At 50.4% G+C, this 69254-nt stretch overlaps 3 protein-coding genes across 10 annotated transcripts; all 3 read left to right on the top strand.

Annotated features, from left to right (window-relative positions):
* The first annotated feature begins 12579 nt into the window (after positions 1–12579).
* Positions 12580–25643, top strand: Spo11 (SPO11 initiator of meiotic double strand breaks). 7 transcript variants are annotated; one of them, XM_021153609.3, is made up of 13 exons: positions 12580–12730; positions 14611–14724; positions 16641–16729; positions 17328–17394; positions 17848–17956; positions 18337–18423; positions 19266–19302; positions 19589–19698; positions 20847–20946; positions 21285–21322; positions 21835–21911; positions 24150–24261; positions 25087–25643. In XM_021153609.3, exons 1-13 carry the CDS (start codon positions 12600–12602, stop codon positions 25204–25206), a joined length of 1191 nt encoding a protein of 396 aa, XP_021009268.1. In that variant the 5' UTR covers positions 12580–12599; the 3' UTR covers positions 25207–25643. The 7 variants fall into 7 exon arrangements, with proteins under 7 accessions (XP_021009268.1, XP_021009293.1, XP_021009286.1 ...); XM_021153634.3 differs by lacking the exon at positions 14611–14724 and having other exon boundaries at positions 19601–19698; XM_021153627.3 differs by lacking the exon at positions 14611–14724.
* A 7420-nt stretch (positions 25644–33063) lies between these two features.
* Rae1 (ribonucleic acid export 1) lies at positions 33064–48791 on the top strand. The gene is made up of 12 exons (XM_021183830.3): positions 33064–33328; positions 35626–35720; positions 36592–36696; positions 38292–38384; positions 40023–40109; positions 41175–41261; positions 41368–41439; positions 42511–42618; positions 45052–45158; positions 45232–45307; positions 45733–45927; positions 48382–48791. The coding sequence occupies exons 2-12, from the start codon at positions 35631–35633 to the stop codon at positions 48466–48468; spliced, it is 1107 nt and encodes a 368-aa protein (XP_021039489.1). The 5' UTR covers positions 33064–33328; positions 35626–35630; the 3' UTR covers positions 48469–48791.
* Positions 48792–56190: 7399 nt separating this feature from the next.
* Positions 56191–69125, top strand: Rbm38 (RNA binding motif protein 38). 2 transcript variants are annotated; one of them, XM_021153667.3, is made up of 4 exons: positions 56191–56552; positions 57073–57196; positions 57611–57665; positions 67907–69125. In XM_021153667.3, the coding sequence occupies exons 1-4, from the start codon at positions 56322–56324 to the stop codon at positions 68208–68210; spliced, it is 714 nt and encodes a 237-aa protein (XP_021009326.1). In that variant the 5' UTR covers positions 56191–56321; the 3' UTR covers positions 68211–69125. The 2 variants fall into 2 exon arrangements, with proteins under 2 accessions (XP_021009326.1, XP_085688146.1); XM_085832020.1 differs by having other exon boundaries at positions 56301–56529.
* Positions 69126–69254: the final 129 nt, after the last annotated feature.

The following is a 69254-nucleotide window of genomic DNA, read 5'->3' as shown; positions in this document are numbered from 1 at the left end:
GCCCTGCTCAACTATCTAGGTCCCAAGAGGCTTCAAGGCCTCCAGGCAACACCTAGCCTAGGGTTCAGATTTGAACTCATATTTTAGAATGAGTGGATGGATGGGCAGATGGATGGATGGTTGGATGGATGGGTGGATGGATGGATAGATGGATGGATGCACAGATGGATGGATATACAGATGGATGGGCAGATGGATGGATGGGTGGATGAACAGACAGACGGATGGTTGGATGGATGGGTGAGTAAGTGAACAGATAGGTGAATGAGTAAACAGACAGGTGGATGGGAATGAGAACTTTGTATATATACTTCTTTTTGTTCTCTCCCCATCCCCTTTGAGGCCACATCTTACCATGTAGTGGAGGCTGGCCTGGAGCTCACTATATAGCTCAAGCTTCCCTTTAATTCTTTATCGTCCTGCCTCAGTGCTCCTGACTACTGCAATTCCCATCATGCACAGCTGCACCTGTTTTGCACATTTGCACATATACTCTGTGTGTGTGTGTGTGTGTGTTTGCATGAGAGAGTGAGCAGGTGTGAGCAGGTGTGCACGTATGTGTGTAGAGGCTTCAGGACAGTCCCTTGGGCCATGTACTTTGTCTTTGAGATCAGATCCCTCATTTGCCTAGAGGTCACTGACCAGGCTAGGCCGGCTGTCCAGTGAACCCCTGGGGTTCACCTGCCTTCCTCCTAGCACTCAGACTATACACATACACCACCATGCTTATTTTTGCCTGAGTCCTGTGTTTGGGACTCAGCGCCTCATGTTTGAAAGCCACATACTTGAGTGACTGAGCTGCCCAGCCCTTTACACACATTTCCAGAGCTGCCCCACACTTGTGAGGTAGAAACTTAGGAGGTGCGCTCTGAAGAGGTGGGAAAGAAGATCCACTTGTCTTAGAAAGGACAGCAAAATATTTTTTAAAATGTCAATGCGTCCCGGGTGGTGGTGGCTCACGCCTTTAATCCCAGCACTTGGGAGGTAGAGGCAGGCAGATTTCTGAGTTCAAGGCCAGCCTGGTCTACAGAGTAAGTTCCAGGACAGCCAGGGCTACACAGAGAAATCCTGTCTCGAAAAACAAACAAACAAACAAACAAAAACAAAAAATGTTAATACGTGAATAATTTAACTCCGCCCAAGCCTGCAAATTGCAAATCCTCAGTCGGGTGGGTTTCAGGGTCACCTGGAACTTTTGAAAACAGAAGGAGCTCTTGAAAATAAAGCGGGTGATGGGTGACAAGTGAGGGACGCAGAAACAATCAAAGACCGGCAATGCAGTGACATGTCATAGCAGCTCAGGGACGAGATGAGATGAGATGAGATGAGATGAGATGAGATGAGATGAGATGAGATGAGATAGGATGGGATGGGATGGGGGAGGGGCATGTTGTGGCACACATCTTTTTATATCTTGGAAACTTTTCATGATCAAAAGAAAAATGCTGCGTTTATTTATGGAATAGATCTCAAGGTGTGGTCACACCCCAACACATGCCAGCATTTGCCTGTTCAATAGCTAAGACTAAAAAGGACACAGGAAATGGAGAAAGAAAATCCACACGGCAGGATGGGGCCAAGCCAAACTCAAAAGTGAGCAAGAGCTGCCGGGGCTCAACAGTACCTGTACCCTGGTGCAGTAGTGCACCTGAACATGTCCCTAGACACTATTAGAAGACCACTCCTTCCTTCCTGCCTGCCTTCCTTCCTTCCTTCCTTCCTTGCTGGCTTCTAGGCCTCTCATTTCTCAGAGGTTAAAGTCTCTCCCACAGAGACCACCAACTTGCTTTTGACAGGCAGGTTTTGCCTGGAGCTCCCGTCTCCCTCCCCAGGTGACTCCTCATCAGACCTTCCTCCGTTCCGGTGTCATTTCCTTCTGGAAGTCTCTCTTGACCTGCTAGATGAGCTCTCTGGAGCGACAGCCCTTTGGATTGCAGTGATAGAACTCAGTCAAGTTGCTGTGTGTAATTGATCATCACCTGTCCACCCAGCAAGCCAGAGCCCTGTGCTCTCCCTAAATGCTCACTAAGAGCCAAAGGACGCAGAGCAGCAGAGAGGGAAAACAGAAAGAGTGCCTAGAAGACTTAGAGACCAGGGTCAAGGTCTCAGCCTGTGGCTGGGAGACACAGAGGAAAAGGTTGGGCAGCATTGTAGGGAAGCAGCCTCAGACACTGCAGGCATCAGGGCCATGGTGTAAGAAAGGATGATAATGGAGACATTTGCAAGCTCAGCTATCTAGGTGTGACTGTGGGACAAGGCATAGCAGCAGTTTGATGTATCTCTGGGAGACTCCTGTACTAAAGCTGTGTGCATCGGTTATTTTTCTTGTTGCTATAAACACATACTTGAGCAGAGCAACTTGAAGAAGGGTGGAGAGGCAACAGGAGCGGGAGGTCACACTGCAACCCCAGTCAGAAAGCAGAGAGAGATAGAGCTGGTGCTCGGCTGGCTCCCTGTCTCCTTCTCATGAAATCCAGAGCCCGAAGCGTGGAATGAGGAGGCTTGCGTCCAGGATGGGTCTTGCCGCCTCAGTTACCTAATCCAGATAGTCCTTTACAAGCCACACCCAGAGGCTTGTCTCCTAGGAGAGTCAAGATCCTACCAAGGTGATAGCCACCATTAACTATTGTAGCGCAGTTGCCAGCTGACGAGCTGCTTGTTGGGAAGTGGTTGGAGAAGGGGAGCTCACCCTTGACAGATTTGTGAGATGGTAGCTCTAAGGGTATTGGTGGAAGCAAGAGGGAGATCCAGGTGGAGATACTACGTCACATCCTATGAGCCTCTTCCCCTACCATGGCGGCTGCATCAGAGACAGATGCCAGCAGTGACTGGTGGGGTGGTGGAGGCAGACATTTTTTTTGCAACCTACTTTTAATAAGGGTTCAACCTCTCCCCTACCCAGGAGAGGGAGTGGAAGAGAAAACTTAGGATATGGGGGAAGTGGACCTGTTCAGCAATAGTTCTTTGGGGGCAAGCTCCATCTTCTTTCTCGGCAGTTCAGTCCAGTAGCAAACACCAAACATGATTCAGCCGCTGCAGACCAATCCTATAGGCAGGCAGATACCACACAGGAACCAGTTCAGTCCAGTCCTCTCAGCAGGCAGACACCAGGCACGAATCAGCAGCAGTAGTTCAATCCTGGAAAAACTGCCAGGCTCACCAACTGGCCGAAGTAAGGTGAGGCCGCTGAAGCAGCAAGCTGCCGCCAGAACCTCACGAGCAGTTCTTGGGCGAGTTTCTCTCAATGGCGGTGTTACCACAAGTTAAGCTCAACAACACTGTGTAAGGCGAACCAATACATGTATGTTGTTACCAAAGAATAGCAGCGAGGCAGAACAAACCAAACCAAAGCTTAGTGCTCGTCTCCCACTGTCTGTGGGTCATATTTACATTCCTTCATCAAGTGTCCTCTCATGGGCCTGCTATATCCCAACATCCGTTCACCTGTGTCTGCTTCAGGGAAAGTCTTTCACATGATTGCTTCAGCAAGACATCCTTTCACCTGTGGGCCCCAGCAAACCATCACTTGACACAGCTGACTTTTCGAAGAAACCGGAAGTTTCCACTTCAGGGTAGGGGTAGGGAGTCTGCATAACACTGTCCTGGGTTTCTTTTGTCATCTCGGGAGACTCCTCTCCCCAGTGCAGTTGTTGAATACTAGGCACAAGTGCCTGTCTGACTGCCATCTTTCTTGTCGAGTGGCCCCTGAAAGAGGACAGGGTGGTTGAGCATCTGGAGACAGGCCTACCTGCGGCTGCTACCTGGGATTAGGCTACATGTACCAATACTTGCTTTTCCTGTTGAGCTTTCACTGGGTTGTCTGTGATTTATAACTTACTGGGGCCCAAAGGCGACATATATGATAGTCACTGTGAGATTTAGGGACAGGCACATTCTGAAGAAGGCGTCCTCAGGCGACTTCTTTGTGTGGGTATCAAACAAAGCTGAGCACACCTCTCTCCACTCAGCAATAGGAGCTACAGGAGACAGCCACAGACAGATTGCACGGCTCTTGTTTTGCCTTTCCCATGCTTCTCTGCTTTGTTCTTGGTGTTCTAAGGTCCTGATGCCCATGCACTCTGCCTGAGAAGCCCAGGGTCCCAGGGAAGGCCTTGGCAAGCCTGGAGACCATCTCAGCCCTCTTCCTGACATAGATCCAGCTCTTGTCCCTGGAGCGTTCTCATTACTAATCTCCTCTTTCTCTGTGTAGAATATTGTTTCCTGATTTCTGGAGAGAGGGAATCTTAGACTAGCTAGCTCAGGCTAGCTCAGGTTTGGAGTGTGGAACTTAAGAGCCAGGCCTCCCAGCCCATGCAGATGCTAAGTACCGGCATCCCACCTATGAGACCCAGGAAGATTCTGAATTTCCTTTTATCACATGGAGACACTAATTACTACTAAATATTGCACACACACACACACACACACACACACACAGACCTGACTCAGGGGAACTGAGCCCTTCCATTAAACAGAGACTTCTCTCTCCAGCACCCAGCCCAAGTCCACGGCCCATATTCTCATGGTGACTTGGAGGACTAAAGAGGTCCCCAACCCAGGACATCTCCTTTATGAAGCTGCCTACAAACTCTTAAATAATGACTCAGCTCCTCCAGGAGGCCCACCATAGTCAGTGCCTGCCTGACCCACCTCTGAAACTATAACATCACCTCTGGGAAGTTCAAAGGCAGGCTGAGTAAGAATTGGCCTGTGTTCAGCAGGTCTCAGCTTGCTGTGCAGAGAAGGGAGTACCTCTTTGGGAGGGGGAAGGCAGCAGCAGCAGCAGTAGCAGGATAGGGGAGGGCTCACAAACAGCCTGGCTTGCAAGGTTCAGTCCATCTTGGCTTTGGGACCAGGCAGCATGTGAAACCTATAGGTTGGCTTCTGAATCCTTGGACCAAGGGACTGGGAGTATAGGGTGCTTGCCTAGTATACAGGAGGTCCTAGGCTCAACTCTCAGCACCGGGGGAAAGTCTTTTTTTTTTTTGGCTTTAAGAGACAGGGTTTCCTCTGTATATCCCTGGCTGTCCTGGAACTCACTTTGTAGACCAGGCTGGCCTCAAACTCAGAAATCCACCTGCCTCTGCCTCCCAAGTGCTGGGATTACAGGCGGGCACCACCACTGCCTGGCGAAAAAAGTCTTGAAACAGAAGTGAAGCCTACTCCTACACAGGGGCTTCCCTGGGGCAAGGCCTTTTAAACCTTGAACTTTCCCTTGCCAACCCATTTTACCCAAGATTTTTTTTTAACATGGCCTCTGGTATATAGGTGTATAAAATAGGTACACAAATCAAATGTTTGTGATGACAACTCATAAATAAATGTATCTGGGGACTTTAAAGATGACTCCGCAGTTGAAAACACGTACTGCTCTTCCAGAGGACCTGAGTTCAGTCCCCGGCATCCTTATCAAATGATTCACCACCTCCAGCAACTGCAGCTCCAAGGGGACCCAATACCTCGGCCTCTGAGCACACACACACATCATTTAAAATAACAAATACAAATAAAAAAAGAAATTACCTTAAGTTTTAAAAAATTCTTTCTATAGCTATGATTTTATTATTCATGAAAGACAAAAGCAATTTGCATATTGATGACTTTATGTAATTTTACCTGATCGTTGGAAATTCTGTGATTCCCAAGTCAGACTCTTTGTTTGTTGCTTTCTTTTCAGAATTAGACTCAGGTCACAACCCAAAGAGCAGATAGGTAGACAGATAAGAGGACATATTGATGATAGATAGATGATTGATAGGTTGATTGATAGATGGCTGAAGGATAGACATATTGATATAGATATGGATGATTGGTTGATGATAGATTGATAGACACATACATTCATACATATGTACATAAATACATAGATGATATCATAGATGAATGATAAACTGATTAAAAGTTGGTGGTATGGATGATAGAAGACAGATAGATATTAGATAAATGATAGTAGATGATACACAGATGATAGAAAAGATTATCAGTAGATGATAGATAATATAAATGATCAATAGATGACAGCTAGATGATAGAACTAGATGATCAATACATGATAAATAAATGATAGACAGATGAAAGGTGATGACAGAAATAGATGATCAATACATGATAGATAAATGATAGACAGATGATAGGTTGATGACAAATAGATGATCCATACATGATAGGTAGATAGACAGTAGATAGATAGATAGATAGATAGATAGATAGATAGATTGACAGACAGATAGTAGATAGACAGATGATACACAGACAAATGATAGAGCAACCAAAGAGAGGGAGAGAGATACATCAAGAGTTAAAAGGGTATGTGTTCTAGTTTCTTTGAAATATGTTCTTTTCTTGAGTGGGAGGAGCAATGAGCAAAGCCTGGAACCTAATACCTGTGTGACCTTGTCACTTTCTGGTGCCACTACATTGCAGTGAGGGTAAGACAGATTTGGAACCAGCGCTGGGAAGAGGTGGCTGCCTTGGCAACCCCAGGTTGGAAGTAGATTCCTTTCAAGGCAGGGCAAGCTATGAACAGGGACCAGCATCCAGCAGACACTTAGCCACACGTCTCTCATGGTAGCCTGGGGAGGGGCCAATCGCATCTGGATTTTGCATAACACTGAACCAGAGTCAAAAAGATCACTGTGACCTCAGGCTTGGTGCCATTTACCTGTGACCAGAGCGAGAACCTGTGGCCTGGGATGAACCTTCCTCGGGTCAGAGTGCAGATGTTGCTGGGGCCCTTGTCTGGACACAGAACAGGAGGCTCAGTCTGACAGGCACCATGCACACTGATTGATTGCATGTGATGCGGTGGGGCGGGGTGTACAGTTGCAGATTCATGGATAAGAAGAGAAAGAAACAAATCTGGGAGTGTTCATCTCCTGCCCTGAGTCACAAGACTCAAGAACCCTTGGGAGCCTGTGACTCCAGGCTGCCGGACAGACAAGACTGTCAGTCTTGACTGCTGCCTCCAGAAGGCTCCAGGGAGCCCGGTGGTGACTTCATTAGCATCTAGCTCTTTGCTCCAGAGGGAGTCCACTGTGCAACGTCCAAGTCGAAGCTAGCCAAGGACATCTGCAAAGAGAGCAAGGGAGGAATTGAAAAGCAAACAGAGCCAGCAGTTCATCTGAGCAGGTGGTGTGATGAGATCAGAGGAGACCGCCAGGGGGTCCTCCTCAGAGTTCCTTCTCAGGGTACTTTCTATTCCCTTCCCTGGCTGATCAGATGAAAAGATTTCCAAAGAGGATGGAAACACATATCTGGTCTGTAGCTCTCAGGACTGAGGTCTCCTGGGCTGCCACCGATCATGGCTCAGAAGCAGAAGACAGGACAGACACATAAGAAGCTCAGGGGGTTAGCTGATGTGAACTCTCCCCATGTTGGTGACCTGGAATGCCACTCACAGACCTCCCTGTCCATTTACCGTGCCCTGAGACCCAAGACACCTCAGCTGCCAAAGTCAAGCCTGTCTCTTGCCTCCAAGCAGCTGAGTACGTGGCTTGCTTGGCCCGCTCCAAAAGCAAATCCTTCCCAACCGGAAGGAACATCCTCATCCTATTAGTGAAGACATTGAGCCAGGGCTTGGCTCTCCCTGCCTTCCTGGCAGCATAGCTTCTATGAGCAAAACACCAAGGGGCAGTAAGGGCCCAAAGGCCACTCAGCTCCAGGGGGCTGGGTCTGTGGTTCCAACACAATATCTTGTTCCCAGGTAAAAGATTGCCACTGGGGCTCCTGTGTGTGTGTGTGTGTGTGTGTGTGTGTGTGTGTGTGTGTGTGTGCAGGGAGGGTCCCCATCCCTAGAGAATGGAAAAGCTTTGACATTTTAGAAACAGGTCCAGATTCAGGTCTCAGCTCCCCTTCGTCCTTGCTACAGAGTCTCAGGCCTCCTCCTTAAGCCTCAGCTTCCCAGTGGTGAGATGAAGGTTATGAAGGCCTCAGACACCCTTCCAAGTCTGACATGGGACAGGAGTCCTGGGAAGGACTCCAAGAGACCACAATTTGGGAGTAGCAGTCCCCGTGCTCTAGGGTGTCTGTGTCCCAGCAAGACCCTGGCTCACATCTGCCAACATCCACAGGTACAGTTTGGAGAGACGTGCGAAGGACTCTGTAAACACTGTTACCTTGAATCCTCATAGCAAATCTACAACACAGGCTTCTCCTCATTGCGTCAGTCAGACTCCAGGTAGCTTTGTGTGTGTGTGTGTGTGTGTTAAAGGTCAGCCAGGTACAGGCGAACTAAAGATGAGGACGCAGCATCTTCTCCTGGAAGGAATGTTGGCCTGCACAGTCTGAGGCTAGACTGTACGGTCCTCAGGCTTTTCCATGTTCTCCCACCATTGCACAGCCTGGCTGTTCTCTCTGTCACAGAGAGATGTTGTCCCTGTAGCTGGATTGCACAAGAAGCCGCTCTAGGCCTGCAAGGGCCTCCTTGAATCTTATGAGATTCACCCACCCTTGGCATCATGGAATCTTGATTGTCAACTTGACAGAATCAACAGTCACCCCAGGAGACAAATCTCCGGGTGGATCTGTGAGGGCATTTCCAGAAAGGTCTGAGAGGAAAGACTTTCCCCTATAGTGGGTGGCACCTCCCACAGTTGCTCAAGATATAATGAGATCCCAGAAAAAAAAGGGGAGGAACTCACAGGACCCCGGCCTTCCATGGGGTTTATATGCAGCTACTGGCTGACTGCGTTGAGGGGAGAGACATTTTCTTTGGCCGTGCAGGGAAAAGAATTCCTTAAGTAATTCTTTCAAAGCTCACTGAGTCACACAAAGACAAGACATAAAAGTAGGGGAGATCTAGTTGGGAGAAGGAGGCGTGGATTAGCAGGGGGTGGGAGAAGAACCAAGAAGGTTCTGGGGCTAGGATAGGGCTATGGTCGAAGTAGACTACGCATATACATGAACTACCATAATGAACCCCACGTAATGTATACTAATGAGAACATGGGGCTAGGTGTGCCTGACTCACTATAGGAGGGCCTGCTTGCCCCCTCCTCTCTCTCTCTCTCTCTCTCTCTCTCTCTCTCTCTCTCTCTCTCTCTCTCTCTCTCGCTCTCTTGCTCCTACTCCTTACCCTCTCTCTCCCCAATCCCTTGTCCATGCTCTCTCCACATGCTCATGGTCATCCCCTCCTCTCTCTCTCCTCTCTTCTCTTGTCTTCTCTTCTCTCTCTCTCTTCTCTCCCTCAACTCCCTTCCCCATGCCCTGAATAGCCATACAACGAATATAGTATAGAATAGATGTCATGTAGAGCACAGGGAGGGGAGTTATTAGGGGTGTAAAGATAAGGCACAGAGAGAGAGAGAGAGACAGAGAGAGAGAGAGAGAGAGAGAGAGAGAGAGAGAGAAGAGACTGATCGGGAGCATGTGGAGAGGTGGGGGAGGGGAACGGGGAGAGAAGGGACAGAGAGGGAAGAGAGGGAAGAGAGGAAGAGGTAAGAGAGGGAGGAGGGGGCAAGCTTCTTTTATACAGAGTCAGACACAGCTGGCTGTTGCCAGGTAACTGTGGGGTGAAGCCTAGAACAACAGCACTCTTATGACTGTCCACTTGACAAGATCTAGATCCTCTGGGAGACAGACCTCTGACTACGCTTATGGGGATTTATCTTCAAAACATAGTTATTCACTTCCTTTTTAAAAAAATTTTATATGCATGAGTGCTTTGACTACATATTTGACTGTGCACAATGTGGGTGCCTGAGGCTCACAGGGGCCGGAAGAGGGCACTGGACTCCCTAGGACAGGAGTTATAGATGGTTTCGAGCTCCAGTGGGCAATTGTTTTGATTAAGTTCATTGATTTGGGAAGATCTATTCTAATTGGGCAGGACCATTCTCTGGACAGGAGATCCTGAGCTGTATAAAATGGGTTCATGGAGCCAAGCCTCTCTCTCTCTCTCTGATCAACCCTATCTTGAACTGCCAGATAAAACAAGCCCTTTCTCCCTCAAGTTGCTTTTGTGGAGGTGTTTTTTCATTGTAGCAACAGAATAAGAAACTAAGACCTTCTTCCTGACAAAGTCTAGGGAAATGCTCAGAGGGCCAGGGGATGAAAAGGTCTCAGCCGGGGAAGCCAGACAGCTTCTCTTTGCCAGCAGTGCTGGCTGAGGCTTGCTTGGAGCCGACTGTGTTTTTCTGGTCCTGTCTCCCGTCGTGGGGCTGGAGCTGCCTTTGAAGTGCAGGTGCTGTAAACAGCTGCAGCGGGCACACCGCAAGGCTCGCACAGCACAGCAATGCTCGCCCTGCTCGGCTACACCTCTCAGAACCAGGCAGGATGCCTGCAGGGCAGAGGCAGCTGCTGACAGAACGCTCCCCCGCCTCACCTTTGTCACCGAGGTGGGAACCCCCGCCAGGCACCCAAACCCTGAGTCTCTCTCAAAGGATCTGCAGGTTTAGGCATCTTTATTCATCTGCAGGCTCCTCCCTAGCCCTCCAGCCACCTCAGAACTTTTCACAAGTCCCAGAGGAGGAGAGAGGCCTCTGGTGGAGTCTGTAGACCTGCGATACAGGTCTGTCTCCAAGGGACATAAAAGGGGAGCCATGTGTGAAACTCAGAAGAAAGCTGTCTCCGTGATGTCACCTTGCCCTCCCTCTTCAAGTCCCTTCTGAAGCTTGCCTGTTGTGTGGCTGTCCTCCGGAGGAAAACTAAAACTAAAACCAAACCAAACCAACAAACAAAAAAGCCACCACTCAGGACAAAGGGCTAGTTCCGCCAGGAAGAACCCTGCAAAATGCCAGCCCACCCTGAGCCAGACCCCTGGAGGCCCTTGGGTTGCCCAGGATTTGACATGAACTTGGTATCAAAGCCTCCCTCTTGGTTTGGGAACCCGGCTCGCATGCTCAGCCTCGCATGCAGCTCTTAACCTTTCTGAGCCCAGACTCTCCATCCAGAAAATGAGGGTGAGTTTTCCCTACCCATTTCAAGTGTACCTATCTCCTGGTACACTTACCTGAGGTTCGCCCGTTTGTGCTCAGTTGCTGCATCTCCTTGGGCTGTGGGCTTCCTGAGGACAGAGACCTAGCTCCCTCATCCCTCGGTAACCAGCACTGCATAGCACAGAGAGGCAACAGGAAGCAGGGTGATAAGGATGAAGAAAGGCTCTTCACACAGGTCTCACACACACACACACACACACACACACACACACACACACACACACACACACTCACACACAGTGTTGGCTTTTAGCCTAGGCTCCACTCCATAGTTACCTGGCAACAGCCAGCTGGGCCTGACTCATTATAAAAGGGGTTGTTGCTCCCTCCTCTCTCTCTCTCTCTCTCTCTCTCTCTCTCTCTCTCTCTTGCTCTCCTGTCCTTGCTCTCTTCCCCTCTTCCTCCTCTCTCCCCATTCTCCTCCCCCCTCTCTCCCCACCCCCCCACCCCATGTGCTCATGGCCGGCCTCTACTCCTCTATCCCCACCCCCCTTCTCTCCACTCCCCTCCCCATCCATGCCCTAAATAAACTCTATTCTATACTGCAGAATAGTATAGGGAAGTGTGGCTGGTGCCTCGGGGGAAGGGATGCCTCAGCATGGGCCTGCAGAGAGAAGAGGCTGTTATTTCTGCCACCAGACTATTAGAAATAAAAACTATCAACTAGGGCCTGTGGTCAGGTGGCTCTCACGGGATCAGTCCCAGCATCCCTCACACACCTTGATTCAAGCCACCTTGGTCCAGTCAGTTTTTTTACCTCATCCCAGTCTCTCTTTGTTAAGGATGCGGTTCTAAGAGTCAAGGCTCTTCTAGGACTTCAGAAATCCCACCTTCTGCTCTAGAAGGCTTGGAGAGAATAAAGCAAGACATGTCTTACTGGTCTGCAAGGAGAGGAAGTGATATTTATGCTATTAAGGCTTAGGGTGGAAATACTATTAAAAAAAAATATTTGAGTATCACATGCATGCAGGAACCCACAGAGGCCAGAGGGCATGAGGTCCCATGGAAGTGTTGTTTTAGGCAGATATGAGTTGCCTGGCGGGGGTCCTAAGAAATGAATGAACCTAGGCTCTCTACAAGTGCATTAAAATTCTTAATGCCGAGCTTTCCCCAACGACAATTTTCTTAATAAAAGCAAATCCCAAACATGATTTGGACAGTAAAAAGCCTTTAATCTCGGCACACAGGAGGAGGCAGGTGGAGAGGACCTGGTACAGAGGCAGGAAGCCAAACCAGGCAGGAATGTTTCCCCTCTCCCATACCTATCCCCAGGTCCATGACCGTCCTAGTGAAAAGTTGTAAATACTACTTCCCCAAATGACTCCACAAACGGGTTTTGCAAGTATTATTACCCCTAAGTTATCAGGCCAAGGCAACCTCGACCCCACTGGTCCTCGACGCTGGCTAGATCTGCATCTGAGAGCTTCATGTCCTCTCTGAAGGGTACCCTGTGTGTGTGTGTGTGTGTGTGTGTGTGTGTGTGTGTGTGTGTGTGTGTGTGTGCATGTGTGTGTGTGTGTGGGGGGCACCTCAGAGGCCCCTGCGCCTGCGCACTCTGCTCCGCCGGCTGTCCAACGGTCCGTGGTGCAGTGCGCATGCGCGTGGCCAGAGCACGGGAAGGTTCGCAGGGGCAGGAGGCCTCAGAGCGGCTCCGCATCCGCCATCATGGCGTTCGCACCTATGGGGCCCGAGGCCTCGTTCTTCGACGCCCTGGATCGGCACAGGGCTTCCCTGTTGGCCATGGTGACGAGAGGCGCAGGGGAGACCCCTGCCGGGGCCACCCGCGTGGCCTCTAGGTACAGCAGCTCGGCAGGAAAGCCCGGGAAGGTTCCTCGTGTGAGGAGTGTCGGAGGCCACGCCCGAGCCCTGAAGTCGGTGCTCCCTAGCGCTCCCTGGTGGTGACCGCGTCCCTGTACACACCAGATGGTTTCTAGAATGTTCCAGGCGCCCAGCTCTGGCTTAGTTCCTAGGTTTATCAGTGTCCTTTATAGTCAGAGAGCTTGAGACTTGCTTTGGATTTATGGAGTTTTGTTTTGTTTGTTTTTTTGTTTTAAATGAAAGCTGGGCTTTAATTCCAGCACCCGGGAGGCTGAGGCAGGCAGGTTTCTGTGTTTGAAATCAGTAGTTCCAGGATAGCCAGGGCTGTTAGACGGAGAAACCCCATGTTGAAAAAAAATTGTGTGTGTCTGTAAAATAGGTTTGGGGGTGAGGGATAGAAGAGGAAAGAGAATGTGAAAAGCACTTACTCTCTGAACTACCACTAATTTCTCAGAACTAACACGGACATCATCACATTTTAAGTAATTTATAATAAGACTTTTTTTTTTTTACCTGAAGGGAACAGATGAACACATTGTAAGTAATTTCTTCACAATCAACTACAGAGACTCTCCTAGGTTCACCTGACTATATCTTCAGTATTTGTCTCAGCCTGTTCCAAACTTTGAAAAAAAATTGTGTTAGAAAATAGTAAATGTTTTAAAATCCATTTTCTGATCTATTCCCCCCCCCCCACACACACAGTAGAAATGTTGAGAATTGTGTGGATGTTAAAACTCAACATTTTGCCCATCTTCTTTGTTTAGCTTGGCTTTCCTCCTTAGGTAATGTGCCAATGTTGCTTAAAATGATTAATATATATATATATATATATATATATATATATATATTTAAACTGATGGTTTATGAAATTAACAGCCAGCTGGAGAAAGCTGGGTTCAGTCTTGATATTTTGTGGTAAAGTGGCACGATTTTTTTGTGGCCAAGTCAACTATTTAGTACAAAATTCATTTTTTTTCTTTTCTTGTAGTGATTAATTTTTTTCCTTTTGAATCATTACAATTTAAAATGGTTAATTTTTAGTCATGATATCAATTTTAGGGCAATGTGCTATAAGAAAGTGTGTGTGTGTGCACGCGCGCGCTTGTTCACTTGTTAATGTTTCTGCATTGAATTCTTGGGAAGGAAGTTCAAAGCTAGTCTTACATCATCCTCAGTTAAAACATTTTACAGTAGTATTTCAAGCCAAGTCTGTATTGAAGTTCAGCGACATTGAAGTAAGTTAATGTGAGCAAATTAAAAAAATGTATTTGTAAGTTATATTAGCTCGTCATTAATGCAAAAGGGTTCTTTGAAAGAGGAATTTACAGGTAAATGTAATTTTTTGTAAGTAAGCACTGTGAGAACAGTTGTTGGAATCCATGCCAAGGTAAGAATTTGGTAAGAGAGATGGTTACTGACATGTGTTTCCAAGGCTTAAAGAGACAAACAGAAGCGAGGTGGGGTGGTCCACATCTGCAATCTCACCATCCAGGAAAGCAAGGGAGGATTGTGGGTTTGAGGCCATTCTAGACTTCATGGTGAGTTCCAGGTTAGCCTTTGCTACCTTGTGAGACCTTGTCTCCAAAAGCAAGACAAAACAAAACAACAAAAATATGATGAAATAAAGAAATTGTGCCAGGTGGTGGATGTCCATGTCTTTAATCCCAGCACTTGGGAGGCAGAGGCAGGCAGATCTCTTGAGTTTGAGGCCAGCCTGGTCTACAGAATGAGTTCCAGGACATCTAGGGCTCCACAGAGAAATCCTGTTGGGGTGGGGATTGGGAGGTTGTCTTTGTATTGATCTGGAAGATGTTACATGGTATAAAATTAGATCTTACTGTGTTTATTGTTTCAGTTCTGAGGTTCTTACAGCTATAGAAAATATTATCCAAGACATAATCAAAAGCTTGGCAAGAAATGAAGTGCCTGCCTTCACAATAGACAACAGATCGAGCTGGGAAAACATAATGTGGGCATTTTGCAATTTTATTTCTCCATTTTAAAAAGACGTGTGTCCGTGCTCCTGTGCGTGTGCGTGTGTGTGTGTGTGTGTGTGTGTGTGAAAGTGCATGTGCCTATGAGTCTCCACGGAAGAGGGTGTCAGATCGCCTGGAGCTGGAATTACAGACTCTTAGGAAGCCGCCTGATGTTGAATACTGGGAACTGAGCTGAAACTTAGTCTTATATAAGAGCAGCAAGCACTCTTAGCCCAGCCAGCTCTCCAGCCCCTGAAGTTTCATTTATTTGAGACAGTCTCACTATACTCCCTAGCTGGCCTGGAACTCACAATGTAGACCAGGCTGGCCTCAAATCTCCCTGCTGGGATTAAAAACATGTGCCACCATGCCTGGCCCCTGAAGTATTTATTTATTTATTTATTTATTTATTTATTTATTTATTTATTTATTATGAGTACACTGTAGTTATCTTCAGACACACCAGAAGAAGGCATCAGTTGTGAGCCACCATGTGGTTGCTGGGTATTGAACTCAGGACCTCTGGAGGAGCAGTCAGTGCTCTTAACCACTGAGCCATCTTTTCAGCCCTGAAGTTTTGTTTTTAAAATTCAGTACCTATGTTGTTATTTCAATTTGTTTGAATTAGAGCTACAGTCACGTGTTATTACTTTCATCCTCTTCACTTGCCCCGTAAAAAATTAGCAGGTTTACAAAATCCGTGCTCCACAGGAGAGCTATATAAACTAGACATCAATGCGAAAGATAAGGCAAAGACAAGCAGGTTAGCAACTAGAGCTGCTCTGAGGGAGGGCAAGGTTCAAAGTCTGTTGGCCCTAGTTCAAAGCAGCCAGAGCTCTCAGCACTAGGGAGACACTCTGGGTGCAATTGTCTTCCAGTCTGCAAAGGCAAGCCATTGCTCAGGCAGCTGCTCTTGGTGTCAACATGCAGACCACAGTGCACGCATTCTGAACTCAGCACAGGCTCAGTCCTATCCCTGTCCTAGCGCTGCTCGCTCTGGGAGCTTTATCCACATTCTCCAGGCTAGTGATACAGGATTGGCCTTTCTAGCCTGTATCGCCTTCTCTGCTGAAGGACAGATGGCTCTCAGCCTTTGTAAAAGTTACAGAAATAGAGGAATAGGGCGAGGAGGTCCGTTGTAAGTATTATTTTAAAGCATAAGCTCTAGACCTGGAAAATGTCTTGTGAAAAATGGATTTCACGCAGCTTCCAAGCAGCTGCCATGTGCCTGGTGCCTTCTGCCACCTTTAGGAGAGCCTGGGAAGTTCAGTTTAACAAATTAATGTCAGTAGTTCACACAATGTCACTTGGTGGGTAAATTGAAAATAAATTTTTTTAAAAAAAATTATTAAGTTGAGCCAACTAATTAACTGAGAATGAGTAATGGCAAAATGATTAAAATACATAATAGTAAAGTGTGTGTACGTACTTAATATACACTACTAACCAGGAACTATACGCACAGGCCACGCTGAAGCATGTTTAGGACACTTAACCCTTAGCTAGTCACCTAGTAACTACCTGCAGTGATTTAAACCTTTCCGTGTTCCTGAGCTCCAGTGCCCACACACGGAAGCAATGTGGGAGGCGGCTGAGTGGCTGAAGCGCTGGCTGTGTGTGTGTGAGCAGATGTGTTAGGCATGTGCCTGTAATCCCAGGGCTGGGGAGGTGGACACAGGCAGGCCCTGCCGCTTGCAGATGACCCAGTCTACATTAACCGGTGAGCCCCAGGACAAGGAGACAGAGATTGTCTAATGAAACAAGATGGGTGGTACCTGCAGAACGTTCCTCAAGGCCAGTCTCTGTCCTCTGCGCATGTGTACATGATATGTAGACGGTCTAGTGTGTGTTTGCTATTCAGGAGTTAAGTCCTTCTCATTTTGATCCTTTGTTTTGAACAAAACTACAGGTTTGATGATTCTGTCGGCCTTCGGATGATACCTCGGTGTACCACAAGAAAAATCAGAAGCGATTCACCAAAATCAGTTAAGAAATTCGGTAAGTTGCTCTTTGATGGCGTTGAGTGAGCAAGAAAACAGTGGTCAAGCTCTAGTTATTTCTAGAGCTTAGCTGTTTCTAGTTGGATAGCTTCACATGTTCTTTAGTAGGTAGCCTGACCTTAAAATAAATATCTAGAGCTTTCGTTGTCAGTAATATCGGGAACACACTGCATTCAAAGTAAGCAAGCTGTTCTAGGTCCATGTTTGGGGCATCACTCTGCTGGCTACCAGAAAGCAGCGACTTTTACCTGAGTTGTTAGACGACTGTGCTTTCCCTAGCCTTCCTCATTTAGAAAGATGAGTGTTAAAGTATCCCAGACAATGGAGACAGTTATAATGTTTGATAACCACTAGGCCCGGTGGCACATGCCTTTAATCACAGGACTTGAGCAGGAGGCAGAGGCAGAGGCAGACAGATCTTTGTGAGTTGGAGGCTAGCCTAGTCTACAAATCGAGGTTCAAGACAGTGGAGAAACCCTGTCTCAAAACCAAAACCAAAAACCAACAATCACTTTTGATAACATTATCTTTCAAATTGGTAAAGAGAGAGAGAGAGAGAGAGAGAAGTGAATTGCTTCTTATGTCTTATTTTTCAGCTCTGATTCTGAAAATATTGTCCATGATTTATAAATTAATACAGAGCGACACTTATGCAACCAAGAGGTAAATATATTATTCTGACAAATTCATCTTCTAAAAATGCAATGAAGTGTGGGATTTAGTTAAATCAACTTTTTTACTTTTAAATTTAATGTGTATGGGTGTTTTGCCTGCATGCCTGCCTGTGCACCACGTGTATTGCTGGTGTCTGAAGGAGCCAGAAGATGGTGTCAGTTCCCCTGGAACAAGAGTTACAGATATTTGTGAGCCACTGTGTGGGAACTGGGAATTGAACCCAGGTCCTGTGGAAGAGCCCCCCAGTGCTCTTAACTGTTGAGCCATCCCTCCAGTACCCATTACCTTTTAAAACATGCTGTGAGACGAAGCGGGGAGCCCGGGCACCACGCTGCTTCCCTTGTGCGGTGTGTTTCCTGCGGTATGTGTTCTCTGCCGTGGTCTGTGTTTGTCACCGTCCAGGAGCAATGTTCATTCAGTGTTGACCTTGCATCTGCATAGAGACATATACTACACTGACATCCAGCTCTTTGGGAACCAGGCTGCGGTGGACAGCGCCATCGATGACATTTCCTGTATGCTGAAAGTTCCCAGGAGGAGTCTGCACGTGGTGAGCCACTCCAAGTACAAAACCCTGCCACAAAACGAAAAGGGAGCGGCCCTTAGTCCCAGAGCAAAGTCTCACAGAGGTAGAGGGGTCCGCCAGAGCCACATTGGGAACAAATGTCTGCCCTTTTTTACATCGTTTGATACTAGTTTTTCTCAACATAACCTTAATCTGTTTCCAATGTGTTCCTCTGGTTGAATAAACCGAAGCAGGGACCTTATCAAATGTTTTTATTTCCTAAATACCCTTACATGTTTTCTCCTTCAGCTCTACCTAGATTCTGGTCTAAGCTAAAATACAAGTATCTTAACAGGTGAGCAGGAGGGCAGCCTTGGAGCAACAAATATATTGTGGGATGTTTCCAAATATATTATTTTTTCCAGCTGTCTACATCCAAGGGATTGATTGCTGGCAACTTGAGATACATGGAAGAAGATGGTACCAGAGTCCAATGTACCTGTAATGCCACGGTGAGCATCCTCCAATCTCACCTGCTCAGAGACTCACGGCCCTTCCATTTTGAATTGGCTTTCATTCCTTGTTTTTGTGTGTATAATTTATTTTAAGGCTAAAAAATATTTATTACTATGTGCATATGAGCATGATGTGTGTGTGTGTGTGTGTGTGTGTGTGTGTGTGTGTGCGCTCACAGGTGCATGTGTGCCACTGCACAAGTGTGGAAGTCAGAGGTCAGAAAACCACTTTCAAAAACAGTTCCTTCCTTCCACTATGTGCTCCTGGGATCAAGCTCAGGTCTTCAGGCCTGTGTGGCAAGTACTTTCACCCACTGAGCCAGCGCGCTGGAGCCCAGAGGCTTTAAAATAAAGCCAACAGATGAAGGAACCGTGTGTGCTTTTGGGGAAAGTCTACATTAAGCACACCGTTTTCTTATGCTAATTGTCATATAGGAATAAACAGACCCACGTGCTTTTGAAACGTGCTGTTATTTTCATGTAGCTTGTGGCACGGGCAGCCTTTTTGGAATGCCTGTTTACATAATCTGTGTGCTTCTGAAGTGAGCGCTGCTGCTCCGTCAGGACAGGGCATAGCAGTGCTGCTGAAGGCCTGCATCAGGACACTCTCTTCCATCTTGTGTGCTTAAACCACAGATGTGCAAAGCTTCCACAACCTTCTCTGTTTGGGAAGCCACAGGGATGTGTCTGCTCCCGTAGGAGCTGGTCTGCTCCTCCCTGAGCAGCAGTCTCTAGACTACCCATCAAAGAAAAGTGAAAGCTTAGGATTGTTGGGGTGAATTATAAAATGCAGCTACACCTACTTTTATTTAACTTACAAACTATGTTTTTTAATTCAGGCTACTGCTGTGCCGACTAACATTCAAGGAATGCAGCGTATCCTTTACTCCTGAAACTGTTTAAACTGTTGTTCCTTCAGTGAGCTCTGCTCTCCTACTATGTAACAAGCAAGTTAGGCTGTAGAGACAACCGGCCACAGTCCCCTTGCTAAGGCTCCCAAGAGCTCACTGTGGAATAAGCCAGGCCCTGGTACACCTGGGTGGATATAGATGTTGGAGGGTAAATGAAAGCCCTTTCCCTAGAGCGGGCATACAGTGCTGTAATGTAGCGGGTGACTACGCTGGTGTGCTGTGACAGTAGTTTCTCAGCCTTAAAGCTGCAGATCTGATCACAGATGCGAAGTTTCTGTTAATAGTCGAGAAGGATGCAACATTTCAGCGGCTCCTGGACGACAACTTCTGCAGCAGGATGTCCCCGTGCATCATGGTTACGGTAGGATTCCTGCCTTACTTTACCACTGCGGTGCCTGGAAAGTGGGTTCCAATAACATGTGTGCATCGTGTCCCTGTCCAATATATGGTGCATTATCTAGCACCACGGGGCAGAAGTGTCCACAGTGCTTATTCAGTGTCCTCAAACCCAACTCAGGTTCAGACTATGCTTTCTATTCTTAAACACCAGGAGTTTTCCAAAACGGTTTGTTTTCATGCTCCTCTGTGCCCTGCCTCCCCACCCCCCAATTCCTGCTGCAGGTTTATCCAGGGCTTGGGTAGCTCACAGTGCCCCTGCCTGCTGTTCTTCACATGGGCTTCTATCCCAGGCGACTCCCTGGGTCAGTCCAAAGGAGCTTGCTCTTTGCAAACATCCATGTACAGTAGTGGAGACCATAGTGGAGCTTCAGGAAGGCTCTGCAAAAGGCAGTATTTCAGCCAGAGACAGCTAGCCCAGAAACACAGCAGGCAGGAAGACAGAGACAAAAGAAGGCCTTTCCGGGTTCCCTTACATAAGGGCTTTCATCCATTCAAGGGGTCCCACTCTTCTGATCTCGATCCCAAAGCCCTGTCTCCTGACCACACATTGAAGGGTTGAGTTCTAACATGAGTTTGGAGGGACAAATGTTGGTCCACTGTGGGCAATTGGCTTCCTGTGGTATGTGATGTGGTGATGGGGTTGTGAGCCTGAGTAAGCACGGGAACAGGGATTCCGGAGGGAAGCAAGTTTGGGGAGCAGCATGTGGGGGCTGCAGAGTGAGAGAGTAGAACAGGCTCCCCTCTTCAGTGATCTCTTCCCAGCCTTTCTTTACCGAGCTGTAGAAAGCCTGTTTCTTGGAGAAGACAGCTGTCTACAGTGCTCTAGTTTGTTAGACTGAGCAGGAGTGCAAGCCTCAGCAGAGCAAGGAGCGGGTTTAGGCGTCAGGCAGCTGGGGAATCTTGCAAGGCTTGTCCTGTCCCGTAGCATCCTGACTCGGAGCAAACAGATTGGCTCACAAAAGGCTCTGCACAGGATGGCTTATGTGGCCTCCTGTGGGTCAGGAAGCAGAAATGAGAGTCAGATAGCTTCTTGCAGTGTTGATGAAATATGGGCAGAATGGACCCAGTTCCTCTTTTGGGGTCACAATGTCTGATTCTGTCTACTTTCAGGGAAAGGGCATCCCAGATCTGAACACGAGGCTCTTGGTAAAGAAGCTGTGGGACACCTTTCATATTCCTGTTTTCACACTGGTCGATGCTGATCCCTACGGTAATCCTTCCTAGACATCTGGGACAATAGTCATGACTGTGCCCTGTCATGAATGTGCTTTTCTGCCCTTAGAGCATTTGCATAGTACACTGTGTGGACCAGGGGAAGCTCAGTGGTCTCACACTTGCCTGGCATGCGTGACGTCCTAGGTTCAATGTAAGAGACTAGTAATCCCATAGTCAACTTAAATAATGCGATGTTTAACATATGAGAAGGAGAACATAATTTTTCCATTGGTAATGTCTAAAGAAATAAAAGTTTTAGCTGTTAGATGAACTTTGAGAGTGTAGATTCTATAGCTGTGATCTGAGTCTAATCTTAAAGCTCACTCTCAACAGGCGTCGAGATAATGTGCATCTATAAGTACGGATCCATGGTGAGTACAGAGAAGTGCGTCTGCTCTCCTGTCTCCACACACACTGCGCATTCACTGGGTGGCTTACTTACAGGCCTGGTAAGGCAGGGCTTTCCAGAATGTCCTAGGGAGATGGTGATCTCTTCGAGAGCCAGTCTGTGCCTCAGTGGTGTGAGCCCTGCTCTCAGCATCAGCAGCAACCTCACAGATGAGATGAGATGAGGTGTGTGCATCCTGTCTACACTCCTAAAGAGCACAATGCAGCTACAATGAGAGACGAGAAAACACCATCAAGTCCTCACTGAAGCCTACAGTGACCAAATTCAGCATGTCTTGAAAACCTGTAGAGCTACAAATCCTGGTTCCCTCCAAAGTGGCTGAGCCTGAATCTGTAAATAAGCCTGTAGCTCAGCCAGATTCATAGCAGAGGGGTGGCAGAGCAGGGAGGAAGGAAGGAGTGCAGGCCAGAGAGACTACGAGAGGCATGGTCCAGAGCACCTCACCCTCTGACACAGCTCTGCTCTTTATTTCAGTCCATGTCTTTTGAAGCTCACAATCTCACTATCCCAACAATCAGATGGCTTGGTCTCCTCCCTTCTGATATTCAGAGGTAAGGTGGTGCTGACGTCACTTGCTGTCTGTAGTCAGGAGTTACATTCCTTGGCGTTTCTGTGATCTGAACAGTTAATAAAAATCCAGGCGTGGTGATGCAGAAAGAGGCCCCGTGTCAAAGAAACAAAACAAAACAGCTTAAGGAACTTAGTTAACTTTACTTTCAGCTAGCTACAGTTATTTTTACAATTTCCACAAGGGATTATGGTTAAATCCCTCGTACAAGTTTCTCGTGTGTAAAAGAATAATGCACGGAGAGACGTGGCAACATACTTGTAATCCTGTGTGCAGGGGACTTGGGGTCAGAGTTTGAGAACGTCCAGCGCTCACAGTTGAGAGTCATCTGAGTCAGGGCAGGCCTGGGTGGCTGGGGATTTTCGGCCGACAGCCATGACCTTTCCCCAGAAACCCCAGGGTCCTCAACTGTTTCTTTGTCATCTGGGTTTTGCACACAACATGATATGATCACTGTTTTGAACCAATAAATATATTCTTTCCTGTGACCTCCTGGAAACAGTTTCTACTCCCGAATTTCAGCTTTTCCTGTACCGGCATTTGTTCAGGCCGTTCCTCACAGCTACTCTGGGAGGCTGTAGATGATAGGGAGATCAAAGGGTCCTCCACTGGTTGCCTGGATCTTTATGAAGTCTTTGAGGATTCTCAGAGACTTGGTGGGTCTGAGTGTGTGTGCATTTTTGAGGCTTTCCCTGACTTCAATAGATTTGTTGATTTGTTCTCCCCAGAGAGTGAGCCACCTGGCCATCACCATGGGGTAGCACTGCTTTTCAAATACTTAAAAAAATAATTATTTAATGATGTGCAAGTACTGGGGGGCATGAGCATGGGAGTGCAGGTACTGTGCCAGAAGCCTTGGAACCCGTGAAGCTAGAGTTACATGGGGTTGTGAGCTACTAAGACAGATGCTAAAATCAAACGTGGGTCCTCTGTAAGAGTAGTGTATACTCTCCACCACTGAGGCAACCCACCTCTCCAGTCCCTCAAGCACCTTCTTCTTTCCCTTGAGAAGAACTTGAGCGTGTGAGGGATTTGCTGAGGCCGTGGGCTGTCTTTGTAGATGCTTATTTCCCAAACATGAGGACCAAAAAGTTACAAAGTAAGCGGGAAGGAAGTGTTCCCTTTGGAGTTTTAAATGCTCCCATTAAAGAGAAGCAGAGTTTCGACCAAGCAGTGTACTTATCATGGTGCTGATCTGGGAGCCGCCTCTTTGCATGAAGGCACTTTCAAACACATTTGCAACATGGAACCCAGTGGCTTTTTTTTTTTTTTTTTTTTGGTTTTTGGTTTTTGGTTTTTCGAGACAGGGTTCCTCTGTGTAGCCCTGGCTCTCCTGGAACTCACTCTGTAGACCAGGCTGGCCTCGAACTCAGAAATCCACCTGCCTCTGCCTCCCGAGTGCTGGGACTAAAGGCGTGCGCCATCACGCCCGGCTCCCAGTGGCTTTTAAGGCAGAGGTCTTGAAGGAACTCCAGTGGTGGCTCATACAGGCCCCACCCCCCAGTGCCCTCAGAGACCCTCCAGATAGATCCATGATCAAAGGGAAGAGGCTTCAAGGAGCAGCACTAGACTCCCTTCAGTCATCCAGACAGGAACTGTCACTGGCAAATGCTGGTCACGATGGGGACACCAAGGAAGGCTTAAATTAGAGCTTACCTGGAAACCTCGGACTTGAAACACAGATTACGTCTGTCACAGTCCAGATATCTCTGCTGTTTTCAGACTTCAGCAGATAAGTGTGTATCCTGTATAAGAAAATAGATATGTGTCCTCGATGCCGAGACCTGAGTGTTTATTAAAGGCTGCCACTTCCTGACTTCTTTGAGGTTCTGAGTGCCAGCCACCGGCCACTTCTGCCAGAGCTCAGGGATGCAGGAACAGAAAGCTCCGGCTTGCCCATGCTGACTGGCTTGGCGGCTCGATGTGTCTAACATCAGTGCTTCATCCAATAGCCAGTAGCTGCCTCTCTGTAGTCATCTCTTGAGGGGGAAGAAGGGGAAGGGACCACATCTGTTGCTATGACAACACAAACCTCTACTTTGGACTTGGAAAACGCCCTGGCCTTTGTCACAGAGCCCCAGATGTTGAGCTTAAGTGGGGGGCGATGGACTGATTTCCTCACTTTTCTTAGTTTGTTGATGTAACATCATAAATGCCGGCAAAATAGAGATGTTACAGGAATATCTTGTTTTTCCTGATCATTGCGATGCATTTTTTCCAGGTTAAATGTACCTAAGGATGGCTTGATCGCATTGACAAAGCATGACCAGCTGAAGCTGGACAGCCTCCTGAGGAGGCCTTACATTACCTACCAGCCCCTCTGGAAACAAGAGGTAGATGGGGTCTTTATAAAACTCTGTTTTCACTGTCATGGTAGCTGTTCCCAGGATACCTTCAGCACATCCGTGGACTGCGTTTCAGTTTTCATCACTGTTAGTGATCTTTAATTGATGTGCTGACTTAGTGTACAAAATAAGAGGTTTTATTATGACATTCATGCATATATACCATGGTACTTGCTCATCAGCCCACCCCACCCCTGCAGGTCCATTCCTGTCCCAGCCAGCTCCCCTCTGCTTTCACACACACCTACATGTTAGGCTAGAGTCCACATGGAAAAGACGACATGCAGCACTTTGTCTTTCCCTCACCCACTGCCAGCTCTGTCCCCCCAGTCCCTTCCCCCAACCATGAGAACCTTTCTCCCGACGTAACACCGCCTCCATGTTTATGTCCTACATGAGTATACTTAAGTCTGGACACCACACATGGCAGAGAGCATGTGCTACCTGTCCTTCGGAGTCTGACTTATTTTCTTGAAATTCTATGTCTCCAACAACTGGTCCCAGCATAGTTTGGCAATGATAGTGTGTTGGAGTCACATCCCATGAATAGCTCTGACAGAGGAGGCCAGCAGGATGAAGATGTCTGTCTGTGCTCCTTCACAATTGTATCACTTTATCAGTGATGGCGAGATGACATCACAGTTGATGGGATTAAAAAAGAAAAACTGTAAAGGTCTTAAAACAAAAGCCCTGTAGTCTTGAGGCCATACCTTACCTCTTGATCAGTAGCCACTCTAGATGCCCTAGTGAGTCTGAAGACTGTCTAGTCTGAGGCCTGACACATGCTGGTAACGCTGTGGTACCTTCTGGCAGTTGGAGATGATGGCAGACTCTAAGATGAAGGCAGAGATCCAAGCCTTGACCTTGCTGTCGTCAGACTACCTGTCCAGAGTGTACTTACCCAACAAGCTGAGGTTTGGAGGATGGATCTAAAATCACAGCGGGGGACGTGGACCACCAGGCTTTCTGTTGGCCTGCTTGAATTACAAACACTGGGTGAAGGAGTATCTAGTCTTAGGTATGCAATGGTAAAAATAATTTTACATTAACATATTTTTGTCAAAGCAAACTTCATAGTGCTCTTTAAAAGGTTTGATCTTCTGTAAAGACGGATTCTTATTCTATGTTCTACAGTGATTATAAAATTATTTAATTTAAATTTTTATTAGAAAAACTGTTACATATCCTAAAAGTCTATAAAAATATTTACTTCTTGCAACATAGCTACTGTAGCATGAAGTGTTTCACTAGCAACAAAGAAAAACAGCAAGCGAACCTTGAGAGGTTGTGAAGGAATCACAAGGTATTTCCTCTAGTACGATCTTTTGCCTCATGGTATAGGTGCCTTGCCCTGTTAATGTACCTGTGAAACTAGTAAAGCTTATTATAAACAAATATTCACACTGGTGAGTGTCCCACGTCTTCTTCTGCTCCGTTCAGCGTGCTTCTCCACCCGTAACACTGTCCCAGAACCCACCATACAACTCGGCTCACCTGTCCTGAGTGCTGAGATTTACTGCAAGCAGGCGTCTCTCACAGCACACTATGTTCCCCGCTCCTTCACCTCCACCGTGATCCTGTCAGACAAGAACCTTTATGGTCTCAGCGCATCCCCAAGGAACAGAAGCTTCCACTGTCGCAAGCCTGCACTTAGTGTGGAAGGCTCTGCAGCAGCGGACAGAACAGGACCCATCCTGCATGTGTGCCTGAGCTGCCACTGTGTACACGTGCTCTCGTGCTCTCATTTCACTCTCAGGAACGACTCTAGCTCACAGGTCAGAGCTTGCAGGTGTTACTTATCCAAGGCCACTGTAGCATAGGAGACAATGATGCCATCCACCTCAGTGGACAAATGACAGAATATGCAGGGGCTACAGAGAAACGGAGAAGGCAGCCCTGTTCAGAGTGTAGAGTTCCAAGACATCAGCAGCAGAGGATTCAACACAGACCTAGTATATGTAGACCCAGTACACACAGACCTAGTATACACAGACCCAGTACACACAGACCTAGTATACACAGACCCAGTACACACAGACCTAGTATACACAGACCCAGTACACACAGACCTAGTATACATAGACCCAGTACACACAGACCTAGTATACGTAGACCCAGTACACACAGACCTAGTATACGTAGACCCAGTACACACAGACCTAGTATACGTAGACCCAGTACACACAGACCTAGTATACGTAGACCCAGTACACACAGACCTAGTATACACAGACCCAGTACACACAGACCTAGTATACACAGACCCAGTACACACAGACCTAGTATACGTAGACCCAGTACACACAGACCTAGTATACACAGACCCAGTACACACAGACCTAGTATACATAGACCCAGTACACACAGACCTAGTATACACAGACCCAGTACACACAGACCTAGTATACACAGACCCAGTACACACAGACCTAGTATACGTAGACCCAGTACACACAGACCTAGTATACACAGACCCAGTACACACAGACCTAGTATACACAGACCCAGTACACACAGACCTAGTATACACAGACCCAGTACACACAGACCTAGTATACACAGACCCAGTACACACAGACCTAGTATACACAGACCCAGTACACACAGACCTAGTATACATAGACCCAGTACACACAGACCTAGTATACGTAGACCCAGTACACACAGACCTAGTATACGTAGACCCAGTACACACAGACCTAGTATACACAGACCCAGTACACACAGACCTAGTATACACAGACCCAGTACACACAGACCTAGTATACGTAGACCCAGTACACACAGACCTAGTATACACAGACCCAGTACACACAGACCTAGTATACATAGACCCAGTACACACAGACCTAGTATACACAGACCCAGTACACACAGACCTAGTATACACAGACCCAGTACACACAGACCTAGTATACGTAGACCCAGTACACACAGACCTAGTATACACAGACCCAGTACACACAGACCTAGTATACATAGACCCAGTACACACAGACCTAGTATACACAGACCCAGTACACACAGACCTAGTATACACAGACCCAGTACACACAGACCTAGTATACGTAGACCCAGTACACACAGACCTAGTATACATAGACCCAGTACACACAGACCTAGTATACATAGACCCAGTACACACAGACCTAGTATACACAGACCCAGTACACACAGACCTAGTATACACAGACCCAGTACACACAGACCTAGTATACATAGACCCAGTACACACAGACCTAGTATACATAGACCCAGTACACACAGACCTAGTATACACAGACCCAGTACACACAGACCTAGTATACGTAGACCCAGTACACACAGACCCAGTACACGTACACGTAGACTAGGTACATGTAGACCCAGCTGAATCCTGTGTGACTCCGCACAGGCCTCAGAGCCATGACACTAGCCCTACCCAAAAGCTTATAGTAAAATTAAATGAGGCAATGTGACAATCAAAAAAAGACCCAGTATGCACAGACCAGTACACACAGACCAGGTACATGTAGACCCAGCACACACAGAGCCAGTACACAGAGACCCATTGCGAATCACATGGAAGGTATCCATCTAGACAAATGCTGACTTGCCTCATCCTGTAAGTTAAGTACGTTATTCTCCATCCCACTTTGTGCATGAGGGGGTGGGGTGCGGGGAGGTTTAATGACTAACTGTTCCATGCCCACAAACTAATAAGTAGTACCGGGGACATAGAATGTGCTTCCCATGCAGCCTGCGTGCACACTGCCAGGGGCATATAAAGTTTGTAAGACCAAGGGGCCTCTCTTCCCACTGATGGCCGACGAAGCCATCTTCTGCTATATATGCAGCTAGAGACACAGCTCCTTGGTTGCTTTTTCTAGCTTCTTCATTGGGGGCCCTGTGTTCCATCCAATAGCTGACTGTGAGCATCCACTTCTGTGTTTGCCAGGCACTGGCATAGTCTCACAAGAGACAGCTATATCAGGGTCCTTTCAGCAAAATCTTGCTGGCATATGCAATAGTGTCTGCGTTTGGTGGCTGATTATGAGAACATTTTAATATGCTGTTGACTTGATTTCCTTGTGAGACATACAAAATTTTAATTTACAGAAAATTTTAATTTTCTGTAAATTAAAATTTTTTTCTTTAAATTTATACCCAGTACCAATATGCAATAATGTCACTGAATTTTGACAAGCTAGAAAGGAAAATATCAAGTTGGAAATATATTTAACCCAAAGAACATATGGGTTAGGCTATTTTGTCAAAAAATGGGAGGGAAACACAAGTCTACAGTGGTCATGAAAATTTGGAAATAAACTTCAAAATGGCTTGCAAATTCAGTCATCTAATTAAATTATCTAAAATTTATGACTGGAAATTTTCTTTAAATAATTTCCCATTATTTGGGAAATAGCAGATCTGCCACACTGAGGAGTTGGCTCCGCTGCCCACCTCTATTGGATGCACATGAGAGACTGGTGCAGACAGTTTGGGAGCCATCTAGAGCTCAAGCTCACAAAACCTGCTTTCAGAAAGCGTTACTGCACCACAGCTCTTCCCAATGGCAGCTGGCAACAGACATGCCCTCAAGGTACCCTGACCCATGTGCAAGAAGACAGGCCTGGAATCTGTTTATAGTTAGAGTGGGGAGGAACGAGGACCACAAAAGATGTTCAGAGAGTCTGGGTTTTTCCTTAAGGGCTCACAATGACCCTCATTTAAAAGGAGAACAAAAGCTGCACGTAACAGCCCACTTTCTGGGAGCTGAACTGTCGTTACTGGTGATGCTAAGTGACTTCAGGAGTCATGATTTCATGCGAGGAGACAAACAGTGCATATCCTCCAAACAGAGCAAATCCTCTTGGCCGTCCCTCTGGGCTTCTTTCAGGCCTCCTGGTTGACTGTTAGTGAGGCAGGGATCTGTTGGGTGCTGCTGGAGAGATCAGACACTCTGAAAACTGTGCCACAAGTGCACATCAACAGAAACGCTGGGGTGTCTGCAGAAGGTGGTGTGGAGCAACACTGACTTTGTCAGCAAGTGGGCTGCCCTCCCCGCCCCCACGCACACCCCACAATTACAGCTACCTAAGACAAGTCAAGGCTGCCCTCTGCTGGCGAAAGCTTGCTGGGCACTCAAATCCTTACATTCTTTTGAGTAGTAATTTCCTTAAAATTATTTCCAAGTCATTTTGGGAAAGCGCAAGACTCCTAAAAGGAAAATGTGGGAGGCTGGGAAACCTCTGGTGAGCACTTCTCAGGCCTCCTGAGCTAACTGGCTCCAGGTGCCCAATCCCAAGTCTCCACCCTTGGCCTCCAAACTGCTTGCAAACCTTAAGTCAGCCTATGAGAAATTTCCAATAAAAGTGTCAAAGTTAGGGGGCTGGAGAGATAGTTCAATGGTTAAAAGCAGTGACTGCTCTTCCAGAAGTCCTGAGTTCAAATCCCAGCAACCACATGGTGGCTCACAATCATCTATAATGGAGTTGGATGCAGGTGTACATGCAGATACTCATACATGAAATTAAAACAGTAAATAAAATGTCAAAATTAAATATTGTTTAAGTTGAAAAATTAACTAGAACAAAAGTTTTGGTTTGGTTTGGTTTTGGTTTTTCGAGACAGGGTTTCTCTGTGTAGCCCTGGCTGTCCTGGAACTCACTTTGTAGACCAGGTTGGCCTTGAACTCAGAAATCCACCTGCCTCTGCCTTCCGAGTGCTGGGATTAAAGGCATGCGCCACCATCCCCGGCTAGAACAAAAGTTATAAGCATACCCAGTAAGTTGGAAGAGAATTATAAACTGCAATGCATCCTGAGTTTTCACCAATAAGGGTAATGTGATATTCACAGCCAAATTTTCAGTATTTTGACTCTTATGTGAGTTTTTACCCATACTGAGTGCATAGATGATTGATCTCCCTTTGGGGTTTAGGCACAGGGAAGAGACAACACTGCCTCTCGTGTTGTCCAGGCTTTGGGGTTACCTTCACTTGCTGCCTCTGTGGAGGGGGACATGTTATAATCTGGTTTCCAGCTCACAGCCATGACAAGGATGGCAATAGCAATAGGGAAGACCCTAAAGGACTGTTGTGAGGATGAAGTAGGAGTACTCACGGGAAGTCTACATCTGCATAATAGAGTTTAGAGAGGGTCCCAGAATGGGCGCTGCTGTGTTTGGGTAAGCCACTGCCATTGGTGTACTGATGTGACAGGCAGCAGCAGCCAGGCCCTTATATCTCCTGAACTGAAGGGATTCCTGGCTGTATCTCAGAACTCTCTGGGAAGGTAGGAAAGAATAATTTCCTGAGTTCTGCCCGAGACCTACTAAATTTGAGTCTTTTGAGTGCAGCCTAGGCATGAAGGTTTTTTAAAAGCTCTCTGACTTTAACAGCCTTGCTGGAATTTTTTGGTGGGGTCTTTGGTCCAAGAACCCTAGCTGAGAAGGTGGTAGAAATGTGGGTGCTCAAGCCTGCCCCAGACCTATCGGGTCTACATTTCACATCCCAAATCTAAAGCTCTTTGAGAGAAGGTCATGAGGACCCAGGACACATAAGCAGTCTCACGTGCTCGGTATTTTCTCAGTAACTAGCAGGCTTTGAGGACACTGGGGCAGGACCCCACGGTTCATAGTCCGCAGTCTGTGAAACAAGGGGATGGAGGGGATGGATGGTAAAGAATGCTAAAGCTGGGGAAGATGACCTTTCTGCCCAACATGATCTCCCAGTGGCCTTCGAGGTTGATAACCATCTGAAGCTGGCTGCATAGGCTGCAACACCACCTGTCTCAGTTACAGTTTCTACTGCTGACTAACACCATAAGCAAAGCACGCTGGGGAGGAAAGGGTTTATTCTGCTTAGGCTTCTACATCACAGGTCATTAGCAAAGGAAGTCAGGGCAGGAACCTGGAGCAGGAGCTGATGCAGAGGCCGTGGTGGGATGCTGCTTACTGGCTTGCTTCCTGTGGCTTGCTCAGCCTGCTTTCTTATAGAACCCAGGACCAGTAGCCCAGGGATGGCACCACCCACCATGGGTTGGGCCCTCCACCACTGATCACTAATTAAGAAATTGCTTTACTGTCTTGCCCACAGTCTAATCTTGTGGAAGCATTTTCTTACTTGAGGTTCCCTCTTCTCAGATGACTTTAGCTTGTGTCAAGTTGGCATAAAACTATCCAGCACACCCCGCAGGACTATAACGCAGTACTGCAAGGGCCATGGCCCTAAAGGGAACTGTGCTGTTTGTTGCTTGATGGTTGTGGCCGTTAGTGTCAAGCCCCTTTGGTCACTGTCAGCTGCCCTCACTGAGGGTGTGCTGTGCTGGCTAGTTAGTGAATTCTTTAGACAGGGATCACAAGGCTGGGGAGACAGAGGAATCAGTCTGGGCGGGTCCTGGGAAAGTCGTAGTAACAATTTCCTGTGAAACCAAACTAAAGGACCCCTCTACTCTGGACCCAATTCTTCCCCTGCACCCCAACAGGAAAAAACACGACTACAAACCAAACCCTACGTAAGCTAACTAAACCTTGTTATTTGACTTTTCAGGGCGGTGAGAGTAAGTAGATGATCACCAAGTGTCCTAGGCAGGCCTCTTTCCTCTGTGTTGTACTGAGGTCCCTTAAATAAAACAGGTAACCAGCGGCCAGTTTTTATTCCATTGTTCTGTAACCCTGCTCCTGCCTTACATTTTTAAAAATTGTTTTGAAGACAGAGCCTTACTGTGTAGTTCTGATTGGCCTAGAACTCACAGAGATTCCCCCACCTCTGCCTCTACCTCCTGCGTGCAGGGATTGGAAGGCCTGCCAAGTTGCCCAACAAGGAAACTAATTTTGTAGCGACCTATTACATTTTGTTCTTCCTCATTGGCACTTGTCCTTTCTCTCTCTAAAACCGCTTTCCCTGATTGGTTCATTGGAACCCTCATTCTGGAATCTAGCTAACTATGTTGTCATTTTATCTGACACCTTAAACACTCTATGTGGAATGTTTCATAGAGCAGGACTTTTGTGTTTCAAACCAGCTTAATACTGACCTATTAGTACACGGGGCTCAGTAATTAAGTGTACTTGTTGCTCTTGAAGAGAGCCTTGGTTCGGTTCCCAGCACCCACATGATGGTCCGACTATCTGTAACTCCTGTTCCAGGAGCTCCTACACAGTTTTCATGCCTCCCCAAACATGTGGTGCATATACATACACACAGGGACAACATCCATGCACGGAAATAAATCCTAAACATCTCAGGGAGTAGGAACCATTCCCCTTATCATACGGTCGGGATGTTCCAAGAAGGCAGACTCTCAGAGGACAGCGCTAGATCTGAGCTGGGGAACTCTTTTTTTTTTTTTTTTTTTTAATGTATATGAGTAAGTTGCCTGAAGACGGTTAAGCACCACTGCGTGCAATGACCACAGAGACCAGAAGAGGGCGTCCGTTCTCCAAGAACTGGTGGTGTTTCTCTTGGACCTGTGAGCAGTCCACTAGGTGTTGGGAATAGAATCTGGGTCTTCTCCAAGAAGCCACTGCTCTTGGCCGCTGAGCCATCTCTTCGGCTCCACGATCATCTTTAGACGTTTAAACAACAATCGATATAACGATACACACGCGAAAACAACGCCCTCTCTCATAAGGATACACACGCGAAAACAACGCCCTCTATCAACTAGTTGCCTGGCAACTGCGCCGGCCGACTTTCCACCAACGCACAACTGCTGGCATAAACACTTCCTCTCGCCCTCAGCAGGGCTTCTGCGCATGTGCGCCCGTCTCGAGAGGGGCGGAACGCCGTGCCCTGACGCTTTCCGGGCAGTCCCGGAAGTGGCTCGTGGCGCGTGCGCGGTGCTCCTGTGGTAACGGGGCAGTTTCCACCGGCTTGAGGCGAGCGACTCGGAGGTCTGGGGTCTCCCGGCTGCGCCCCCTCCGCCCCGCGCCAGAGCAGGTCCGTGGCTTCGGGCCCCGCCGCGTGCGTGATCCTCAGGCGGCCGCCGCGCGCCGCGCTCCCTCCGGAAAGCCCGGGCCCGCGTGGGGAGACCGAGCCCCTCTCTGCAGCCGGACCCCGTGCGCTCCGCTAGGTAGGCCGGGCCTCTCCGCGTGCGCACACCGCCCAGGCCACGGGGGTGAGGGGACGGTGGGGGACACACTGAGGGTGGCGGGGGCGACCGCGGCGTGCGCGGACGGGAGGGGCGCGGCCGAGCCGGCGGGCGTGGTCGGGCGCTTGGGACCAGCCCGAGCTAACCGAGTCAGCCGGGAGAAAGGCCCCTGAGAGCTACGGGAGCTGGAGAGATGGCTGCGCTGCCTGCCAGAGGTCCGGCCGCCTCTTCACCCCCGCTGCAGGGCCCCCGGTACGCCCTTGCTCTTCTCCCGTGCGCACGGTGATCTGAAACTAGAACAAGTCCTCAAGTAAATTACACCGTAGAGGAGCGTGCGAATCCGAGCACACACTGGGGGTCGTTTCGTTTCCTAACTCCAGGATGGAGGAGTTAGTTTTTCCGGTGGGGAAAAATCAAGACTAACTCACGCTCCCGAGAAACACAGCCCTGTCCTTCCTGGCTCATCCCGGCAGGAGACCTGCGTGTCTGTGCATCCCTCACCCTGTACAGACAGGCTTGTAGTCATCAGCCCCGAGAGTTGTCTCCCGAGCCGTTCTCTGAGACATGAATGTGCGCCTTACGGTGGCTCTGACACATCGTGGCTGTCTGGAAGGCAGCAGGAGTCAAGTGCGCTCCCAGAGTTCCTTGCAGTTTCCCCTCTCCGTGTTATTTTAAGGAAGCGACCCTCATTAGGCACTGGATTGCACGGGCCTTAGCCTCGCTTTTGGAGAGGTGGCTGACTTGGTGGAAGTCTGGGTTTTAAGAATTTGCTTTTTAGTAACAGCTTGAAATGTGGCAAAAGCATATGGGAGTCTGGAGTCACAGTGCACAGATGGTTCCCTTGGCAACGACACAGTTGTCTATTACATTCAGTGCTAGACCGTGCAAATCCTTTTCTTTAAATGGGCTCTTTTGTAGACCAGGCTGTCGTCAGACTTCTGTCCAGTCAGGGATGGCCTGCTCCTCCTGACCCGACCTCCCAAGTGCCGAGGTCACCTGTGCCAGCCCACCTGACTAACCCTAAACTTTCTCTGCCTGTTGTGTGTATGGCCATGTGTGCGTGTCACAGTCCACATCTGGGCAGAGGACAACTTTTGAGTTCTCGCCTGCCTTTCTGTTGGTTCTGAGGGTCGAACTCGGGCTTCCAGGCTTGCACACCAGGTGTCTTTTACTACCTGAGCCAACTCACCAGCCACAGAGGAGCCTGGAGAATGTGCACTGTTGTTTCAGGACAGCCGGAAGATGAGGCATGGCGAGGGACGGGAGGGCCCGGTAGACTGCCATGCTCAAGAAAGCAGTGCTGACTCTCGATGGCTCCAAGTCTACACCGTCACACCAGACCTTCAGTACTCAGTGGGCCAAAGTAGATTGCTTTGGATTGTTCTTTTCTTTTTTGGTGTTTTGAGACAGGGTCTCTGAGTAGCCCTGGCTATCTTGAAACTCACTCTGTAGACAAGGCTGGCCTCAACTCTCAGAGATCCCCGCCTGCCTCTGTCTCACAAATGCTGGGATTTAAAGGCATGCGCCACCACTGCCTGGCATGAACTGCTTTTCTTAAAGCCCTGAGAAATTGTGGAACACCTGCCGGAACTGGTTGTTCTTTCTAGGTAACTTCATGTAGTATTTAGGACTCCTAAAATAGAGAGGAAGAGGGACCCTGGGCACAGGAGGCCCTTCTGCCCACTGCTGGGTGCCTAGCGTGCAGTTCTGACCCTGGAGAGTGATGCCTCTTTCCCAGCTGCTGACTGAAACACTGTAATATGTCTGTGTTGGTGCCCTAGTGCTAGCAAGGGCATCCTCCCTATAGAGAAAAGTGGATGTGGATGTAGGAAAGTCTTCCTTCATAGCTTCCAGAGGCTAAAAATGCTCTGTCTCTGTGTGTGTGTGACAGAGACACAGAGACAGGCTCTGTGTAGCTCTGTCTGGCCTGGAATTCAGTATGTAGACCAGGCTGTCCTCATCCTCAGATCTACCTGCCTTTGCCTAAGTGTTCTGATTATACTATGCTGGGCAGAATGGCTTTTTTTCTTCCCCCGGAGACAGGGTTTCTCTGTATAGCCCTGGCTGTCCTAGAACTCACTTTGTAGACCAGGCTGGCCTTGAACTCAGAAATCTGCCTGCCTCTGAGAATGGCTCCTCTTATTAGGCATTCTGCTTGTGGCATACTTAAATCTCTTCTAAAGAGCAAGGCTGGCTTAGCACCACAGTGCTAATTTCTACTGTGTACTTTGTACCTAAGAGGGGCCCGTCCTTAATGGTTTCCACTTTGTGTTTTCCAGCCAACATGAGTCTGTTTGGATCCACTTCTGGATTTGGGACTGGTGGGACCAGCATGTTTGGGAGCACAACCACAGATAACCACAACCCAATGAAGGTATCACCTGGACCCCCACAGGCATGCTGACAGCCAGGGAGCCTCATGTTGGGTGGAGAGAATCGGGTGGGGGTCTCTCTCACGAGATGAAGCTGAGGAGCCCCGGCACACGAAGCTCGTCCTAGCAGAGCTGGTGTCCTGCCCTCACATGTCCCCTCATTACAACTGCCAAGCACCTGAGAGAGCCAGAGCTTCCCAGGGCCAGCTTGCTGCATAATGTGGTGTGGCTCTCACAACAACCCTGGAGAGTGTCCTGTTGTCTGTCTGTACCGCAGGACAGCTAGGACCGGGGTGGGCATAGGACAGCATGGCCAGACCCGTGGAGCAGGTGGGTGGGCATAGGGCAGCGTGGCCAGACCCTGGAGCAGGTGGGTGGGTATAGGGCAGCGTGGCCAGACCCTGGAGCAGGTGGGTGGGCATAGGGCAGCGTGGCCAGACCCGTGGAGCAGGTGGGCGCCGCCTGTGCAGATGCTGCCTTGGTGCCTTTCCTTTAGCACACGGTGAAGCCTGCAGCTCTAGTATTTTCCTTGACCTGCGTCCTGCTCTGTGTTTGATCAGAGTAAGGAAAGGTAAGATCCAGTTAGGTCTCAAGGCAAACAGAGATGAGCTCGAGGTTCTGGATAGAAAGAGAGGTACCGCTGGACGGTGATGGCGTACACCTTTAATCCCAGCACTCGGGAGGCAGAGGCAGGCGGATTTCTGAGTTTGAGGCCAGCCTGGTCTACAGAGTGAGTTCCAGGACAGCCAGGGCTATACAGAGAAACCCTGTCTCGAAAAACCAAAATAAATAAAAAAATAAAAATTTAAAAAAAGAGAGAGGGATACCTTATGGTATTGATGAGTGCATTTAACCCTGACCTTCCCTCCCCAGGATATTGAAGTAACATCTTCTCCTGATGACAGCATCGGTTGTCTGTCTTTCAGCCCACCAACCTTACCAGGCAACTTCCTTATTGCAGGATCATGGGCTAATGATGTAAGTGCTTCTCAGGCAACTGCCATGTTGGCGAGGCTAGCCTGCCCTTCAGCTCCATTCTCTCTGGGTGAACTGAGGCCGAGGCTTATGTAGTGCGTGGTCCTTTCAAAGACACAGTGTAGAAACTGCATCCTTCTGAATGGCAGCACCATAACCGGGCACTGCCCACAGGTTCCTTGTACCCGACTCACCTGCACTTATGCTGCTTGTTAAGAACTTTGCTTGGCACCCAGGAACTGTTCCTCAGATGAAACTTGAATTTGTTAGATTTTAGCTAATGGGGCAGATTCTTCGCAGACTGTTCATCAGCCCCTGAACAGTACACTCACTGACTGCAGAAAGGGGAGTTTGTAAAGTCTAGCATGGGCACGGATGTCAGTCAGGAGGCTCCACACAGCCCAGCAGCTCTAGACCATTCTGCTGCTTTTGTGATTGGAATGTATGCTACACTCATTCCCATGAGATTAGAATAAGCATCTGTGATGGGTCATAGTGTGAGGGACAAGCCAGAGCCTTCCAGTCTAAGTAGGAAGGCTAGTTGGAGCAGCTCCTCAGAAGTTTTTCCATTTACCCTTCGTTCTGCTGACTCTGCATGTAGGATTTGGGGAAAGCACCTGATGCTGCCCTTCACATCCTCAGAGCGAGACTGCTCATGTCCATGCTTTGGGACAGTGGCTTCACATGCCTGTCTATGACACTAGGGCGCAGATCTGCCAACTAATCTTGGTGCCCCCAAGTCCAGGGTTACAGCTCCAGAGCAGAGCACTCACCTGGGTCCCATCCCCAGTACCACAGACAGCCCAGGCTTAAGGTCCATAGTTAGCTTCTGCCTGGTCCTGCTGTACAGGACCAGACTCGGCTACACAGACAGACCCTGATTCTCACCTGACCTGCAAAGCGAGCATGCAGGCCAGGTGAGGAGGAAGCATGTGAGGAAGGAGCAGGCCTGGTCTCTCCTCACTTGACTTGCTCCTTGGTGTTGAGTGAAACCTAGGTTTGGTGCCACATACCTGTTGTCCACCCCCTGGAAAATGAAGCAGGAGGCGCACATTCAGGGTCATCCTCGCCAGCCTGGCCTATGGGAGACCCTGTCTCAGAAAAATACATAAGCCAGCTTAGAAGCACGGTCAGAGCTGGACAGGGTGGGCCTGTGGGGGAGGGAGCCGCAGCAGAAGCTGGCCAGGAGTTCCAGTGCTGTCTCTGGTTTGTTGGCTGTAAGATGTGTGTGCATTGAAGGAAGACTGGATGCATCCGGAACTTAACTAGTTCTCCCTGGTGGAATTTATTTTCTTGTTATAGTTACAAAATCTGCAAAATTCATTACTTTAACGGGCAGGTGACAGGGGATGCATTCCAGGAGAGAGGTGGATTTCCTCTTGAGGCCTGAGTGACTGCTGAGTGAGCAGCTTGGCTGCAGTATAGGTGTGAGTGATCCCGTTTGTAGGTTTTATCTGCTTGCTTGTACTTGTTGCTTAGTTTGCTCTTGAAGTAGATAATCAGATTTATGCAAGAAGTCTGAAGTAAACTGTACTGTGCATGTGCACACTAGAGACTGGGAAACGCCCTGATCTCATTAACCTGTCCTGTTCTTACAGGTTCGCTGCTGGGAAGTGCAAGACAGTGGGCAAACCATTCCAAAGGCCCAGCAGATGCACACGGGGCCAGTGCTTGACGTCTGCTGGAGTGATGTATGTCTTGTTTCCTCTTTTAAGATAGGATTTGTATTGCTTACAGACAAACAAAAAATTGTTGCTATGGCAAAACACTAAGGTTACTTTCAAAAGAAAGAGTTCATTGAGCTTATGGTTTCAGAGGATTAGGGCCCATGGTGGCAGGGCAAAGTCATGGCCACAGGAACAGCTGAGAGCTCACATCCTGATTTGCAGGTAGGAAGCCATTGGGAAACCTCAAACGTAAGAGCCCATGGGGCATTCTCACTCAGAGCACCACAGGGTCTCATAGTGCAGCCCGGGTGGGACAGACATCACAGAATTCTATGGCTCTCAACTTCGTGAGCTCCTAATATCTCAGCCGAGAGTTGGTCTTCTGTGACAAAAGGCTGGGGCCGGACGTGTCTTAGTTACCAAAAGCAGTTGCTTGTGGTAGCACTGTGGAGCCTGGGATTTTGGATTAAGGATATGAACCCTGGGCTGGGCAGGGGTGGCGCATGCCTTTAATGGGAGGCAGAGGCAGGAGGATTTCTGAGATCGAGGCCAGCCTGGTCTACAGAGTGAGTTCCAGGACAGCCAGGGCTACACAGAGAAACCCTGTCTCAAAAACCAAAAACGAAAGAAAGAAAGAAAGAAAGAAAGAAAGAAAGAAAGAAAGAAAGAGAACATGGATTATGAGTCTGCACTTCCAGTTGTTCATGTAAGATTTGTTTTCTTCCCTTTCCCTCTTGTGGCTTAGTGGAGGGCTTTTTCCTTTCTGGACCTGTGCTCTAGATAAGAGCTCTGTGACAGGAGTGGCCACCCTGGCTTTCTAAGACCGTTTTGTTTTGTTTTTGAGACTGGACCTTTTGTTTGTTTGTAGGCTAGAATGGCCTTGAACTCTGAGATTCAACTGCTGCAAAACCACCACCCAACTTGTTTTGTTTTTTAAGTAATGTATGTTATGATTTAAATATAAAGTGACCACAGGTTCTTAGTTTTATTTTTATAGGTGTTGTATCTCCCCCTCTCCACCCCCCATGTATGTTTTTTTGTGTTGTTTCTGAAGGATGTGGAACTTTTCAGACTTGGGGCTTAGAAAACTGTGAGCTATAGAGGCCAAGCTAGATAATTCTTGGTTACAGTGCCCTGAAATGTTACAGGTGAGGGTCATGTGATCAGGCAGGCAGGCTTGGCAGTGACTAGTACCCGCTGAGTGTCTCGCCAGCGCATTTGATTTTCATTTGCTGGCTTTCAAAGCCACTCAAATTCTTAGAGAATCTGTTCCTTTTTTGTTTGGTTGTTTTTTTGTTTGTTTGGTTGGTTGGTTGGTTTTTGTTTGGCTTTTGTTTTTTTAACACAGGATTCCTCTGTAACCCTGGTTGTCCATGTTGTCCTGGTCACTCTGTAGAGCAGGCTGGCCTCAATTCAGAGAGATCCATCCTTCCCTGCCTTCTAAGTGCTGGGATTAATCATGCACTACCACTACCCCTTGAGAGCCTGTTTCTCTGTGAGCTCTGCGTGGTCACTCCCAGCTGTAAGTGTGTGCTGCCTGGGAGGCTAGTTTGCAGTGTGCTGGCCCTTAAATAGTAGGACACCACAATGCAGAGGAGATGCTTAGCCCAACTCTCGGGTGTGGAGACTTACTTTTGCTCAGCAGACGGTCTCTTATTTTAGGATGGGAGCAAAGTATTCACAGCATCGTGTGACAAGACAGCCAAGATGTGGGACCTGAACAGCAACCAGGCCATTCAGATAGCACAGGTGAGAAGCCTCTGTGGGTGGGCTTACTAGACAGCCTAGAAAGACTTTTCAGAGTGTTCATAGCGTGGTTTGTAAGCTCCCACCTTTGTGCTGGAATTTCTCAGAGCACTTTGCTACAAATCTCCCATGTACACATAGGTAGTGATGGGAGCGGTGACATTGAGATCTGTACACAAGGGGACATAGTTCTTGATACTTCAAGCACCTGTGTGTGATCTGCCTCTGTCAATTACACGTGTTCACTTATCATTCAGCAAGTGTTGGTCGAGTGTCTGCCATGTGCAGACACCATGGGGTTAGGACACCACATATCCATAGAGCATTTATCACTTGTCTTAGTTAGTGTTCTGTTGTGAAAGATACTGTGACCGTGGAAACTCTATAAAGGAAGACATTTCATTGGAGCAGGCTTACCCTTCAGAGGGTTAGTGCATCGTTCTTATGGCAGGAAGCATGGCAGCATACAGGCAGACGTGGTGCTGGAGAGGTCTATATCTGGATCCACAGACAGCAAGAAGAGAAAGTGCCTGGCTTGAGCATTTGAAACCTGAACCCCACTCCCACCCCACCCCCAGTGACACACTTCCTCCAGCAAAGCCACACCCACTCCCTGTGAGCCTACCGAGGCCATTTTCATTCAAACCACCACATCACCAGAGAGGCAGAAAGTTGGGTCTCAGTGTGAAGACCACTGAGAGTAGTGGGTGTAAGTGTCACAGAGGCCACCTTAGGTGAGGGGTGGGGAAGGCTCCTGAGGCGGTTTCAGTCTCTGATGGATGCACCCTAGAGACAAATGAGCTTTCCCTCCGCTCTTCCCTATGGTTCCTTCCCTGGGGATGACCCGGTCATCACCACTGATTAGTGAGGGTGAACCTAGATCAGAGCAGCACATGGGGCAAGTCCTTGGGCTATGCCCTGGGGTCATGGGAGAACAACAATGCCCTTTGGTTTTGTTAGTGTTGAATGTAACCCAGTGTCTGAATAAGTCAGTTCCTTAGGATTTCCAGAACTAGAGCTGTTGTGCTAATTGTTGAACTGTCCCCCTGATTTTTGTCTTGTGGAAAGCATGATGCTCCTGTTAAGACCATACATTGGATCAAAGCCCCAAACTACAGCTGTGTGATGACCGGGAGCTGGGATAAGACTCTGAAGGTATGCATGTACTTGAGGGGTTGTGCACTCTTGAAGATGGGATTGCTGGGTCCACGCAGGCTTCAGCCCTCAGCCGTCTCTCACTGCTACTCCACTTTGCTTTCAGTTTTGGGATACACGGTCCTCAAATCCTATGATGGTCTTGCAACTCCCTGAACGCTGTTACTGTGCAGATGTGGTAAGGAATCTCACTTCCTTTTCAACAGCCAAGTAAACATGGCTCTATGTGGTACCTTGCAGTTTGTAGGTAATCTAAATCCTTCAACTTGAACAGACTCGGTTCATACGTGACATTTGGGACTGCATGTCCTAAGAGTGTCGACCGAGTGTTAAGTTTTGGGCGTTTTCCTTTGTTGTCTTTGGGTCTGGAGATGAAACTGCTGGACTGTTGGCTATTGCTTGAGCATGTGTGTTAGCCACTTGTCAATAGTTCCTCATGGGGAGACAGCATGGTGTAATGGTACAGGAATGTCGACCGGAGAGATCATGTGGGTGTGGGTGTCCCTGTCCCTGATCTCTGGGACCTCCTCTGAGTGGCTTGGAAACTGAAGTGCTTTCTCAGTGTCTTGATTGAGTCTTAAGGGTTTGTAGCAACTGCCCTAGTAATTCCACAGTGAGGAGATCCACCTTGAGAAAAGTGCATGGTAGGGGCTGACACTCACTGCATGTTGGAACATACCTGACCAAGCATGACTGCCCATCCTGTAGCCCCAGGTCGTAAGGTAGAGGCAAGGACAGTCTCTGTGAGTTCTAAGCTAGCCTGGTCTACAGTAGGAATTCCAGGCTTGCAAGAGCCACACAGTAAGATCCTGTCTTAACAAAGGAAGGAATGAAAGAGACAGGAGGTGTCAAGACAGGAGGAAATGACTGAGATACATCATATGCCGGGGTGGAGGTGGCCATCCATTCTCACTGGTGACTCCGTGTACTTCCTGAATGTCCATACTTTATAGTTAAAACTGTAAAGTACATAGTAACAAAAGCCTGGAACTTAGGATGCACCAATACGAGAGTCCAGGTTCAGGATGAGATCACACTAAGCTGTGCAGAAAAGAATCCCTACCACCAGCATAAAGCATGTTAAGTATGTGGGTGTTCAGCTTACAGGCGGGGCTACTCTAGGCTTTCACAAACACTTCGATATTGCTAAATTAAAACATTAAAATTTTGTGACTAAAATGTTGACTGATCACTTTGGTGTGAAAGCCCTGTCTTTACCTCAAGTGTCTGTCTTCCTTCTCTTCTCTAGATATACCCGATGGCTGTGGTAGCCACTGCAGAGAGGGGCCTGATTGTCTATCAGCTGGAGAATCAGCCCTCTGAGTTCAGGAGAATAGAGTCTCCCCTGAAGCACCAGGTGGGTGCCACAGCTCTGAGAAGCGCACGTTGAGCGCCTGCCATGTGCAGGGTGGTGCTCGTGTGGGGGGCACAGGTATGCGGTCTCCCTCTTAAAAAGCTTGCTGCTACGTTCAGAGGAGGTACATTTAAGGAAGCAAACATCGTTTGACATAAGCATGACTGAGCCAGGCTTCCCTGTCCCCCAAACATCCCCCGAGTAGCTTAGTGTTGCTGAGTGCTCCCTGCCCAGCTGGGTGGACTGCGTCTGTTCTCCAGCTCAGTCCTACCCCGGCCACAGGACTGAGTCCTTCCTGCCTCCCTGATCTAAGTCCCCTCCTAGCACACATCTCAGCAAATGGGATCAGTCCTGTTAGAACAGAGGACAAAGGTTCAACCGTCCATGCCTTCTTCCTGCCACAGCTTCTCCTGCCAGATGCTGGCCAGGGCCTTTGGAGGCTGGTCCCATGGTGATCCCGCTTGCCCTGCAGCCTCTGCAGGAACCTGGCACAGTCCATCACCAAGCGCACGCCTTTAATCCCAGCACTCAGGAGGCAGAGGCAGGCGGATTTCTGAGTTCAAGGCCAGCCTGGCCTATAGAGTGAGTTCCAGGACAGCCAGGGCTACACAGAGAAACCCTGTCTCGAAAAACAAAAACAAAAAAATCAAAAACCAAGCCTTGTCTAACCCTTCTTCAGTGAGGTGTGCTTAGTCTAGTTGATCCTGGGAGACAGACCATTCTTTTCCCTCTGCGTCACTCTTCCCACACCTCCCACTCTTCTGTTCTTTGTCCCCAGTCACTGATAGCTCTCAGTGTAAGTCCTACAGCATCACCAGGAATTCTCCAGAGTACCTTGCTGGTCATCATCTCTGGCCAGGCTCCCTTTGCCCTTCAGACTAGAGGTCACACTTGAGTCACCTCGCCCACTTACCGCCCCCAGGCTTCCCCGTTCCTTTCTCTGTCTACCTGCCACTCCCAGTCCCAAGTCTTGGAGTTAGAGAAAAACTTCCTGCCATTCGACCTTGCAGTGCTGTCTTGCATATAACACCAGAAAACATAGGCAAGAAATAAACACTAACGCAGCAGGACCACACCAGACCTGGCCCTCACAGGAAGGAGCAGCCAGCAGTAAAAGCCTACAGGAAACAGGCCTGTAGGTGGTAACATGTCGCCTTTTAAAAGGATAAAGAACTGTTAGCAAAACTAATGACCCAGTTAAAATCCCTAAAGGTAACAACCTGACCAGCTACCGGTATGTGAAGGCAGTCAGTGTTTCTTTTTATCCCAGGAAAGCTCGGAGACAGCATCTCACACATTGTTTTCAGAAACTCAGAACATAGGGTGGGCGGGCTCTAAAGAATGGCTCCTGGTTGAGAGCGCGCGATGCATAGTAACAAAGACCTCAGTTGAAGTACCCGAGGTGACAAGGTGGGCCTGGTTCAGGGCGCTCCTGTGGCCTTGCTGCTGTGGGGGTTGGAGAAGGTGTGTCCCTGGGTGACTGCAGGGACACTTGAACCCTCCTCTGGCTCCTGTGTATTTGCTCACATGCCTGCACGTTCACATGTGTGAACACACGAGAAACACAAATGAGAACAAAAGACAGAGCAAAGCAAGTGTTGCCGAGGGAGGCGAAAGCTCCTCCTGCACCCCGGAAGTGGCCCAGCCTCCCTACCTAAGGTTCTGACAGTACCGCCAGGCCAGCGGCTCTGAGGATGAAATGGCTTCTCATTGCACGGTGGATGAACTTGGAGTCTGGTGTACTAAGTGCAGTGAGCCGGGGCAGGAAGACACAGTGGTTGGATCCTTATGCAGGATAGCCAGAATACTGTCTTAGGGTTTTACTGTGGTGAACAGACACCATGACCAAGGCAACTCTTACAAGGACAACATTTAATTGGGGCTGGCTTACAGGTTCATTATCATCAAGGTAGGAACATGGTAGCATCCAGGCAGGCATGGTGCACGAGGAACTGAGGGTTTACATCTTGTTCTGAAGGCAAACAGAAGACTAACTTCCAGGTAGGTAGGAGAAGGGTATTCAAGCCTATGCCCACAGTGACACACCTACTCCAACAAGGCAAGGCCCCGCCTCTAAATAATGCCAGTCCCAGGCCAAGCATACACAAGCCATCACACTGGCTTTGCTATGTGTAGTTTATCCAGCATTCACTGTGAACTGTTATACCGTTTCCAGGCCAGGGAAACAGGACAGACACTGGGTGTCTGATCTGAAGGTACCTGCTGATCCAAGGGGCTGTGCTGAGCAGGGCAGCTGCGTTTGTACACACGTGACTCTCGGGGTCTGGGGCTGTAAAAGGTTGGAGAATAGCACTTGCTGGGAACAAAAATACCTTCGTTTCTGAGTCATGGTTTAGTTCTAAAGCCTAAGAGTAAGTAAAGTGACACTGATGTTCATGTTAACTGCTGATGGTCCCTCCTTTATTTTAACCGTAGCATCGGTGTGTGGCTATTTTTAAAGACAAACAGAACAAGCCGACTGGGTTTGCTCTGGGCAGCATTGAGGGGAGAGTTGCCATTCACTACATCAACCCTCCAAATCCGTAAGTGACTCGGGGCCTGGGATGCTCCTTCCAACTGGTTCTGAAAGCAAACTGAGACGCCTTTGCTTTTCAGGGCCAAAGATAACTTCACCTTCAAATGCCATCGATCTAACGGTACCAACACTTCGGCTCCTCAAGACATCTATGCAGTACGTTCTAGCAGCACTCCATCCTAAAGAGAAACCCCCAGAACCAGACTTGGAGCTGGCTCTCCAAGTGCACTGGAACCAGGAGTCATAGGAGAGCCTGTGTCTGTGTTTGCACACTTGAGTGCTCGTTTACAAACTCATTGACTAGCTCTTTTCTCATGTGCGAGGTTGCCACGTGTCTGTGGGTGTCCATAGACGCTTTCCACACAGTGATAGTCAGGAAACTAGTCTGCTAAAAGAAATGCACACTTTTCCCTGAGGTTGCTGCTTATGTGTGTTCCTCGGGGAGCTCCTGAGCTTGGGTTAGGTCTAAGCTGCTGCACCTCAGACAGCATGGCTGGGGAGTTAAATGTGCCTGGGTGTTTGTTTTCCTGACTTAGTGGGAACCTGTTTCTGCCTCTCACTGTCCATGTTCACCTTCACAGGTGAATGGGATTGCCTTCCATCCTGTCCATGGTACCCTTGCCACTGTGGGCTCTGATGGTAGGTTCAGCTTCTGGGACAAAGATGCCAGGACCAAACTAAAGACTTCGGAACAGTTAGATCAGCCCATAGCAGCTTGCTGCTTCAACCACAATGGAAACATATTTGCCTATGCTTCCAGCTACGACTGGTCCAAGGTGAGTGCTTTCAAGCCAGTTCTGGTCTCCCTCTCAGACTCTGGAGCCAAAGACCTGAGTTTGAGTTGATTCTCTATGGACATGCGTGCCCTTAGCCAGGCTGTTGCCACCTCCCTGTGGGCAGGGACCTGACTCTTGGTGTGGGGTTTAACCTTGCATGGGGGAAGGAGGGTGCTATGTCAGGGAGAGCCATCATGAGCTCCTCCCTGTTCTTGGACACAACACATGAACATGGATGGAGGAGGTCTGGGCCACCGAGGTACTGGAGGCAGTGCAGGCAGAATGGGCCTGGGGTCATAACTCGAAGTTCCCTGGGGAGTGTGTCCTGGGGAAGTGGCTCTACTTCATTTGTGGTTTTCACTTCCTTTTCCCACCCAGCCTTGCTCCCCATATGGCTTCTCCATCCGTCTCAACCTTTGCTGCCCTCTCCTACCCCACGTTTCTCACTCCATTTCCCTACACTGTTTTCTTCACTGCCATCGGCAGAGTATGCATGCCCGCCTGCTCAGCCCCATCTCGGCTTCGCCTTCCTGTGTGCACATGCGTACTCACTGTTGCCTGGCCGGAGTGCTGAGATGCACCCAGTCTCCTCCCTGTCTGGTCTGGAAGCCTCCTGTTTGATCTCTGCTTAAAGCATCGGTCAGAGGCCATTTACACCACTGCTTGCCAGTCGTTCTCCTACAGTTAAGGGGAGACTGGGCTTCTTTAGCTGTTTCTGTCCTGGTGCACAGCTGCTGCCTCCTGGTGGCACTACTCATTCCCAGCCATCCCACTCCTTTTACCAACTTCTGTATATACAGTCAGGGTTCTCTAGAGTCACAGAACTAATGGGTAGTCTCTGTGTAGTAAGGGAATTTGTTGATGACTTAAACGTCTGTAGTCCAACTCACCAAACAGTGGTCAGCAGCAGCTGTGAATGGAAGTTCAAGGAGCTAGCAGTTGCTCAGTCCCACAAGGCAATCAGGTGAAGACGAGAGCAAATCTTCCTACTTCCATTGTCCTTAAGTAGGTCTCCAGCAAAAGGTGTGGCCCAGATTAAAGGTGTGTGCCACCACCCCTGGATCTGGGACTTGCTTTGTCCCAGATGACCAGAGGCTCTCCCTGCCTTAGTCTGAGGGGATTCATAGCCACTGTGCCTCAAGATCCATGTTGGAAACTTGTATCTCCTGCCTCCAGATTAGGATCACAGGTGAGTCTTCCAGTTCTGAATTGTAGTTCATTCCAGATATAGCCAAGTTGACAACCAGGAATAGCCACTACAGCTGGAATAGCACCCTCGTGGCAACTAAGTAGCTGTAGCTCCAGTTGTAGGGTCTCCCCCATGGAGTTCACAGGCACATAAACAGCTGTAAACACCTGCATTTTTCTGGGAGTGTTGGCTGAGATTGAGGTGTGCGGATCACAAAGCCTGAATGACTGGGCAGGACTCCCCTCAAACTTGAAGTGCCTGTATGTATAGCTCAGTAGCCGAGTGCTTGCCTGGCATTGTGAAAAGGCCCTCGGTTCAGTCCCCAGCACCACCAAAGACAAGAAATGTTTAGGAGAAAAAAAATTCCTGCATCCTCCCAGGAGCTAGCTTATGCTCTTGTGTGCTGCCCAAAGCCAGAAGTCAAATAGCTGAGCACACCTTTAATCCCAGCGCTGGGGAAGCAGAGGCAGGTGGACTCTATTGCATTCAAGACCAGCCTGGTCTTCATAGTGAGACCCTGTCTCAAAAAACCAAAAGTGAAAAACCAATTGAAGTTGTAATTTGTTGAAGCTTGTGGGCTCACAGTGTTGTGTGGATAAAGTAGAAACGGGCTCAGGAATCCTCTGCTCGGAACAAGAGCATCTGTCTCCAGTGTGCAGCCTGGACATAGCCATTCCCTAAAGCTGGACTTCACATCCTGTGATAAGCTACTGTTGACCACTGACACACTCTAGAGCTTTGTAAATGCTGCTGGGGTGAGACTAAAATTAGCAAGAGTGTGCTTCAGCTGTGTCACTTCTCCTGGCCACACCTTCCCGTCTCACCTCACCTGCTTGGGATGGTGCTGCGGTTCCTCCTCACTCTGGGATCCTAATAGAAGAGGGGGCCCAGCATTCAGAGCCTGGGCAGGCTGGCTGTGTCTCTTGATGCCCACAGCCGCTACTCTCCTGGGAGCTGGTCCTTCTGTGGACTAAGTCTTTCCCCTGAAGCAGCATGGATGAGTTCAGCCCTTTGTGAAACCTCTGGTCAGGGCTGATGCTAATCCTGAGACCCTCAGCAGTTGCCTTGGCAGTGAAGTCATCGAGGGAATCCACAGGCGCCTCTGAGGGTAGAGGCTGTGATAACTAACACAGAACTGTTAGCTGCTCTCCATTCTTACTCTGCCTTCTCCCTCAGAGGTGGCTCCAGTTCTCAGAGCAGGACTTGGTGTGTGTGTGGCTATTGCTTTTAATACTAAGGTCATTTCTTTGTTTTTCCTTCTTTAGGGACATGAGTTTTATAATCCCCAAAAGAAAAATTACATTTTCTTGCGTAATGCAGCTGAAGAGCTAAAGCCAAGGAATAAGAAGTAGTGGCCCGAAGCTGGGACTGTTGGAGTTTCATCTCCACTCCATCTCATCTCTGCCCAAACTTGGGCTCAGGCTCTCGGTGGCCCACAGCCCTGGACATGGGTGTCCACCCCTGGAGGGACTGTTCTTGTTGAGCATCAGCACAGCATCCTGGCGACTTGCCGTCTCTCCGTTCCGCTCCGTGCTGCGGTTTTCCTGAAACTGAGATTCTCAACTGAAGTCAGATCTTGAGGGCACTGTGTCCAGCAGTGTGTATTTGACAGTGTTGGGTGGGAACTGTTGGTGAGCCCTGTGTTGTGTTTTATAATAAAATATTTTGAAGATGGCCTGCCCCTTCATCCCTTTCCCCAACTCCTCAGGAAATAGCCGTCAATCTCAGAAAAATGCTATGTTCCAAGTTTCTCATCATTTTGTCAGCTCCTGAGAAGCTGTGTGAGCCACATGCCACCCCTGCCTCAGTGTTGAGGGAAGGTGCTGGTATGATGTCCTGAGAGAGGCCACTGGGGGTCTTCCTTCCACAGCTCATTTCTCCCACAGAAATTGGAGACAGTGGATCCCAGGTGGCTGGCCTGGGGGGCCCTTGGAATCCCAGCTACTCATCTAGAGGTTGGAGTCTGGCAGACAACTCGGTTTAGACCCTGTCTCAATGTGCTAGGGATGGGTCAAAGCACCACATCAGCACTGTGGCACAAGATGGTGACAGTGGGTCTCCCCTAGGTTCATTACACAACTACCAAGGTGTGTTTGACATGCAAAACTATGTGTGTTAAGTTATCTGGGGCTAAATATATGCCCATAAATGGATGCAGGTGCCGGCCATGAAGAGTTGTGCCTGTGACCTCGTGGAGAACCTTCCCATGGTGGCTTGACAGTAGTCGTGTAAAGGGTTGAGCCTTGGCCCCTGGAAGGCCAGAGTGGGGAGGGCAGAGGCAGGCTGGGTGGCTGCTGCTGGACCCCCATGATCCTGCCTAGCCAGAAGAGCTGGCAAGAGTGAGTGACATGGCTCACGGGACTGGGTGAACGTGGGAACTGTCCGTTTCATCTCCTGTTGCTGTGATAAAACACTCTGCCAAAAGCAACTTAGGGAAGAAAAAGGTTATTTTAGCTCACAGTTGCAAGTTACAGTAAATCCTAGCAGGGGCCCGAGGGAGTCCATCACATCACATCCGTAATCACTGGAAGCATACTCTCACAGCTCAAGATCCCCTGCCTAGGGAATGGCGCCACCTCCACAGACAGGTCTTCACATCATTTAACATTACCCCACACAGACGTGCTCACCGACCAATTTAATCTAGACAGTCCCTCACTGAGGCGCTCTTTCCACGTGACTCTAGACGTGTCAAACAGTCAAAGCCAACCATCACATCACGGACCAGATTTAGCCAGCTGGATCCTCTCTGTCAAACAGCTGGCCTCCTGATTCCATTAGTTTTCAACTCCTGTGCCTTCACCACACTGAAGAGCCAACAGGTAAAAAGTACCGAGGAGGCAGGACAGCTTCTCCTTCCCCCACTTCCAGAGTATCCACCATCAAGGGACTTGGATATGGCCAACAAGGAGCAGTTGGGTAACCCAGAGGCCCCCTAGGAACCAGGACTCCTAAGTGGGAGGGAAGCAGATCAGAAAGCAGCAGGGTCCCTGAGAAGCCATGAAACCAGAGAACTTTGTTCTGGAGCCTGTGAGCCCATGGGCCAGCTCACTGGTCAGGGAATGAGGGCTCTCTGTCCAGAGGTGTCTCAGCTCCTTTCACGGAGACTCTTGGCCTCCATGATGGTGAGAGGAGTAAGTGGAAATGCTCAAGCCCTTGAGTGTGTGGCAGTTGGTAACGAGCCACAGGAGCGGAATATAGGAGCTTCCTGGGCTCAGACCCATGGGTGTGGTGGGAGAAGGGCCTTGTCTTCCCCAACCAGAGTTCAGGGGACCCAGAATCATTGTGTGTATGGCACACATACACACACACACACACACCAGCACTCTCAGCTGCACCGGTGCCTTGGAGGACACAGAAGTGAGAAGCTGCATGCCAGTATGCAGCTGTCACCAACATGGTGACATGGTGTTTGCCTCCACACTGTGATACAATGCAACCACCAGTTGTCTCCATTATAATGCACTAGTATGAGAGCACATACATGCCTACATCACACATGTAATGAAGTTAATATTCATTATTGTGAACTAGGAATAGTAACATGAAATACAATGTGAGATTAATATTAATGTAGCAACTGAATTTAATTTTTTGAGACAGGGTCTCACATAGCCAGAGCTCATCTTGAGCTTGCTATGTGACTGAAGAGAACCTTAATTTTTTAAAATATATATTTTTAAATCTTATTATGTTTTCATGTATGTGTATGCCACACACGTGCAGGTGCATGCAGGGGTCAGAAGAGGATGCTGGTCCCCCTGGAGGAGCACCACACTTGAGATGCAGTGCTGGGGCTTGAACTCAAGACTTCATGGATGCTAGGCAAGTGTTCTACCCACTCACGGAACCAGTCCCAGTCCTCACTGCTGTGATTTTAAATATGATTGTTTCCTTTGCATGCAAAAGCATTTGCCTGAGTCTTTAAGCCACGACTCTGAGAAAGTCCCTCCAGTCTCTGCAGAGGGCTACAGGCTCCAGGGCCTAGGAGGACCTGTGAGGGGACACTAAGTTGGCAGAATACAAATTCACAAGTTGCTGCTCCTAATACGGATGAGAATAAGTTAGATGCTCTCGCAGAGCATCCCCAAACCATCTGCAAAAGCCTAGAGACATTAGAGCCTAGAGACAGTCCAGTGGTTAGTGGGAAATGCCACCAACAGAAGAGGTACCCTGCTATGACTCGAGGGGACAGGAGGGACAGAGAGGGTCAGGCTTTGCCTTCTCCTGAAAGTCCAAGCTCTGAAGCTCGCAGGCACCCACCCTCTGCTACATGGCGGGCAGGTAGGTGGCGTGCAGCTAGGACTATTCTGACTGTCCTCTGGGGAAGAGATTGTAAACTGGTGTCCCATGCCATGGGCCTGAATACTCAAACCTCACACACCTGTTCATGTTACTTCCATCCCCCCAACCCCAGAGCAGAAGACAGCACTGCAACCAACCAATCTATCGACCAGTCACTGGAGGCTTGACAGCGCAAGAAACGGGGCTGAGATCCAAGTCCAGGCTGACCCCAGTCCGTGCCACAGTCGCTGAGGGGCTGTGGGGAGAAGGGCTGGAACCAGTCCCAGGGGCCCTGACTTCCATACCCAGGACAGAGCACCACCCCTGACCTCCATTCCACGATGCAGTAACACCCCTGACCTCTGCCCGCAGGTAGAGCAGCATATCCTACCGGACTCCCACCCCCACCAAGCTGTGACTATAAAGGGTGTCTCTGTGTTTAGTTAAATCAGAACAATTGTATCTTGCCCTTTGCCTCATGGTCACAAGATGTCTTCAGAGCTCCAGACATCTGATACAAACTCAGGACAGAAAGAATGCTATGGTTTGGCTGCGGAACAGCTAAGTTGACAGAGAGCTTGCCTCATATGCTCAGAGAACTTGTTCCCCAGTACCATGTAAATCAAGCGTGGTGATGCAACTCCTGCAAACCCAGTAAGAGGATGGGAGTTCAAGGTCATCCTTAGCTACTAGCAAAGTTGAGGGTAGCCTGGGCTACACAAGATCCTGCCTTAACAAAAAAGTATGGAAAAAGAAAAAGAAAAAATGATTGCCAAGGTCTAGTATTGCCTGGTACTCGATCTCACCAGTCAGGAAGTGGAGAGCTACACAGGGGCCCTGACAGACTTCCACTGGGGACTCCCTGGCCACAGACGACGGTTGGGAAAGTAACTGCATCCTCCCAACCTCTCCTGTCACAGGGCTCCGGAGAGGAAGAAGATTGTGAGACCGGGTGTTATCTGTGGACTCCAGGGTAGCAAGGTTTCACAACAGGGTTTCGTGTCCACTGTCTTGGCACCTGATGCCACCCACATCCTGCCTGAGGTGCCTGAAAAGCAGCAGCAGAGATTCACAGTCAGGCTGTCTCTAGAACAGTGTGTGAGGGGTTTTTCTCTTTGTTTTTTTTTTTTTTTTACTGTTTTGTTGTTGGTGGTGGTGGTGATGAAAGCATTGGCCACAGAGCTCTGTGTGTGTGTGTGTGTGTGTGTGTGTGTGTGTGTGTGCGCACACATTTGAGTGCAGGTCAGAGGACAACTTTGTCCAGTCAGTTCTCTTCTATCTTTATCTCTGTTCTGGGGATTGAACTTGGGTCTCTAGGCTTCCAGTTAAGCACATTTGACTCCCTGAGTCACCTTGCTGACCCCTAGCTCCAGAAAGGTTTTCAAAAAACCGGCTTGCTCCAAGATGCTATCTCTCACTTCCTCATGGTGTAATCTCTGGTCCCTCGGTCCCCTTGCTGGGTCTCTGGCATTTATTTAGCTTTTGCTGGCTCCCTAGGCAGGATTTCCCCACTGAAACGGGATCCTTCGCAGCACGGGCCAGCGTTGACAGCATCACAGGGTGGTAAGAGCTGATGGTAGTTTCAGGCTGTGCCAAGGGCTCCGCCCAGAGGTGCTGACCCTGTGAGAGTTATAATTATCCCCTAGTGGCAGGAGGGTTCCAGGGACTGGCCAGCCCCAGTTCCGCCCAGTGTCCTTCTCAGAGCCAGCTAGCTAGGCAGCCTGTCTATGCCCACACCATCAAGGCTCCTGACGACTGGCCTTGCCAGCTGGGGAATGGGGCAACTCAAGCCTGAAGCCTGATGATTTCTGAGCTTGAGAGAAGGGTTTCTTTTTGTCAGGTACTGTTGGCCCGGCACAAACAGGTTTAGACAAAGTTTAATCAACTGATAGTCAGACCAGCTGGGTTATAGCCAGCAGCACCCCACTCTAGTCCAGGGGATGAGGTGTCAAGGGTTTCCCCCCAACTCCTGAGTTCAAATCCTGACTCTGCCCAATCTGGCTGTTTTGTCCTGGACCATGCACCATGCACCATCTCTGGGATTCTGTCTTCTCAGACCTCACAGCAGGGAACCAGGGCAGCTTCTGAAGGAGACTGGGAGGATGAAGTGGGGTCTCAGAGTTGGATTGGCTCAGGATCCTCTGTGAATGAGCCTCCGTCCACCCCATCTGAGAACCAGGCTGATGAGAATGGGTATAAGGCTGCCTCTGGGTTAAGTCAACTAATCTAGGGAACTCCTCAGTGAGCAAGCACCGCAAAGGCCAGATGAAGTTCATGTGCTAGAGGCAGTTGCCAGCACTCAAAACATACCGCTGAGCCAAGCTCAGGGGGCAATACCAGCACGCGGGAGGCTGAGGCAGGAGGACAGGAAGTTAGAGGTTGGCCTGGGCTGTATAAAGAAACCCTGAGTGAGAGGTGGCAGGGAGGCGGGGATTCGTTAGTAGCTGCAGCTGTCACTTCTGGGCCTTTGCAGTCACCCTTCCCGCTCCCCACTGGCCGCGCTTGCTTTCTTGCCCTCTTTGTCCCCTCCTAAGTGCCCACCTGGGCAACTGTGCCTAGCGGGCGTGCTTTTCTATGCAGACTTGCTGAAGCTGCACGGTTCGGGAATGAAAGCTTGGCGAGTGTCTGCTTCCCATTCATAGCAACCCTGGCCCGGAGTCGCGGCCGTTAGTGCAGAAGTGTTCAGAGCAAGGCGAATCGACACGCATGGGAGGTGGAGAGCCTGGACAGGTGCAAAAGTGGGTGATACGGAAAACCCAAAGAGTCAGGGGGAAGCTACGAACAGGGACGGCCTTCCCACAGCCATAGTTTCAAACTCGCAGGCTTAGCCAGCCCCCAGGGGTCACGCCCGTGCGCCGCGTTCTCGCAAGTTCTGAGATCCCCTCCCCCTCCTCCCGCCCAGCACGTGCCTGCAGCGTCCGCCCAGCGAGCTTCTTGGGGCGGGGCCCTAGGGAAGCGGAGGGGCGTGGCTAGGCGGTGGCAGGGGAGGTGCTGGGACTTGTAGGCGAGGAGCCCTAAAGTTAAAACAGTCTTTGCCACCAGCTGCAGTATGCCACACTAGGGAAACTGAGGCCCCAGGAAGGAATCGAGGTGACTCAAGACTTCAGGGCCAGGAAGTCTCGACGCTTTAGGAATAAGTACAAAAAAAAACAAAACAAAAACCAAAAAAACCCACACACTTCAACGAGTTTTCAAAAGGCGCTTCTTAAGGGGTCTTTGGTCTGGAGCCACCTCCTCTTTACGTTCCACCAGGGATTCACTCAACAGGCATGTGCCGGAGACGCCTCTCTTGCCAATCCCTACGTCTTGAGCAACACTTGCTAGAGCCCAGTTGCTAGAGAGCTCTGTCAGCAGCAGAAGACCTTAGACCAGAAAGAAGCCCCGGTTGGGTAGGGTCTGGGGGAAAACAAGCCCTACAACAAAGGAAACTTGAAGCGAGGAAGGTAAAGCCAAGAAAGTGAGGTGCGGGGCAGGGGTATCCCCAGCAGGAGCAGAGTTCTGCTCTGTGTGAAGGGGAATAGACGACTGACTGGGGCTGAACCCAGAGGCTGCCTGCCTTACTGTCCGCCTTGACCAGTGGGGCCAAGCCAATTTTAGCCCCACTAAAAGCTGTAGGTCTTCAGGTCTCAGTGTGATAGCCAGGAATGGGGACATGAGGGATGCTGGATCAGGGCTGCTTCCTGGCCCAGAGGCTAAAGCATCGTGCCTGCTTCTGTGCTGAAATTCCCATTTTCTTCTTTATATTTTATGGTTTCCTGTCATACAGGCTAGCTTCTGACTTTCTGTGTAGCAGGGGATGGACCCAGAACCCTCCTACCCTCCCAACTCCCGGTGCCTCAGTATTAGGATCACCGGTGTATTCCACTCGGCTGTTTGAAATTTCTGTCTCTTTAACAAGGGGGCCCACGTTTGCATTTGCGCTGGTGGGGAAGAGTTCTGCAGACTGGCATCCTGGTCCCAGCCTTGGCCCACGTTCTACACAGGCCATGCCATGCCTTCTGCTTGTTCTCCTGCTAAGGGTGACCCCACAGGCGGTCCCATGTCAGTGACATGGGAGCCCAGCTGCCTTTGTCCTTCCCCACAGTATCATGGCTCTTAGCTTTCTACAAGACTGTAAAAGGTGTATTCACTATCGATTAGCCCCCATTTTCACAGAATACCTACTGTCCCGGGGTAGGCCATTGTTGAAGTCCCAGCATAGAATCCCTGACACCACAGGACCGCCAAAGGACGTGTGATGTATTATGGTGTGCGTGTGAATTATTTTTATATACATGGCAAATTCACTTTGGCTTTTATTTTTTATTTTTTGGAGACAGGGTATGATTTAGTCCAGCTGGCCTCAAACTTAGTATATAGCCAAGGGTGGCCTTGAACTGATTCTCTTTCTTGAGTGTTGGTTTTACAGGTGTGTGCCATCAGCCAGGTTTTTGTGATGGGGAGATCAAACCGCAAGGGTTCGCGAATGAGTAGCTGAGGCACTCCTTCGGACCTTTTTTTTTTTTTTTTTTTTTTTAACGGACCTTTTAACAAGTACCTTTGCACCCCTAGTCGCTCGGGTGTAAACCACTGAATCAAGCAGCGCTTGGAATCTACCGGACCGTGCGCCCCGCGAGACAGACAAGCTGATACCGGCGAGCACGTAAGGGGCTAAGTCATCTCATACACCGGACCCGCGTCCTGGCACCCGGGACGTACTTAGAACTACAATTCCCGGCGGCCCCCGCTTCCAAAGGCGTGTCTTAAACGGGAGGGGGCGTGACCGCGGGGCGTGGCCGGCTACAAAGGCGGCCGGCAGCTCGCAGGGCGCGGAGTAGACGCTTCGCGGCGGACGGAGAAGCGGCGCGGGACAGCGTGGGGAACTCGGATTCGGCCTGGGACACCCCCGCATGCGCCGGCCGGCTCGGTAGCGGCGGCCCCGATGCTGCTGCAGCCCGCGTGCTCCCCGAGTGTGTTTCCGCGGCCGTCCGCCGCCCCCAGCGCCATGCACGGCTCACAGAAGGACACCACGTTCACCAAGATCTTCGTGGGCGGCCTGCCCTACCACACCACCGACGCATCGCTCAGAAAGTACTTCGAGGGCTTCGGAGACATCGAGGAGGCCGTGGTCATCACCGACCGCCAGACCGGCAAGTCCCGCGGCTACGGCTTCGTGAGTGCCCGCGGCGCGCGCACCTGCCGCCGCCCCTCCCCCACCGCCTCCCAGACCCGCCGCGCGCAGCCGGGACTCCGGGGCTTCCCGGGGCCGTCGGCCCTTCCCCCACACTTTCCAGCTGCCCCAAAGAAGCGTAAGCTTTTAGCGCCAGCGACTTGAAGACGGTTTCCCACTTCCTTCCACTCTAGTGTCCCCAAACTAATTCTCTGAGAAAGTTAACGGTACTTACTGATGGCCTGGACAGCGGGGGGTGGGGAGGACTCCCCTGGAGGTTCCCTTTACTCCACTTCCTAGGGGATTGTCGCTGTCCTTGAAGGCGCTCCGCACTTGAACTTTGGGGAAGGAGCTGCAGCCCTGGAGGCAGAGAAGACAGTGCCCCAAGGGTCCTAAATACCAGATACCCTTCCGGGAGGAAAGACCCAGAGATGGCCCGATGCCCGGGCAAAACCCTCTTCCCTTCTCTGCCCTGTTTTCCTCAGCCAGCCACCAAAGCCCCTGACCCTCTGTGTTCCTGCAGGTGACCATGGCAGATCGGGCAGCGGCTGATAGGGCTTGCAAAGACCCTAATCCTATCATCGATGGTCGCAAGGCCAATGTGAACCTGGCCTACCTGGGTGCCAAGCCTAGGAGCTTACAGACGGGTGAGAGTTTTGAATTTTCTTTCCAGCCCTCCTTGTTTCTATATTCAGCTTTGGTATCTGTCTGATGGAAAAAACGCTGCCCCCGCTCCCCCTTTGTCCCCGAGTGGCAGCCAGCAATCATGTGCCTGCCGAGGCAGCCCAGGGCAACCACCCCTGGCTTGGGAGCTTGCTCCTCTTTCTCGGCAGTTTATGGTCCCAGGGATACTGATTTTTTTTTTTTTTCAAAGTCTCCTACTCTTGGGGAGGGAAGAAGTCAGATGCTGTCGAGGCAGGGGACATCCAGAGAAGCTGGTACAGCCTGTGGACTTAATGTGCTTTGACCAGGAGAGTGGCGCGTGTTATTTGCCCTCCCTGTGTGTGGCCCTGGGACCTTACCCATGCAGTGTGCTGTTCCTAACTGCTCTCTTGTTTTAGGCTTTGCTGTTGGTGTGCAGCAACTACACCCCACCTTGATCCAGCGCTCCTACGGGTGAGTGGATGTAGCGGGCTGTGGGTGGGAAGGAAGGAAGGCCTTGAGGTGGGGCAGCTGTGGACTTCTCAGCTCTTCTCAGGGCTGGGGGATGGCTGTTTTCAGAAATTAGATTGTGTATTGGGGGTGTGGAGGGAGAGATAAGACCCACTGCATTTCTCTAACCCAGAGGGGAGCACATGTCTTCAAGCCTGGTGTGTACCTTGCCCCCAGTTATGCGACACCACCTCCTCAGCCAGGTGTCACATGGGCATCCACTTCCTCACCTGTGCAGTGAATGAATGTGGGGACAGCTTTTCTAACTCTCTGGAGTTGGGGAGTTTGGTATACACCTAGTGTGGGCAGCTCTTCTGAAGTGTATGTTAAGGCTGGACCTGGTGGGCTGGGCTCTTCCTGGAGTGCTCTCTGATGTGGGCAGATGCCACGAAGGTAGCTACTGTGGGTCTGTACCAGCTGAGGTTTGATGTTTGTGAATGGCGTAGTAGGTGACTGCCACTGGTTGGCTTTTTGTGTGAGTCACTTGCTCTGTATCCCCCTCCTCTGTCTTGAAAAGGCTGATGGCCTGGTGGCTGCTTAGGGAAGGACCTGCACACTTAAAGGGACACAAAAGTTGGACCCTGGTACTTGGTCTGTTTGTTCAGTGTAGATTAGCTGTGAATGAGCGGTGGGTGGGGACTCTGACACGGACCCTACCTTCTGCAGTGGCAATCTTGTCAAATCCTGGCTGCTGGGTTTTGTGTCCCAGGTTGGGGGGTGGGTAGAGTGGGGTGTCTGTTGGGGCTGGAGCTGAACTTGGCCAGCACAGTGGGTCAGATGACTGGAGAGGGTGCTGCTTGCTGTCTCTAAATGTGCTTGCCCCGGGGGGTGGTACCAGGATTCTCCACAGTCATCCTTGGGGACTGACGGGAGTTGAGTGGAGCTATCGATGGGGAACTATGGTCTAGGCCCCAGCCTGTGTTTCCTGCCATGGGGTCCTGGGGAAGTTCTTGGGGTGCTACTGTGACAGATTGTTCCAGATCACTTTTCCCCTGGGATCTGTTTCCCGTGTTGTAATGGCTGTCTGGACAGAGTGTGGGAACATCCTAGCCTTGGAAGCTTCGTATTAGCTTCTCCCTGCTGGCTGTGAGGAGACTGCTTGCTCTCCAGTGGCTCACTCTTCTCCTGGGGCTGAGCTTCAGGCTGGTGCTGGGCTGAGCTGAGCTATGTACAGGCGGACTGGAACGGGGCCTCCCACTGGCTCAGACGCCTAGTTACTGCCTCAGGGACACTAGTGCTTGGCCTCTATGACCCCTCAGATCTGGGTTCACAGGTCTAATCTGTTACTCTGACTGGATCCTCTTTAACTTGCCTTTTCTTACCTGGAAAATGGGGGACAGCATACTCTAGTCTCCAGGAAAAGGCTCTCCTCAGAGGGCTAGTGACTTAGGAGTGAGGTTTGAACTCATAGCAACACATGTTGTCTTTGGGGTTGGAAAGTTTCTGGAAGTCCTGGTACTGGGGTGAATTTGATATTGGGCCACAGTGATTTGTAACTAGATGAGGGGGCTGGCCATCTAACACTGACTACACAGTGGCCTTACAGTGTTGGTTGGGTTGCCAAGGAGTGTAGTCACATATGGACAGACAGGTGGGCACGAGGGACTGGCCAGCCTACATTGCCAGTGAACCTTGGGTTCCTCTGAGGAACATCCCACCTCCTGAGCTTGCCAGGCTCTGGGGAGCCCGGGTGGTGTGGTCAGGCCTTGCTGCCTGGGCCAGTTGCTGTTAATGGCCAGCTGGGAGGCAGAGTTGAGCTGTCAGCAGGCAAGCCCCCTTTGTTTTTACAAACAATCTGGCCTGCCCGGCTGGCCTGACTCAGCGGTTGGTTTTGTCAGTCAGCCTGGGGCTGCCCTGGCTGAGGGCCTGGTGGGAGCTGGAACCCTGGCAGCTCAGAGCCTGCAGGCACCTGGCTGTACATTTTCCTAGGCCTTTGACATGCTGAAGACCCCACAGCCCACCTGTAGGCCAAACCACTGGGCCTCCTCTGTCTGTGAGAACCACCCCTCAGCTTAGAAAGACTCTGACAGAATATCAGCTTTGTGTTTGCCCGAGTCCTCACTGCTTGCTGCATGCCTGCTTGTGGAATAGGCCCTGCTGGTTGTACAGCCTGTGCTTGTCCATCATGTATCTGTCTGGTGAAGTCTTCTCGGCCATGGCAATAGCTTTTCCCAGCCTCCAGGGCCTTCTGGCAAGGGGGTCTCTGCCAGCCCTGGGGTACAGTGATGTGGGTGAGAAGGGAGGACCGAGAAGGGAGATTTCCCCACGATGGGTAAGCGTTGATTGGGTTTGTCCGGGCCTCCCAGGGTCAAGGGTGTTTGTCCACTTTCAGCCTAAGACTCATGGGAGCCGAGGTTTGTCTCCAGCCTGGCAGCCATTGGAGCCTCTCCTGGCCTTTCACTCTAGAAGGCTGCTCTCTGCTCTTAGGGAGAACCTTGCTGTGGCAAGATGCCTGCTTATTCCCATCTCACTTTCTCATGTCGGAGTCAGGTCCTGAGGGCTGAGCTCAGGTCATGGTCCCCAGGTGCTGGGTGTCAGGCTACACCTCTGTAGAGTAGCGATGTGGCCGGGCCACATTAAGGACTAATTGATCGAGGAGTATGGAACATGTTGATCCCAAGGCCGTGGAAAGTTGTGGAGTTTGTGCTGGGGGTTCCTATGACAGGCCCAGCAGCAAGCTTTGCTGGCCTAAGCTTGGAGCCACATAGATGAGTGGCCTGCCCTCTCCCGAGGGCCACTCAGGCCTATCCCTCCCTTCCTAGACCCTCAAGGGACACTTCTTGGATGACTGTGTTGTCTCTGAGGCCAACACTATCCAGGGACCCTCTCCCTGGCTTGGGCTTTCCTGCAGGCATTGTTTTAGAGACTGTGTTCTCTGTGGGATGGACCTGGTACACACATGGAGGTGTCTGTCCTCTGATGCCACGTCATGAGGAGGCCTATGCCTATGCATGAGGATTGAGGAGAGGAGTTGGGGAGGAGTCTGTCCCCCAGAGACTGGGGGAGGGGTGGTGGTGGTGAGAATGTGTGTGTTGCCTCAGATGCTCTGGGTGAAATGGCCGTTCCCACCCCAGGGCCCCATGTGACAAGGACTACATGATTAAACTGGGTGCCGCTGGGCTGCTCCTCGGGGAAGTGGACAGAGCTATGTTGAATCTGACTGGCTAGTTGTGCCACACACTGGCATCGGTATAAGCATAGTGTCTAGGTCCCATAAGGGCCCCACACTGTACCAGACATTTCCTGCACAGGCACATAGAGCGGGGTGAGGTTGGGGGAAGGGTATTGTTTCTGTGCCTTCAGAGGGGGAAAGTTGGGGGAGGGACTTTGCTCCTGTGCCTTCAGAGAGAGTTACTAGTTTCACTGAGCACAGTGAAAAGTGAGGCCTCCGTGGGGCAGGTGTGTGACACACTCTGTCTCAGGAGGCCTGTCTAGGGCTGCTGGCAGGCACACGGCCAGACCCAGAGCAGCAGGTGTGAGCACTCTCACCCCAGCACCTGAGGGGTGTCTTAGGGGTGGCCCTGCTTGCTCCCCCATCATAGTTTCCTGTTTGGCAGCTTGTCTGGAGGCAAGTGTGGGCTGTGTCTTGTCTGACCCTCCCAGAGGGCGTGTAGTTTATGCTGCTGCACCTGTTGTTTGTCCCTGTCTGCTGGGATGGAAGCTAGCCTCTGGCGCCCTTAGGCTCCTCTCAGAGTTCAGTTATGGCCAGGTGCCTGAGGGGCCTATTCTGAAGCCTCAGGCTGAGGGGCCATGGCTCGTAGAGACTGTTGGTCCCAAAGATGTTTTAGTCCATGGCATGGACTGGCCTTTGGTGGATCTTGGCCCAGGAGTTTAGACGTCCCTTGGGACAGTGGTCTTGCTCCCTGCCCAGCCCTCTGGCTCCATGTCAGCTGGGAATGCACAGGGAATCCGCAGAGTCAGGCCAGAGACCCCAGCTCTGCTGCTGTGACCACAGTGCCCCCTCCCCCACCAGGAGGCTTGCAGCAAGGTGCAACAGGACACAGGATGGTAAAGAGCTGTTGGAAGGACTGTGGGTGATGTGAGAGCAGGGACCAAAGCCCAGTGACAGACAGCCATCCCACTCTGGAGGAGCTGAGCTAAGGTGAAAACTGGTCTGTCTTGATTTTCTTTCTTTCTGAGACAGATCTTGGTATGCAGCCCAGGTTGGTCTTGAGCCTACAGTGAGCCTCCTTCAGCCTCTTAAGTGCCGGGATCAAAGGCTTGTGTGCACCATCACTTTCTGTTTCCTTTTTAAGATGGTCTTACAGCCCAGCAGATTCTCCACTCCCTGGCTCTCCTGCCTCCACTCTCGCTTTCTCTGGAGGAGGTTCTTGAACACAGCCTTTTGCACGCTGGACAGACGAACTTCTCCATCCCTGACTACAGAGCACTCCCCCTGCTTCCTGAGGGCTAGACTTTGAACTTGTTTGAGGGTGTCCCCCTAGTGCTGAGTTGAGCCAGAAGGCCTTTTCTTGGGACAGCAGCCATCCAGCCTGAGACAGTGGAATCGCCTGGACCCCTAGTCCTGGGGAGGAGAACTGAGATGCCAGAGTAGATAGTAGATGGCCTTGGTCTTGGAGGAGGAGGCCATCATAGAGGACAAGTTTGAAAGCAGCTAGGCGATGGAATTTAGGCAGGTTCAGGTGGGTGGGCCTGCTGCTCCCAGCTGCCTCCCACAGTAGCCTGTCCTCATCCTGTCTTCATTCACCTGCCCCAACACTCACCAGCTGTCACCAGAGAACCTAGGGCCCCCATCACAGGACATTCCCAGGAGACCTGCCAGGCTCGCTCACTCTCTGTCTCTGTCTTTGTCTCTGTCTCTCTCTCTCTCTCTCTCACACATACACACACAGACACACCCCACACACTACCACTCCACCCTAAGGCCAGGGCTGCTGGTAGGCTGCCAGGTTGCCTCCAGCATCGTGGTATAAGGCCCCCAGGGAGAAGAAAAAGTGAAATGGGCTCATTTGCCTTTTTCATTTTTATTTTCAGCAGTGGCTTTGTGTTCGGGAAGTGGCCCCCTGGGCTGCAGCCAATGAATTTTTTTTTTCCTGAGTTTGGCTACTCACAGGGCCAGGGCCTCTACTGACTGACTGCTCACTGTCAGTTCCAGTAGTAGCCATAGATGTCTCAAGTGTCACTGCAGAGTTCCCACCCCTCTTCTGGGCAGCCAGGAGCCCAGGGGATGTGCCTGTGGTATCTTAGTTTACTGGTTGAGAAACTGAGACCAGGGAAAGCTCAAACAGGCGGTAGAATCTGGACCCCCAAGTCTCTTGTAGGCTGAGTGAGCCAGGATCTGCCACCCTGATCTGGATTTGGTGTAAGGAGAGGCCACCTATTCTACCACTCCCAGTGGGTTAGATCTCCGGCTCAGCTGTCAGCCCTGGCCAGCACCCATAGCATCCCACTGTGGGTACATCCCTTCAGGTTGTGGTGGCTTGGGTGCTACCCAGAACCGAGGACCAGTGGGAAACAGAACCTCAGTCATCCTCCCCGGGTCTCACATGGGTCCCCCTGGCAGAAGGGAGCTCTAGAATTTAGACTCCTTTGGTGGTCTCTGGCCTGGGAACTCTGCTCTGCTGCTGCTACAGAGCCGTGGGCTTATTGTCCTGGGGCCACCCTGGCTTGAGAAAGGGCAAAAGGTTTCCTGAAGAGAGTGAGGAAACGGAACCCTGGCTGTGATGAAGAGACACTGGCTTCTGCTCTCAGCCGAGGCCTGGGTGGGACTGAGCCTGACAAGGCTGATGGCAGAGACCCCTGAGCTGGAAGTGGCAGCTACCCTGGAGTTTGTGGGTCAACCAGCCTTTACATTCTAGCCCCCAAGACTTGGGTGTGGAAGGTGTCCACTTGGCCTTCGCCAGGCCCCAATGCTGCCAAGGGTTTGGGTTCCCACAGGGCCATGATAAGGACATTCTAGGGCTGAACCAGGCAGCTGTTAGTGGACTAAGGACAGCAGGTCAGACTACCTGTTGGGATCTTGACAAGCAGAACTCAGCCTTCTGTCTCATCACACTGACTGGTGTCTAAGCCTGCTGCCCTCTCTGCTCTCTCATGGCTGGGCCTTCTGGCTTGTCCCAGGTGCTCAGGTATCCCACAAAGGCTTGTGCTGGACCCTTGGAGATCCCGGATACAAGCAAGCTCTGCCCCATTGGTCATATAGGTATACACAGAGTAAAAGATGGGGTGGTTTTGTATGGAAAAGAGAAGCAGGGTCAAGAGGCCCCTCGATGGTGTTAGGGGGAGAAACCTTCAGGCTGTGTGCCCCAAGTGCCAACACTTGGGAGTGGGTATAGTCTAGGGTAACAGGCATTCAGGTTGAGAGTCAAGTGGAGAGGTAGGTATGGGCTGCCATGTAGGGAAACACAGGAGCAATGTGGATTTGCTGCCAGGTCCGGTAGGAAGGCGCTAGAAAGTTCTGGTGCCTGGATTGATGCGGTCTTGAAATCTACAGAGACGCTTTGAAGCGGTCTGTGAGAGGCTCAGTGAGCTAGGCAAGCGAGTCAGCGGGCCCAGAAGGCTGGAAGGAGGGAGAACAAGGCAGCATTGGAACATTTTCAGGTGGGTGGGCACACTGAGACACGGGGACATTGAGTCCTGCAGAGCTCTGTGTCGCTGATGTGTGGTGGGTCAAAAGGCTAAAGCCCTTGCTGGGCTGGGCATGATGAAGGTCAAATGTCAAGTGGTGGCTGGCATTCTTACCTCTCTGAGTCTGAATGAGCGGCACTAGGGAAGTCTCTGATCGCGCACATGCACACAGCAGTTCCAGGTTTCTTCAGGTAGGTAGGGTTGGGGCTTGCAGTTAAGTGTGCAGCCTGGGACCAGGGCCAGCTTTGGACAGGGCACAGGGCTAGGACTCAGGCGGGTTTTGAAGTGCAGACTGTGACTTAAGTATAGAATGTGACTGTACGGAGTGGTCTCTGGTGTGCAGGCCCCTTTCCCAGCTGCTGTTGCCATTGGCCTGAGGACCTGTGCTAGCCATAGTGTGTGGTCTTTGCTGCCCCTCAAGTAGTAGTGTAGCCCTCCAGTGAGCGTGCTCTGCACTGTACTGCATGTGGCATTGGAAGCTGGATAGTCTGTGTTCTGTTCTCTACTGGTTCCATCCTGCAAAAAAGTGTCCGCATGTGACGGTTTAGAGCCACGTTCCATGGGAGCGTGGCATAGGTGGGGGATTTAGTGGGCCACTCAAGACTCTGAGCCTTCCTGCGTGTCCTATGTCTTGGGATGACACCTGGCCAGGACCTCAGAGATGGAACAGGTGATTAGGCAGATGTGGATGACACTCAGCGTTCAGGGCATACAGGAAGCCAGGCTCTGCTGTGGCACACGTCCTTGCATGGGACTGTGAGCTGGCCTTGCAAGGAGCCTCAGTGTTAGCAAACTCCACCCCTAGAGGTATTGGGTAAGGGTGTGTCTCCCTCCCTCTTACTCATGTTTAGGGAAGTTCAGGGGATGGCACTCCCAAAGTCTCGAACTGATGAATGCTTCTGGGTCTTAGGGCTGCGGGTGGGGGACCCCCCCCCCCCACGCACACTCACACCCAGGTAAGGGCACTAAGATAGTCTGCGCTGCTCTGGGAAGGCCTCCAACCCAGCGAGGCCCGTGTTATGACTGTGGACAGGTTGTAGGCAGCAGCAGCACTCTAGCACAGCTCTGCTTTCAGGAGGGTCAGGCCTGTGAGGAGAGCAGGGAGTGGCCCTGGCCCCAGACGTAGGCAGGGGGGGTCTTGGGTGCTGTGGAGTCTGCTGCTGTTCAGGTTTTGGGGATCTCGTGGGACAGTGGTACTGGAGAAAAGGAGTCTGTCACAGTCCTGCCTTGGCTCCTCCCTGTAGTCCCCTCAGACCCTACTTTCCTACAGTGTCCCCTGAGCTCTGGTTTCTGTCCTTCAGAGCCCAGCCATGTGTCTGTTGATGACTGTGTGCTGGCCTGAATCTGAGAAGGTACCATGCAGCTCACAGATAGTGTTTGCATCCACATCAGTGCTGTTCCAATCAAGGGAGTACCACAGCCAGCCAAGGAGGAGGGCACACACCTACTGGGGCTCCTGCCGTAGGCTGTTTGACCTGCAAGCTGCAGTCAGTTGCCCATGGCATGTATAGGATGCTAATCACTGCTGGTGCATGTTGTCCTGGCAACACCTGGCCAGCCGCCCGTGCACTTTGAAAATGGAGAGGGGAGTTGTGAGGGTGATGGGCACAGAGTGATGGTCGCAGCCGTGTCAGGGGTGCCTCCTTGCCTGCAGCCCAGCCTTGCCTCTGTACCTTTGGTAAATGTGCTGTGAGAGGCTGCCATTGGGGCTAGGGAGGTGGCTCAATAGGTAACATGGTTGCCGCACAATTGTGAGAACCACAGTTCCAACCCCCAGAACCTAGGAAGTACTGGGTAGGTATGGAAGCTCACCTGTAATCCTAGCATGCTAAAAGCCAGAGGCCGGGTCCCCAAAGCTAGACTATAGAATCCGTGAGGGCTGGGCTCAAGTGAGAGACCCCACCTCAGTACATACAATATGGAGAAGGGCCAGGAAGACCCCAGGCCCCCGTGTGGCCTCCCTGCACACACACTGCTCCAGTGCTCCTGTGTGCCACTTGTTCTTGCCACTTTGCCCTGCCATACACACAGGCCACAGGTCACTTGTCTGCTTAGGACAGGTGGGTGCTGGATGCTGCTCTTTCACTGGTGAGCAGAGGTCTTATTTTACTTCACGCATGTCATCATGGCCTAGGGGAGACCTCAGACCTCAGCAGGATGCCCCCCCCCCCACCTTGCTCTCTGCTGGGCGTTCTCTGCACCATACCTCCCTAGGGTGGCTAGGATGGCCTTGGGCTGCCCTCGTAGCTCCGCCTGTGTGTAAGGTGTACTTGGCCCTGGCTCTGCACCGATCTCACCCGTCCCATGTTTCTCTTTAGGCCTGGCCTGGGATGTGGCACCTGCACCTTGGAGGGTGTAGGATGCCACTGCACTGGTCCCCTGAGTGACCTTGATTACTTCTGCTCTCACACAAGCTGCTGGGACTCACCTCACCATGTCTCTGGGAAATGATCTCTCCACAGAGATGTGCACGTCCTGCTGCAGATAAGGGCTGTGGAGCTGGTGGTTTTTTTAGAGCACAGCCTCCCTGGAGTTTGACTGGATTCTAGGCCTATCCTAAGATATTAAGGGCAGCTGAGGCCGCAGTGGCTCAGAGGCAGAGCTCGGACAAAGCATGAGAGAAACCTGTGTGCTGACACTTTGTGGCATCTTGCTCTGACAGTGGCACTCTGCTGCTGTCAGTACTGCCTACTGTATCGATACTGTTGATACACGGAGTACATAGGGTGGGGATGCTGCTGCAGACAGGTCTGAGGCCCAGAGAGGCTCAGCCCTTTACCCAGGCCTGCTCAGCAGGAGGCTGGCCATTCAAACAGACCCAGCAGTAGGTCCAGTGCCCTCTGTGTCAGTGTCAGTCATTCCCCTTTGCCTAGCCTATTTCCTCCTGCAGCAGTGCTGGGCTTCCTGGGGGGAGGCCACAGCCAAGGGCAGTAAGTGGCATCTGATGCATTTCCACAGTGGCTGGGGTGTGGGGAGGAGCTCCGGTCTACAGGTGCCCTCCAGTTATAAGCTGCAGGACCTGTGTGGTTACCTGGCACAGGGCACTTGGCCTTCCTGACTTGTGAATGGACGTGCTGGCAGGGCAGTAGATGAGGCCTCTAGAGTACTTTGTGCCCAGGAGGGCACAAGCATACCAGCAGCCCTGACTGCAGTGGGTGGACCTGCCCTCCTGCTGTCTGTTAGGGAGGTAGTGGATGGCTAAGGAGTGTAGGTGTCTGGGAGGGGTGGGAGGTACCTGGCATGTGCGCTGTACCATTCCCCAAGTGCTTTTTCCACAGGCCTTGAGCTCTGTAGGCTACCCTGTCCTCAGTCTCCCAATTTAAACAAAGGCCATGTGTTATACATTGGGCAGTAGGTCCTATGGGAGATATATGGGAGAGTGGGAGTCAAGTCTAAGAGGAGGGTACCGTGAGAGCTGGCGCTAAGTGGCCTGTGGAGTGATGGCACTGTCTGTGCAAAGGCCCTGGGGTTGGTGCCCACCTGAGGTGTTGCTGCATCTGTTTTGTAGATGGGTACACAGGCTTGGGCAGGGCAGGGCAGGGCACAGACTTATGCTCTCTGCACCCCTGGCCTTCCCCACTCTGCCAACAGCCACTGACACTCTGCTTGGCCCACAGGCTGACTCCTCACTACATCTACCCACCAGCCATTGTGCAGCCCAGCGTGGTGATCCCTGCCACCCCTGTCCCGTCACTGTCCTCGCCCTACCTTGAGTATACACCAGCCAGCCCAGCCTACGCCCAGTATCCGCCAGCCACTTACGACCAGTACCCATATGCTGCCTCACCTGCTGCAGCCACCAGCTTCGTGGGCTACGGCTACCCTGCTGCTGTGCCCCAAGCCTTGTCTGCTGCTGCACCTGCTGGCACCACCTTCGTGCAGTACCAGGCACCTCAGCTACAGCCTGACAGGATGCAGTGATGCGCGTCCTGCTCAGGGCCACAGCTGCCACCTGCCAGCCTCTGGAGCCACCACCATTTGGGTCTCCTCAGGCCCCCGGGCCCACCTGCCCTGAAGGCACCAGCAAGTTTCTTCTGCAGCCCTGCCGAGCTTGAGGAGGAAGGGACACTCACTCTGGAAGCTCAGCAGCCACTCTGTGCCAGGTGCCTTAACTCTGGGACGTGTACAGACGTCCTCCCTCCTCTTTGGGAACTGTCCTCTTGGTGGATCCGGGTTCCTGACCCCACCTCCCCCCAGTTGCCCCTCAGTCGAAGCACTGTGCCATGTCCTGCTGGGAATTTTCTGCCATGCAGGCAAGACCATCAGCACCGAGAACCCCAAACCTATTTTTTTGTACTTAGAGACTGGCTTTGGTCAGTAGTTCACTGTGGAGACAATGACAGTATTCTCTGTGCCGGTGTCACTGATGGAGCTCCCCCTCCCCCACAGGGTTGCCATTACCAGACCGCAGCCCTGCAGGGCCCTGGGCTCCTGTCTGCTGATGCTGCCCGCCTCACCTGCGGAGGTGTCCATCAGGGCGAGTTCTCAGGTGTCTGTTGCTGTGCCATGGGGGCCTTCTTCCTGGCCCTGTGCCCCTCAGGCAGGCTCTGTGCCCACCCACCCTCCCATTGTCACCTGTGCCAGTCTGACCTAGCTGCACAGAGAGAAGGTCCAGCCCACGTCTGGGAGGGGAGGAGTGGGTATCTCTGGTAGCATGGGCTGCCCGCAGGCTGGGCAGTGGGTCCCTCCACACCTACCTCAGGGAGCCAGTGTGTGGGCACTCCACAACATGCCTGTTAGTCAAGGCCTGGAGGACAGAGGGAGTAATGTTATAATAATATTTTTATTAGAATGTTCTGATTATAAAAAATAAAACTTGTTTTCTTTAAAGAAAAAGATGGTTTGAGGTTTTTCTCAATGGCAAGGTGGTCCTGTGTCCAGGGTTTTTGGCAGCTGTCCATGGAACCCTTACCCTGCTTCAGCCTCTGCTGATCACTAGCTTCAGTGACCAGCAGGGCTTGCTCC

The sequence above is a fragment of the Mus caroli genome, unplaced genomic scaffold (assembly GCF_978045245.1).
Source record: "Mus caroli unplaced genomic scaffold, Mus_caroli_1 scaffold_2, whole genome shotgun sequence".
Taxonomy (NCBI): Eukaryota; Metazoa; Chordata; class Mammalia; order Rodentia; family Muridae; genus Mus; species Mus caroli.
This window is presented reverse-complemented; position numbering and strand designations above follow the sequence as displayed.

Excerpts from the sequence above, each read along its gene's own strand:
- Rbm38 (XM_021153667.3), top strand. The coding sequence starts at position 56,322 with ATGCTGCTGCAGCCCGCGTGCTCCCCGAGTGTGTTTCCGCGGCCGTCC. Across the intron at positions 56,553-57,072 it reads AGTCCCGCGGCTACGGCTTC|GTGACCATGGCAGATCGGGC; the intron begins GTGAGTGCCCGC and ends GTGTTCCTGCAG. Across the intron at positions 57,666-67,906 it reads TTGATCCAGCGCTCCTACGG|GCTGACTCCTCACTACATCT; the intron begins GTGAGTGGATGT and ends CTTGGCCCACAG.
- Spo11 (XM_021153609.3), top strand. The coding sequence starts at position 12,600 with ATGGCGTTCGCACCTATGGGGCCCGAGGCCTCGTTCTTCGACGCCCTG. Across the intron at positions 14,725-16,640 it reads TCGAGCTGGGAAAACATAAT|GTTTGATGATTCTGTCGGCC; the intron begins GTGGGCATTTTG and ends ACAAAACTACAG. Across the intron at positions 20,947-21,284 it reads GGTCGATGCTGATCCCTACG|GCGTCGAGATAATGTGCATC; the intron begins GTAATCCTTCCT and ends CACTCTCAACAG.
- Rae1 (XM_021183830.3), top strand. The coding sequence starts at position 35,631 with ATGAGTCTGTTTGGATCCACTTCTGGATTTGGGACTGGTGGGACCAGC. Across the intron at positions 36,697-38,291 it reads CAGGATCATGGGCTAATGAT|GTTCGCTGCTGGGAAGTGCA; the intron begins GTAAGTGCTTCT and ends CTGTTCTTACAG. Across the intron at positions 40,110-41,174 it reads AGGCCATTCAGATAGCACAG|CATGATGCTCCTGTTAAGAC; the intron begins GTGAGAAGCCTC and ends TCTTGTGGAAAG.